Source organism: Marmota monax, unplaced genomic scaffold (assembly GCF_021218885.2).
Source record: "Marmota monax isolate L192 unplaced genomic scaffold, Marmota_monax_Labrador192_F-V1.1 WCK01_AAM20220418_F8-fsc00008, whole genome shotgun sequence".
NCBI lineage: Eukaryota > Metazoa > Chordata > Mammalia > Rodentia > Sciuridae > Marmota > Marmota monax.
This window is the reverse complement of record NW_026694432.1, coordinates 21,175,844-21,247,124: the sequence shown is the minus strand read 5'-3', so window position 1 is coordinate 21,247,124 and position 71,281 is coordinate 21,175,844. Positions and strand designations below refer to the sequence as shown.

Here is a 71,281-nt window from a genome sequence, read left to right as displayed (position 1 = left end):
TGTCAATCTGGAACACCTAGCACAGACCCTGACACACTCTGCAGGGCACCCAATCATGTACCGTGGGGGGCCCAGGGAAGCATCTTGTGGAGTCCCTGTCCTCAAGGCCCTTGCAATTCAGCTGGTTCATAAGTACACAGCAAAGAAAAGGTGAAAGATGTTGGAGAGGTGACAACAGGCAAAAGGAGTGGTCCCTGGGGCCTACAGTGTTCAATGCATCCTCATTTGGGAACGAAAAGATCCTGTTTGGTGGCCTCAGAGAGCCCTGCTTTTGTGCAAAGAAAGATCAAGATAACCTGGTAAGTCCTCCCAGGAACAGGGAGTCGGTGTACTGTTTGCTCACAGCGAGGTCCACTGGGTGCTCATTGTAAGATGAGAAAGTGGGGTGAGGAGAAGAGAACAGGGACGTAGAGGGAGAGGAGGAGGAGGGGCAGAAGTATGTGTACCTCTGGCACTTCCCCGTCATGCGCCAGTTTCCTCTCTACCAGGTCTTTCCCAGCAGCGTGCACCTGCGCTGCAACTCACTGTACCTTACAACCTCTGCGTCTCCTCCTCCCCTTCAGAGCCCCCATTTCTTTGCTGTCCGTTGTAACAGAGCTCTCTGTCTCCGACTCCTCCCCGCCCTTTCTCTTTAAACTCTGTACACTTGGGCTTGCCAAGTTCTGCAGACACAGCTTGTGTCAAGATCACCCATGAGATTTATCTTATTGACTCCAATGCCAATTTCAAGTTCTCATTGTCTTTGCCCCAGCTGACCTTGAACCACTATGTTCACCTGACTGCCAGGATGCCACACTCTTCCAGGTTCCCTCCTACTTCAGTGGCTATTCCTTGTTAGTCCCCTCTGTCCCCTTTACCTCTAAGCACCACAGAACTCAATGTGGATTCATTACTCTCCTGGGGAACCTCAGCCAGTTCTGTGGTTTTGAATATCATCTGTGCTGACCTACCTTTCTTTCTTTCTTCCTTTCCCTTCCTTCCTGCCTTCCTGCCTTCCTTCCTGCCTTCCTTCCTGGTGTTGGAATGGAACTCAGAGCCTCACACATGCTTGGCAAGTGCTCTTCCACAACTACATCCCCAGTCCTTTTAAAAACTTTTATTTTGAGATGGGGTCTTGTTAGGCTGCCCAGGCTGGTCTTGAACTTGCAATCCTTGTACTTCAGCCTCCCAAGTTGCTGGGATTAAAGATGTGTGCTACTACATGCTTCTGACTTCCAAATTTATATATCCTCCTAAGTTTATGCTCTGGATTTCAGACTTACTTATCAACTCCTATTCTGCATCTTCACCTGTTGTCTCCAAACTAAGTGTGTCCAAAGTTGAACTCCTGATCTTCCTCTTACTTCCAACCTGTCCCCCCTGCCCCCCCTCCCCGTTGCCCTGTATATTACATCTTTCTTATCCCAAGGAAATAACTTATTTATTTATTTTCTGTGTCTCCTCCACCCCAGCCCCTGAATTGAATGTAAGAGAATAAAGCTGTGTCCATTTTCTTCACTACTGAAGAACAGTACCCGATACATAGAAGGCTTTCAGTACATATCTGGTGTATGAGTAAACTGAGTGCCTTGGGAGCTAGGAGCATAAGGGTTAAGAATGTGGGCTCTGGTTCTGTTCAAATCCTGCTTCTGTCTCTTACCTTGAACAAATGGAACTCAGAGTTTCTAGGATGAGCACCAGAGAACTCAGTCCAGAGAATTTGTTGCTTTTGATCTTGATTGGCCATTTATTCAACTAGGAGTTGTCAGGCCCAGAAGGCAAGTCCCTGGTCAAGAAGTGCACAGTAAATAGACCATCTGCTCTGAGCGCTGAGGGACACTGAGGAGCAGCCCTAACCCAGGCAGGGGAGGTCTCCAAGAGAAGAGGACAGCTGATGAGGACTGAAGGAAGTTTGCAGGCAAAGACAAAGTGGAATATGGTGCCAGTGAGAGGAGATGATATAGTGCAGTTAAATCCCCAGGAGAGCCTGGTGCAGTGGCACAGGCCTGTGGTCCCAGTGGCTCAGGAGGTGGAGGCAGGAGGATCATGAGTTCAAAACCAGCCTCAGCAAAAGCGATTTACTAAGCAACTCGGTGAGACCCTGTCTCTAAATAAAATACAAAATGGGGCTGGGGATATGGCTCAGTGGTCAAATGTCCCTGAGTTCAATCCCCAGTACCTCCCACCAAAAAAAAAAAAAAAAAAAAAATACCCAAGGCAGAAAGAGAGAGAAAGAGACAGACAGATAAATAGACACTAACTCAGTGAACCTGCAGGGAGCTTGCCCTGGCTGGAGCCCATAGGTTTCAAATGGAGGAGGGGTTAAGTTTAAACTTGAGGGGCTGGGGCTGGAGCTCAGTGGTAGAGTGCCTGCCTAGCAGTGTGAAGCACTGGGTTCGATTCTCAGTACCACATGAAAAAAATAAATAAAATATTGTATGCCACAGTCTGGCTGGGCACAAAATAACCAAGCCGCAACGAGGCACTTGTAGGTTCAAACAGGAACTCCTTTATTGCTCGAACTCCCGCAAACGCCACCCACGTGGCCCTTCCAGGAACACCACACACCAACCGGAACTCCCTCCCCCAGCACTTCACCAACCAACGCAAACTCTCCAGGAATCCCCGCGAAGAGCTCAACCAGAACTCAAGGGGAACTCCGCGAGAACTCAAAAGTAGCAGGCGCCCGAGGCAGCAGGAACCTCCCTATTGCCGGACAGCAGGGGTCTATATACAACTGAATACACAGCCTGTTTCAATCCAGCATTATCCAGTCACAGCAATTATACACAGCTTCACTTAATTATCATCATCTTAATGGCTCCCTGGCATCACCTCTCAACCATTCCTTCTGGCAAAATGCCTGGGGCCATTCCAACTCGTCTGTGGCTCTCAACAATTGTATCCATCTACAACTAAAAAGAATAATAATAAAAAAAAAAGATTAAATTTAAGACTGAGGGAGGGGCTGGGTGGAATATCACTATTCTTGTAAGCCTTCCTGGTTGGGGTGGGGTTGCTAGGACTTTAAGGACAATTATTTAGAATCACAAGATCACAGACTCTTCAAATTGAGGAAAGTCTTGACTTCTGTGTGTTGAAAAACTAAAACTAGGGCTGAGGGTGTAGCTCACTGGTAGAGCATGTGCTTAATATGCACAAGGCTCTAGGTTTGATCCCCAGCACGAGTATATACACACACACACACACACACACACACACACACACACACAGACAAAATACTAAAACAAAACCAAAAAAGTACAAGGAAGAAAATAAAAAATTACTACCATTTCTTGGAATTAAGCACTGTTGACATTTGAACATATTTGTCTTCAGTGTTTTCTTTATGAATATACAATTTGCAATTCCTTATATGTGAATGAACTGCCTTTTGGAGGGGCGGGTACTGGGGATGGAACCCAGGGCCCAGTGCACACTAGGCAAGCACTGACCTACACCCCCAGCCCCTGAAAAAATTAGAATACTAGAGGAAAAACTGAAGATCCTTCTCACCTCTACTTGCTATCTCAGCTCCCTTCCCCTCTCCCCAGGGACAGCCACTCTATGAGGTAGGAGTGTATCTTTTCTGTCCTTTCTTTTTCCTTGAATAGAAAATCCATGGTTCTCTTTAATGTGTTGCAAAACTTATATTATGCATTATTTTTGCAACTTTCTGCTTTTACTTATGTTTGAAGCTCTATTCGTCTGTGTTCCAGTGAATAGATGGAGTTTATTCCTTCCAACTGTGATATAATGACTCATTTGGTATGAGCTCTATTTTATTTACACGTTCCCAGTTGTGGGCCCTTGAGCCGTTTTTTGGTGGCTTGTTATTAGATCAGGTGGTAGCAAACAGCCTTCCTGAGTACAGTAGGTGTTGCAAGTATTTTCCTGACACGTTAGGAGAATTTTCAGTCTTACTGGATAAGGTCAGATTGTGATAACCATTTTCCCAGAACCCCGCCCTCGCTGGTCCATTTTAACCCTTCCCTCCATTTTTGTAAATGAAAAGACTGAGGCCTAGGGCTGAGATATGCAGGATCAGGGTCAGGGTCAGTGGTTCTTTGTGACACCACCCTGCCCCCATCCCGCGGTCCGTGTCTGTTCTCCCTGGAAAATCAGTTAAGACCCTGGAGAAGAAAGGAAGGGGTGGGCGGGAAAGGAATGGCTAAAATTCTCCAACAAGGCGATTATACCACGAGTGGAGATGACTGCAAATCCGCTCAGAAAATGGCCTCGCCACGCCGCGCAGATCCGCTGTCACCCCACCTGCAGCGCGCACAGCTGCACACACGCGTCAGGATTGGCTCGGCCTGAGCCAAGGCAAGGGTGGGGACCGAAATGGCGTTTGGAGCAGCTGACTTTTCAGAGCAGCTGCTCGGTGCTAGAACGGGGGCGGCCCAGGCTCGCTGGACTGTCCGCGGGCGCAGAGCCCTCAGAGGCCCACCTGAACCCTGGCAGAGGGGCCAGCCCGATCGCAGCACCCAGCGCCCAGCACGAGACGCCGCGCCACCCCCTTGTCCCTCGTGGAGCCCAGGTAGCGGGTGGGGTCCCTGGCCCCACCCGGGAGCGCGGGCTGAGAGGACCGCACTCACTCGTAGCTCCTCGCCCCTGGCCAAGGAGCATGCGCACCTGACCGCGCCCACCGGCTCCGCGGAGAGGCTGCGGCTCCGGGGACCCAGGCAACCACCGCCTGCGGGTCAGCTGGGAGGAAGAACTGAATTGAGTGAGCATCAAGAAAGAAAGGGGTCCCTTCGCACTGCCTGTCTCGGATCGGCCTCGGGGGAGCCCCACAGGAGGGCTCTGGCCCCCCACGCTGGGTGGAGACTAAACTCTGCGGTGACACTGCGAGAGGGCCCCGCCCCCGGCCCCCCAAGGGTCAGTCCTGGGCTCGGGTATTTTTCCCTAGCAGCTGGTGGACAGCTTTCCGTTTTCCTCTTCAGGGCAGGAAAGACCAGTGCGAGAATTTGAGGGAAAGAACAAAGGCGCTGGCAACGCCCAAGCCTCCTTTGGAGCCTGAAAGCCTGCCTTCCTCGGGACCGGGGGTGACATCCAGGGCAGGCTACCACCTCTTGAGCCCTTGCCAGGTTCCAAGCACTTTACCCAGTGTCTAATCCTCGGAACAATTCTGAAACAGGTCAGAGGATGTCATGTGTCAAGGTCACAACGTTTACAGTGGCAAAGCTGGGATTAGGAAATTCTCCCAGATCCTGAGTTTCAATTAAAAAAAAAAAAAGATTGGGACTGGGGTTATAGCTCAGTGGCAGAGTGCTTGCCTCCATCCTTAGCAGTGGCATTAAAAATAAACAAATAAATAAAGATATTGTGTCCATCTAGGACTAAAACTTAACTAAAAATTTAAAAAAGATTTAAAAGTTAACCATTTGCTCACTTTCCCTAATCTTAAACATATCCTTTTGAAAAAATAACTATTGAGAACAAACACTGCAAACAAGACTTTACTGTCTTTTTTTTTCTCTTGGGCACATCAGTGGTAGGAGGGAAAATGCGGGTGAGAGTATAAACAGGTGACACTTTTCAGGAAAGCACTCTGGCCATTTGTATCAAGAACTTTAAACATTGTCCCCTGTTCTGGAGAAAGCAAGACCTATTAAGGGGTAAGATAGCCATTCCCTGGGACCCACCAATTCCACTGACAAGAATCTATTGCACAAAGGAGAGCATATATGTACCACATGATGTATAGGTATGGGCATTCATCACTACACTGTTTTTTTTTTTTTTTTTTTAAATTAGTTGTTGACAGACCTTTATTTTTTATTTATATGCAGTGCCTCACACATACTAGGCAAGTGCTCTGCCACTGAGGCCACAAACCCATCCCCAACACTATGATTTTTTTTTAGAATTTTAATATTTATTTATATATTTTTAAGAGAGAGAGAGAGAGAGAGGGAGAGAGAGAGAGAATTTTTTAATATTTATTTTTTAGTTTTCGGCGGACACATCTTTGTTTGCATGTGGTGCTGAGGATCGAACCCGGGCCCCACGCATGCCAGGCGAGGGAGCTATCGCTTGAGCCACATCCCCAGCCCCATCACTACACTGTTGCAACAGAGAAAGATGGAAAACAACCTACAAGTGCCTCAGTTGATTTATTTAATTACGTCACATTCATCTAAAATAATTTTTTGCAATATTTAGAGACTGGTGCAGTTCTGCAGGTGCAGTGGCGCACACAGCGACTCAGCAGGCTGAGGCAGGAGGATCATGAGTTCAAAAGCCAGTCTCAGCAATTCAGCAAGAAGCTAAGCAACTTAGTGGGACCCAGTCTCTAAATAAAATATGAAAAGGGCCTGGGGGGCCTAGGACTGTAGCTCAGTGGTAAAGTGGGTAAAGTGCTTGCCTAGCATGTGTGAGGCTCTGGGTTTGATTCTCAGCACCACATAAAAACAAATAGATAAAATAAAGATTAAATTTTTTAAAAGAGTGGGTACTGGGGATGTGGCTCAGTAGTTGACCACTCCTGGGTTCATTTCCCAGTACCAAAAAAAGAAGGAGGAAGGGGAGGGGAGGGGGAGAAGGAGAAGGAGAAGAAAATAGTGCAGTTCTGTCTTTTTTTGCCATGCTGGGGTTTGAACCAAGGGGTGCTTTACCAGTGAGCGATAGCTCAGCCTCCCCACTCTTTTTTTGAGACAGGGTCTCACTAAGTTGCCCAGGCTGGCCTTGGACTTACTGCATCAGCCTCTTCAGTCCCTGGGATTACAGGCAAGCACCACCACACCCCGCCAGTTCTCTCTTTCATATATAGAGCAATCATCAAAAAATATTAAGTGAAAAAAGTGCAAAAGCATCTATCTACTGTGTTACTATTTCTTTCTCTTTTGGGGGGTGGGTACAAGGGATTGAACTCAGGGGGGCACTCGACCACTGAGCCACACATCCTTAGCCCTATTTTGTATTTTATTAGAGACAGAGTCTCACTGAGTTGCTAAGAGCCTTGCTAAATTGCTGAGGTTGGCTTTGATCTCGCAATCCTCCTGCCACCGCCTCACAAACTGCTGGGATTACAGGCGTGTGCCACAGCGTTCGGCTGAATGTGTTACTATTTCTATAGGAAAAAAAGGAACATACCTTTAAGTTTTTTTCCCCATAAGAAACATATACAAGAAGAAAACAGTTAATTGTGTTGCTTTTAGGGAGGAACCAGGTAAGAGGAAGACCTTCTTTTCATTGTAAACCCTTCAATGCCTTTGGAATTTTGTACCTTGTGTACATATTAGCAATTCAGATTTTCAAAAAAATAAATTCCCTAAAATCCATACCTCTAGATATGACATTTCTTTTGGAAATCTAGCTTAAGTAAATTATTGGATTTTTGTTATGTCTTGTTTTGTTTGTGGTCAGGACCTCATGCATGATAGGCAAGTGCTCATAAGCCCCAGCTCCAATTCAATTATTGGCGTTTGGACAAGGACTTATGAAAACAAGAACAAAAACAAACACCGAGGTGTCAGTGAAAAAAAAAAATGTAGTCAACTTGAAAGCCAAACAACAGAAAAATAAACTAAAAAAATCATGGTATGTGCACCGAATACCTTTTATAAAATCATGAAAAGATGTTTACAAAAATATTTTAGTGACATTGGAAATGCTTATAATGTTAAGAAAAGTGGGACAGAAAATTATCTATGCTGTATGATCTGATCCCTGTAACAATTGCAGACATAAAAAAATAATTGGAAGAAAATATGTCTAAAATTACGTAAACAGTTGTGGTTTCTGGGGGGAAAGACTGAGTGATTTTTTTTCCCTCCAAAGCTTTGTATATTTTTCAGTTTCTTTGCAATAGGCGTCTACATTGGATAATTAAAACACAGAAACAAAGAAAGCTTTAAAATAAATCCCTGTGGTAACTTGGAAAAGTAAAGCTACACAGACATGTTAACCCAGCAATTCTACTTCTAGAAATAAATCCTGTATTAGTAGCCATACAAAAGCTGAAAGCATTATTATTAATAAGACTGTGGTGGTGCATGCCTATAATCCCAGAGGCTCAAGAGGCGGAGGCAGGAGGATCAGGAGTTCAAAGCCAGCCCCAGCAATGTAGTGAGACCCTAAGCAACTTAATGAGACTCTGTCTCCAAAAAAAAAGTGGGGGGGGCTGGGAAAAAGCCCCCCTGGTTTCAATCCCTGGTACCAAAAAAAAAAAAAAAAAAAAGATTGTAAATAGCTTGTTTATTGGAGGAGATCAGATAAACAAGGATATCTGAAATGTAGGCTATATGAAATAGGAGCTTTGCAGAATACAGCAGGTTTACTCTCTCCCCCCCCCATTTATTTACTTATTTTTAATTTTTTGTAGGTACCAGGGATCAAACCCAGGGCTTTAGCATGCTAGGGAAATGTTCTCCCACTGAGCTCTATCCCCAGCCCAGATATACTCTCTTGAAAAAGGTTAAGAATTGCTTTTATGGTGGGAAAAGTAACTAGCAAAGCAAAATGGGTGTTACCATTGCCTTTATGCTAAAGAAAGAAAAACTAAAACTCTACTCATGGGTGCGAGGGCATTAAATTCTTAACGATAGCTGTTTGGTGAAGGGAATAAACAACAAAGGTGGGTTGCTTTTGACTCTAAGTTTATCTGCGGTGTTTGCATCGTTTATAAAAATGAGATCTCGTATTATTGTGGAATTTAAATATAGCAATAATACGGCAGTGGGGTGGGGATAAAGCAAACAGATCTGAGAGGATGCACTAGAAAATTGCTAGCGGTTCCGGCTAGGGGAGAGAGGTACAGTTTGAAGTGTTGGGTTATTTTCTCAATTTTCTTTATAATCCTTGGCATTGGCTTCTCCCTTTGATCACGCCCACACAGGAACCACCTCTGTAATTAAAACAGCAACATCAAAAGTCCAGGCTGGCCGGTTGCAGCCTCTGTTCTTCTCCTTCCTTTCCTTCCCTTCACACCCATCTCTGTTCCATTATGTAAGGGCCCTGCTCACGTGGACAGCCCAAGAACTCAGAGCCCCAGATACCAGCCTCGGGTCTCCTTTTACTGAAGGGGTGAAACCAAGATGCTGAGATACCACCTCTGGGCAGCTCAGGCAGCTCTGCTGGGAAAGTGGACTCAGGTGACCTGGATCCCAGGCCCTCTCCTCTCCCACCTTCAATTTCCAGAGATAATGGGTGAGGAAGGAAGAGTGCCAAGGACTGTTTCCATAGGCCAGGGAGGTCAGGGTTTGATGGGGCGGCCAGCTGGGCAACGTGGCCAATGAAGCCACAAATTAACGATATCAGTGTAGCCTCAAACGAAGGAAAAATAAACCCATCATTTGCTGAGTTCCCTCTGGGCTCAGAATCAAGCTCCCTTCTTAGACAATGGCTGGTCACAGACCCACACAGCCTCTGCCAGGTTTTCCAGAGAGACTGTGACAGAGCAATGGGCCAAATTGGCCTCCAGTGGCCAACATGCTGGGATTCACCTCTAATGACTTGCCCCCTCCAAGGAGGTGGCTCAGAAACCCTCCCAGGGCCCAGGGCTCAGTGCTGGAAGATCTGTTTGCTCCAAAATCTAAGCAGGAGGCAACCATGGTATAGTGGGGAGGGCGCTGGCCTAGAAGCAGGAAACCACTCCCTCTTGTTTTTGTGACCCTGGCAACTCCTGAGCTCCTGTGAGCCTGGGATTTGGGGGACAGGCGGGAGCCTCTGCATCTGGGGGAGAAAGGGCGGTGTCCAGCCCCCTCCCCCACCACGGTTGTCTCAGAATTCTAGATGTCGGGGAGGCTGCAGTTTCTTCTTCCTGAGCAGCTGCTGCCTGTCTGTCTCCATGGCAACCAGGCCAAAAGACTAATTTGCCAGGGTCTGGGCTCTGGAGCTTACCTTGGAGCTGGGTTTTCAACTTGCCTTTCTGGAAGTCAGGTCACTGCCTTTCCCTGGGGCCCCTGACAGCATCCCCCCAGCCCCCCCCGCCCCCCCCACCCCCAGCCCCATACATATAGTGAAGTGACAGTGTGGAAGCAGCAGGCACCAGGGCAGCCAAAAAAAGAAAAGAAAGAAAGAAAGACTCTGCATCTCCCTTTCTCCCCTACTTGGATACTGGGATTAAGCCTATGGGCGCTCCACCACTGAGCTACACACCCAGCCCTATCTGTTTGGGTACCAGGGATTGAACCCAGGGCACTTTAACCACTCAGCCACATCCCCAACGCCCCCCCCTTTTTTTTTAAGCAGGATTGACTGTCTTTATCCCAACCCTTTTTATTGTTTATTTATTTTTTTAATTTTTAGGTGGACACAATATCTTTATTTTTATTCGATGCTGAGGATCGAACCCAGTGCCTCATGCAAGCTAGGTAAACACTCTACCACTGAGCCACAACCCCAGCCCCCTTTTTATTTTTTGAGACAGGATCTCAATAAGTTGCTTAGAAGACCTCGATGAGCTGCTGAGGATTGCCTTGAACTCACCATCCTCCTGCCTTAAGCTGCTAGGATTACAAGCATGCACCACTGTGCCCTGCTTGTTTGTTTTTGAGACAGGGTCTCAATAAATTGCCCAGACTGGCCTTGACCTTGTGATTCTCCTGCCTCAGCCTTCCAAGTAACTTGGATTACAGATGTGCACCAGGCTCCATGAATCTGCTCTGGGCTGTGGAGTAGGGATGTGCAAGAGCAGATGGCTTAGGGAAGTGGTCACATCAAGTGAAAAACCAGCATCTATCTCAGAGCAAAGCCTGTCCAAGGAAGGGACATGGCCTTTGTCCTTGGAAAAACCCACAGAGCACTCCTAAGCACATTCCCATCCTGCTAAGTTGTTTATCTACAAATAACAGGAGAGATCTGCTGCGCCAGGTGTCCCTGACTCAGTCAGGCTAGGTGGGGATCCATAGCAGCCCCCTAGCAGCCACCAATCAGCATGAGACAGAGAAATACCTGAGATGCCAGATAACCCTCCCAGTGGTTTATGGTGGTTGATAACATGTTGGGAAACCGTGTAGTTCAGCACATACACTCCTCTTGGCTTAAACCAATCAGTTCAAACGAATGTCCCTTTTGTACTGACCAATCACCCCTACCCAACTTGTTCCTACCAGTGAATGTGCTAATCATGTTTTAGAGTTGTTATTTGATTTTCCCGCGGTGTGTGATGATTGGTTAAGGGATGCTATAATGATGTGAAGTCCCTGCCCTCTCCAAAAAATGTATAAAAATGCTGCAAACCCTGGGCTCGAGGCCTCTCAGCGTCACCAGTTGCTGTGTGTGCACGTGGAGGACCGAGCTAGCTCGCAATAAACACCTCTTTGCTGCTTACATCGATCTTGGGTCTCTGGTGGTCTTTGGGGGTCCTGAATTCAAGCATAACACAAGGAGGTCCACTGTCTCTCCTTTCCATTCTGTCAGGCTGTTTCTGCTGGCCAATGGCTGGGCCCAGAAGTTCTGCTGTGGCTTGCGTGGTTTTAGCAAGATTGAAACATAAAATATGTTGATGACCGACCGCCTTTCTAAGAAGGTCACTGAGTGCTCAGAGCTGTATGGATTTCTCCCTTAGATACAGTATAACGTGACTAACTACATTGGTTTTTTTCTGGGGCCATTTAAAATCAGACAGGTATCTTTTTCTATTTCTGCTCTGATACCTTGGTTGTAACCTTCTTGGAGGATTATATGGCCTGCCCATTCCCAGGATGTGGCCCACTGCCTCCTTGTACATAGTAGTTGGTGAAAGGAAAGTGACCACAACACTCGGAGCAACCAAAAGATCTTTATTGCAGCAGTGCAACAAAGAGAAAGGAAAGAAGGAAAGAGAGAGAGAGAAAAGAGAAGAGATGAACAGGGAGAGCGCAAGAGCAAAAGAGAGACAGAGAGCGTGCGTAAGAAAGATAAAGAGCAAAAGAGAGAGAGAGCAAGAGAGAAAGAGCAAGAGAGAGGGCCTGGCAGGAGGGAGTTTTTATAGCCCAAATCTAATGGGGCCTCTGGGTCTGCAAGCTGCCTTGTTGGCCCAAGGGGGGGTTAAGTGTTCAGTCTTAAGCGGGGTTGAATGTTCAGACTTGAGGCAAACAGGTGATAAAGGACCAGATAGAGGGGGGTTTGAGTGCGTGGGCTATCTTGCAGCCAACATCTGTTCAGCCTGCCCTGCAGACAACACAGTTCAGCCTGCTCTGCACCCAACAGTTGGGTCCATGCATACCTTACAAACATACAGCACCTTTATGTACTGACCAAGAAACACAGACTGGAGTTAGGAACCCTGGTTCTAGGCCTGGACCTACAACTAATCTGCTGTATAATTTTTTAAAAATTATAACACTTTTAAAAAAATGTTTATTTTTTAGTTATAGGTGGACACAATATCTTTATTTTATTTTTATGTGGTGCTGAGTGTAAGGTCCTTACTTAGGATCTGGATGGCCATCTTAAGTTACAGTCGCCATTTTAAGAAAAAGTTTCACTTGCCCTCCCAAGGGCCTTTCTGAGAAAGGCTCACCACTCCCTCATACCACCCCACCTGGCTCTAATCCCCGAGCCTCCCCAAGCCTGTTTTGCCTCTCTCCGTCTATGGAGAGATGGCCTTTACTTGTCAGCTCTGACAGATGAACTCTCTTGTGTGCCTCCGCCTGGTCTCCATCTTTCATTTCTCGCTTGCATGACTCCCGGTTCCTCACTTTCCTTTCACTGAGGATGGAACCCAGTGCTTCACGCATGCTAGGCGAGGACTCTACCTCTGAGCCAAAAACCCCAGCCCTAAAAATTATAACACTTTTTTAAACTTAATTTTATTTATTTATTTTTTTATGTGGTGCTGAGGATGGAACCCAGTGCCTCGCATGTGCTTTGTAAGTGCTCGGCCTCTAACCCACAACCCTGGCCCCTGCTGTACAATTTTGAACAGCTCTATTTGTTGGTAAAGATGGTGCTCGGAGCGCTTCTCTTCCGGGAGCTCAGGTCCATGATGCACGTGAACCGTTACATCCAATCCCTGTGAATGGCGCGAACTTTGAATGGCGCACCTCCAATCCCTGAAGTGGCGCCAATGAAGAAGTAACAGCCCACTCGCCCTGCTCCTCCTCATCCTGTGTTAAGCCCATAAATATCAATACCCTGTCTGTGCTCTCTCTCTTACTCTTACTCTCTCTCCCCCCTCCTCTCTCTCTCCCCCTCCTCTCTCTCTCTCTTCCCCCCCTCTCTCCTCTCCTCTCCTCTCCTCTCCTCCCCTCCCCTCCCCTCCCCTCCCCTCCCCTCTTCTCTCTCTCTCTCTCTCCTCCTCCCTTCTCTTCTGCGACTGGCTGCTACGGTCCTGCTAATAAAATCTCGGACAGGTAAACGTTTGTTTTGGCTTATTGAGTTTACGGAGCTTTTCCATTGTCCTTTACACTATTCCCCTTTTTGGGTCTCACTCACTATCCCCATTCTATAAATTGGACAGTGATCTTTCTGCTCCAACAAATTTCTTTTTTTTTTTTTCTTTTGGCACTGGGGATTGAACCCAGGGCACTTGACCCCTGAGCCACATCCCCAGCCCTTTTTATTTTTAATTTTGAGACAGAGTCTCACTAAGTTACTGAGGGCCTTGCTAAATTGGTGAGCTAGTCTCAAACTTGCAGTCCTCCTGCCTCAAACTTACAGTCCTCCTGCCTGAGCCTCCCCAGTCCTCCTGCCTCAAACTTGCAGTCCTCCTGCCTGAGCCTCCCCGGTCGCTGGGATTATGGGAATGTGCTACCATGCCCATCTCTCAGCTCCAACTTTCTGTGGATTTCCCAAAACAGAAGGCCATGAAGTTCTCCCCAGGGGAAACCAGATAAGATCAGGCATTTTCTCTGCATGGTTGTAGGGGGTTATGATTAAAATCAAGTCTTGGACGTGGGAAAGGATGTCCTGCTGCGTGCCGCAACCAATGGAAACCAGCGCCTGTCATAGTGACTTGGCTGAAACCTTGCCTACTGGTCGTGGCAAAGCAATGCAACTGAACCCTCTTTCTCTCAGGAACCACCACCTGCTAGCACTAGTGCTCACTGAGGAGGCGGGGCTTGGAGCTCAGTGTAACCTGAACAGCATCACACTGACTTGGAAATTGAGGGTCCAGTGCTAGCAATGGGAATTTCCTTTAAAAAAATCCCTCTTCCTCTGGGGCATCCTGACAAAGCTCATCTTGGAATCCCATTCACATGGCTTCTTTCTTTCAACTCAGCAAGACATACAGAATACATACCTCCACCTGTCCCCAAAGAAAGCCTAGGGTAATCACTAGGCCCCACCCCGATAAGAAACAACTGTCCTCAGGCAGCTGTGCTGCAGCTACGTCCAACCTGCCCCCACTCTCCAGAGCTGTTTTCCCTCCCCTTGGCCTCTGTGCCACCATCACCCATCTACGCCTCCTCCTCCTTCATGAGGCCTTCTCTGGATCCAGTGGTTTTTCACTGTTCCCTTTCTTTATTTCACAGGGCCTCTGGACACCTTGATAAGGTCTTCTGACTGTGGATCTCTATTTATTTACTTATTTTTGAGAAAAAGGAAAAATACAGTTTATTGCTTTGTTAGCAAAGAGAAACATGGGGAACTCCTGTCCAAAGGTTGTGATTCTGCCCATCAGCAAGAACAGGGGGCTTTTAAAGAGGTGACTCAGAGAAAATGAGATGAGGGAGAAGAGATGAGGAAGGAGAAGATCAGGGAAAAGAAGATCAGGAAGAAGGTTAGGGAAGGCTGGGGTTGTGGCTCAGCTGTTGAGCACTTGCGAGGGACCACATAAAATAATGATATTGACAACTACAACTAAAAAATAAATATTTAATATTAAAAAAAGAAGAAGAAGAAGGTTAGGGAAAAGAAGATCAGGGAGGAGAAGATGGGGAAAAAGAAAAAAAAATGTAAATTTCATAGCCACAAGGGGTATAGACAAAGTGAAAGGATAAAAGAAACTGAAGTTAAAGACCAGGCATTGTAAAGCTTCTAAGCTGCAAAGCCTGAGTTAAAATGTAAAAGACCAGGTATTGTTAAGTTCCTATGCTACACTCAAAACCTGAAATTCCTGTAGCTGTTAGGACAATTCACGGGACTGCCCAGTAGATATTCCCCCTGACCATTTAGTTGTTAAATAACCTGAGCCCTGTGCAGTTTGGCACGTAGGCATTCAGGGCCCAAACCAATCAATTTGAATGTACCCCCCTTCTTAGGACTGACCTATCACCCCCGCCCGACCTGTTCCCGCCAATGAATGTACTAATCATGTTCGAGAGTTGTTGTTTGATTTTCCCGTGGTGTATGGTGATTTGTTGAAGGGGACTGTGATGTATGTAAAGTCCCTGCCCTCCCTAAAAAGAGTGTACTTAAACACTGCTCAACCCCTGCTCGGGGCTCTGGGCTGCTCTCCCTCCTTGAGTGAGCACAGTGCCCCAGCATGTTGGATCTTCAATAAACCCCCTTTTGCTGTTGCATGAGTCGGTCTCTTGGTGGTCTCTTCCTCCGTCGTTTGACGGTCCCTTACAAAAGCATCAAGTGAACCCTATTACATTTCTTCACCGTCAATTTCTAGCTTCCATTTCTATGGACAATGGGCGATGACATCTCCAAGCTACTTCCTGCTGAAAGGGGGCAGAGTTGGGGGAAGTAACCCAAAGTCCTTGTTCTCTTTCAGGTGGGGTTACAGTTAAGTGCATTCAGCATGAGCAGTCCAGAGGTCCACAGTGACAGATGGCAGGTGACTGGACAAGGCATACATAGGGCAGGGATCATGCTAAGACAACAGTAAAGACAGCAAAGCATTACTTTGTTGTAAACAATTACACAAAACAATTAGTATCTCAGCCAGTCTCTGAAAACTACGAGGATAGTAATTCATAATCTTATCAGTGAAACACAGAAAGTTCACAAATGTGGGAGGTTAGGAAGATTTGTAGGTCTATGAAATCAGACTTGAATTAACTCAGGACAAATTTGTAACTCTTGTGGTCATTATCATAGGCTCTCTCACACAAGAACCCTTCCTTTATAGCCTCCAGCTTTATTCACATTTAGTAAGGCTGACACAAGTGTACATCTTAAGTTGCATTTTAAAGAAACATTGTTTTTCTTTTAAATGTCCATGCAGGACTGTGCTTTTAGGCTATACCCTCCTGCCAGATGTTGGTCAAAACTGACCTTGTTCCTATCTACTCTTGAGAGTCAGCTGACATTCCTCAGGGATCACTCTTGGGGACATGTGCAAAGCCTCCTGGCTCCTTTAGCTTTCCTCTACCAGTGGTGCCACTTGCCAGGATAGGTCAGGGTCTGGCTGACCATATGTGGCTTCTCTTGGAAGCATCAGGGACATTTCCGTCTCCAGTGATCTGCCTCCCAGGGTGGGATACAGCTCAGTGGTAGAGCACTTCCCTAGGATGAGTGAGGCCATGGATTCAATCGCCAGTACCACCCCCTAAAAAAGAATAGGCACAAAGGGAAGTATTCAATCAAGGTTTTTCCTGTGTTACAGGAATGGATGAAAGAAACGAGAGAAGTGCGCTCAGCAATCCTGACGTCACTGGCCTCATTTGTTTCTCCCATACACAAGAAGCAGACAGGGCACCGGGTGTGATGCCCTGCAGTAGACAAGGGCCGCCATGCCCTGACAGGTACGCGAGCTGCTCCAGGTGGCAGGAGAGAGGGCAGCAGTGTGGTGAGAGCTCCCACCTCCCAGTCTGAGGCTGGGGCTCACTCCACCACTCCTCCAGCTTCCGGATGGCCCTAGGAACCTGCCCTATGAAAGGCAGGGAAGGGAAGGGAGCTTTGTCACCAAGGATCCTTTGGCTCTTTAGGGGAAACTCTCTTTCTTCACAAAAGCCCAGGTCCCAGATTCGTGGCCCCAGGAAAGGAAGCATCTGGAACCGCAGACTTGTGGACCCCGAGCCAGCAGAGCCAGGCTGTAGACTTGGGGATTTTTGCTTTTGAGCTACTTGATTGTAGCCACGTTGTCTACTTTCCGAGTCTCATCTTCCTGAGGAGGGATGGGTACCCACTTGACATCTCTGGGGGCCCAGGGATGAAAAGAATTTATGCCCTGGGAAGCATCCGGGGCTGCCAGGGGGGAAGGCAAACATGACATGGCCTACATCGCAGGCTGGGCAAGGCCTCGGGCCCCGCCTGGACCATGACGTGCCCTAGATGGAGCTCTAAGGCCAAGATCCTGGGCACAGTGAGGGGCAGATGGCCCTCTGTCACACCTTCCCACCTGCCTCTGCTGCCCCCCTGACTTCCAGCTGAGGGAAGGAGGGGCAAAGGGTTTTCTTCCACCTAAACCTGCAAGAAGGCATTTTCCTAAATTCCTTGACCTCATAAAACACATTTGCTTACTAGCAACTAACAGATCCACAGGCTCTGACCAGCACTCCCTTCCCAAATGCCCGGTGGCCATTTTGCTATTTATTTTCCTGCCTTAAGGCAGGTGGGGGGAATCAAAGCACCAACTCTGCCAGCCTTAATCAGGGCAGGGAGCAGAGGAAGTGGTCAGTCAGTACATTCAGGACCTCAAGAACATCCAGGTCCCAGAAGAGCCACACTTAACCTCTGCAGTTACTCAGCAACAAATCTTACAAGGCCTGGAGGAGGACAGAGTCTTATCCTGGGCTGCTGTGACATCTTACGCCTTCTCCCTGGAAAGAGCCGGTTGCTATGCTTCTATTATTTCTTTTATGTTCCCATTATCTCAGGTCAAAGCTGAGGACTGGACTGCTTCTTCCAGCCAGTGCCTCAGCCAACGGGCAGCATGGGAGACGCACGTGGAAGTGCCCGTCTGAGGGGAGCCAATAAACTCCAGGGTGAGGAACCTGTCCTATCCAGAGAAGAAAGCTGCCCCATCCATAGAAGGAAGCTGCCCTATCCATAGAAGTGTCTTCAATGACTTGGCATATGGTGGGCATTGGACAATTTGTTTTGAGACATGGTCTTGCTAAGTTTCAGAGGCTGGCCTTGAACTCATGATCCTCCTGCCTCAGCCTCCCATGTTACTGGGATGACACTACTGCTAATTACACTCTATGCTAGGCACTTTCTATGTATCATCTCATTTGCTCCTTAGGACAACCCTGCAAAGTAGGTTTGTGTAATGTGTGTGGGTGTGGTACCTGGGATTGAACCCAGGTGGTTGCACATGCTAGGCAAGTGCTCGACCACTGAGCTGCAATCCCAGCCCCAGAGATATCATCCTTATTCTCCTGTTTTACAGATGAGGAAACTGGCTCAGAAATGGAAATTAACGTGTCCACAGTAACCAGGCCACTCAGTAGTAGACTGGGCATGGGACGGAGGCTGGCTAGCTTCAGAGCTTGCTTTTATTTTTTTGCCGTTTCCCATAGCTGGCTCACTGCCACCCACCTCCGCTGCTGGAAACCCAAACCCTTTGCTTCACGGGGCCATTTCTGAATGGCTGTGACTGAGAGCAAGAAGCCAGCCTGATTCTCTCTCCTGTGCGCCTGACTCTCTGGCGTGCTTGCCCTCTCTGTTTTCCCAGTTACCCACGGTGTTCCCAGCCCTAGAATCAGGCCTTTGTTCTTCTTCCCTAATGCATTTCCCTATTCCTGATGTTTGCAATGGTGGGTGGCAAGGATTTCTTATCACAAGGACACTGCGGCTAACTGAAAAGGAGAAACTTGTAATGATTAAAATAATGAGGCGGCCGAGGGACACTGTGGGCCGGCTGTCCTCTGGGGAGCCACGCATTCTAATCTGGACCATGCCAACAAGGCCCCCTCAGTGGGGCTCATTTGATTGTGAAATGATGACAATATTGCTGGCCCTTCTCAGGGGAAGGAGAAGGAGAGGAGATATGTGGGAGGAGGTAGGGCTCCAAGAGGAGAAGATTGGAGATGAAAAGCAGGAGTTTCAGGCTGGCTTTAGATTGTGACCATGTTCCTTTTAGGAGTAGAAAGCCTCTGGTTTTTTTTTGTAGGGAATTTTTGTTAATTTGCTCCTGGGGATCAAGCCCAGGGCCTTGAGCATGCTAAGCACACACTCTACCTCTGAGCCACATCCCCAGCCCTTATTTATTTATTTATTTAGAGACATGGTCTTGCTAAATTTTAGAGGCTGGGCTTGAACTCATGATCCTCCTGCCTCAGCCTCCCAAATTGCTGAGATGATAGGCATGCGCCAGGACCTGGCTCCAAGAGCCTTTTTTAATGCATGTTCATGAAACTGTCTCTGGAGCTCCTTTGATGTTCCCATTTTGGTAATTTTCTCTTTCCTAAAATGAGAGTCAATGAAGCGGAGCCTGAAGTCCAGAGAATGCTTAGAGTCAAGCCTTTGCCAGGAGATGCTGCAGGTTAAAGTCCCACAGGCCTCCCACCCCTCAGCAGGAATGAAAGACGGAGAGAAGGGAAAGAGAGATCCTGGCTGGGTCTGTGCACTGGAGAGGAACCTGTCCTGGGAGGAAGCTTGCTTGGGGTGGGGTCCTTGGCGCCTGTCTCTTCCTTCAGGCCCAGGCACTGACTGCCCAGCAGACCCTGCCATCCGAGCACTTGGAGGCTCTACCAAGATAGAAACGGTATTTAGCACAGGAGAGAAAAATGAATTCAGCTCCCAGCTCAGTTATGATTTAGACGCAGCCGTGGGCAGAATAGCAATGAGCTCTTTATTTTAAGCAAGTGGTAGCGAGATGAAAATAGATCAAATGTGTTGAAGCAATCCAGGTTTCTGCAATCAGTGAAGCAGATTTAAGACCACACCTTGATCAGGCAGGGAGAAGAGAGAAGGCGCACAGGGAGCTTTTGTTAAAAATGAAGCCCCTCTTCAGAGAAGAGCTGTCCTTATGGCTGCAGTGAGGATTTCATCTAAATCAGCACTAGAGAAGATTTAGGCTTCATCTTGGGGCTGGATTCTGGAGAGAAAGAGAGCTCCAGCCCTTCCCTTTGGGCTTCTATCTCCAAGTAAGGCCCTCCCAAAACAAGGACACTGTGGAGGATGGACCCTCAACATCACCTATGGGTTATGACAGTGTTTCCCATCTACATTTTTGTACCACTTTATATTTATTATTTGATCCTGACCTCACAGCACCTTCTATCTACCTTCTGTAAATGAGGAAATTAAAGCTCAAGGTCAGGGTCTAGCTCAAGGCCACACACTTAAAAGGACAGAGCCAGGATTTGGACACAGGTCTGCCTGACCCCAATATGCACGTTTTGTCTATGTTACAAAGGCTTTTGTTCAATTGTCACTTTTTTGTTTTTGTTTTTATTTTTTACTTTTTGGTACTGGGGACTGAACCCAGGGGCGCTTAACCGCTGAGTCACATCCCCAGCCCTTTTTAAAATTTTATTTGGAGACAGGATCTCACTGAGTTGCTTAGGGCCTCACTGCTGAGGTTGGCTTTGAACTCACAATCCTCCTGCTTCAGGCTCCAAAGCTGCTGGGCCATCTCAATTGTCACTTCTTGGCGAGGCCTTCCCTGATGGTGGATTTAACCACTCAGTGCCCCATCCCTGGCCCTCTGTATGCCCTGCCCCTGTTTTGCTTATGTAGATCTTCCTTGCTCATTTGTTCATTGTCTGTTTTCTTCCCCTAGGAATCAAGCTCCACGAGGGCAATATTTTAATTGGCATCCCTAGTACCTGGTGGTGTCTGGAAAATTAATGAACACGCAGTAAAGAAAGGACTGTTAGGCTGGGCGTGGTGACGCATGTCTGTAATCCCAGCTGTTGGGGGGTGGGGCTGAGATAGGAGGATCTTGAGTTCAAAGCCAGCCTCAGCAATGGCGAGGCACTAAGCAACTCAGTGAGACCCTGTCTCTAAATAAAATAAAAAATAGGGCTGGGGATGTGGCTCGGTGGTCGAGTACCCCTCAATTCAATCCCCAGTACCCCCCAAAAAAAACCCCCAAAAAGTGACTGTTAATAACCTTTTGCCTGATTTTCTGTTGCATGCCACATTTGATAGAAAAGCAGCCCAGTGATCCTTTAGGAAACCTGCAGGTTTTAAGCCTCTGCTGAAGGAAAACAGCAGACAGACAGTGGGTGCTTTTGGTAAGAAAAGGCATTTACAGGAGCATCCGGGCATTCAGGCTGCCAAAATGAGCAAGACGCGGACTCGAGGTGCCAGTCCACAGGTTAATCTGAGAACAGCTAACTGAAGTCCAGGACAGACAGCAGAGCCCAGCCACCGACAAAGCGTTCCACAGTGCCATGTGTCATGGGTCACCTCCTCGTTGCAAATCATTCCTCATCCAGGAAGATAAAAGAGAAATGAGACTTCCCCGAGGCACAGACCTTGACAGGGAAGAGGTTTACACAGCCACTCCAAAGCAGCAGGTCTTCAGCTTGCCCAAGCTGATCACTTGGGACAAAATTCCTGGCCTCAGTGAGGATTAAATGGGATCCTGCCGGTAAAGCCCTCCTTCCTACAAAGCCCAGGGGGCTCACTAGGTCACTGTTAAATCGAAATCCTTTTTTGAAGATCTGGTAAACATTACAAATTCTCTCTAAAATACTCATTTGACTAGACACTCATAGTTATGCATACAATTTTAGGGAAATTAGAGCCTCCATGGATCCACCGAACCAGGAATTATGGACAAATGCTGGGAGACAGACTGACACCCAGGCCAATTGGATTTATCCATAACCCCCTAGGTATATTCACATACCTAAGGGAACAATAGACTGGTGGAATGGGGCTTAGTGAACCTTAGAAACCCAGAGAGAGAGAGTTACAGAAGCAAATGTAAGCTGACCCCATTCAAACACTGCAAAGGGAGGGGTACCTGGCCAGGCACCCACGTGTTTGTTCCTGGTGGCAATGGCTAAGCTCTGCCTTGGAGACCTGTACAGCAGGACTGGCCTTGTATCTTTCTTCTTTTCCTTTTTTAAAATTTTTAACTTTTTTCCTGGGCTGGGGATTCAACCCACTATATTCTACGTTAAATGTTCTACCAATGAGCTATGCCACCAGCTCCATTGGTCTGGATCATGTCACTTCATTCTCCTGGCTCCATCTTAACAATCAATCTTCCCATTACAACACGGCTCCCGGTGTCGGGCCTACAGAAGAGGAAGCTCTGGCTCCCTGCACAGGGCCTGTCTCCTCCACTTATATTTCTCAGTGCAAATTGGTTTGTAAGAACAGTCTGTCAGTATGGTGAAACCCTCTTCCCCTGCAAGCACATGGGTAAGTTTCTTTGCCTGCAAGACTTCTTGGGTGATAGGCAGTAAACTCCAATGTGCTGAGATTGAGAGTTATTTCTTATTGAAAACTTTTTTTTTTTTTTAAATACTGGGGATTGAACCCAGGTGCTTTACCACTGACCTATATCCCCAACCCTTTTTATTTGGTGACAGGGCCTTGCTAGGTTGCCCAGATGGGACTTGAACTTGCTGAGGCTGGCCTCAAACTTGCAATCCTCCTGCCTCAGCCTCCCAAATTGCTGGGATTACACGTTGTGCACCACTGCGCCTAGCTTCTTACTAAATTTCGTGCACCACTGCACCTAGCTTCTTACTCAATTTTCTTATGAGTAATTTCTCTCCTAGGAATCTAACCAAAGGAAAAAATTAGAAATTGAGAGGTACCTATGAACATAGAACAGATGTTCAGGATAGTGTTTTTAAAATACTTTTCATTTTTTAAAATTAATTTGTAGACAATAGCAAGAGATCCCATACACTCTTTAACATCTTGCATAATCACAAACCTGGGAATTGACCTTCATATGATTCACCCACCTTATTCAGATTCTACCACTTTATGAGGACTCCTTTGTGTGGTGTTTCGTTATACCCAATTTTTTTTGCGGGGGGGGGGGGTGGTATTGGGGATTGAACCCAAGGCCTTGTGCATGTGAGGCAAGTGCTCTGAGCTATACCCCCAGCCATGTTCCATGCAATCTCATCATTTGTAATTTTGTGGGACTACCTCTATTCTGTGGTCAAGACACTGAATAGTTCCATCACAAGGAATAATGTTAATTTTTATAGTAAAAACAATGGGCTGGGGATGTGGCTCAAGCGGTAGCGCGCTTGCCTGGCATGTGCGCGGCCCGGGTTCGATCCTCAGCACCACATACAAACAAAGATGTAAAGATGTTGTGTCTGCCGATAACTAAAAAATAAATATTAAAAAATTATCTCTCTCTCTCTCTATCACTCTCTCTTAAAAAAAATGTAAAAACAAGCTCAGTACCCAACATTAGATTGGTTACATAAATTATGATTCAGTTCAGGTATGAGTATTTTGTCTTTAAAATGATATATAAATATTATAAAATATTTATAAAGATGGGTTTATTGTGAGCCAGGTGCAGTGGTGCATGCCTGTAATCCCAGTGCCTCAGGAGGATCTTGAGTTCAAAGCCAGCCTCAGGAAAAGCAATTTGCTAAGCAACTCAGTGAAACACTGTCTCTAAATAAAATATAAAATAAGGCTAGGGATGTGGCTCAGTGGGCAAGTGCCTCTGAGTTCAATCCCTAGTACCCCCCCCCCAAAAAAAAGATTTTATTGTAGTAAAATGCTTATAAGAGGGGCAAGGGTTGTGGCTCAGCCATAGAGCACTCGCCTAGCACACGCGAGGCCTTGGGTTCAATCCTCAGCACCACATAAAAACAAATAAAGGGCTGGGGCCGTGGCTCAGTGGTAGAGTGCTTACCTAGCATGCACAAGGCGCTGGGTTTGATCCTCAGCACCACATAAATGTAAAATAAAGATACTGTGTCCACCTAAAACTAAATATTAAAAAAAAACAAAACAAATTAAGGTATTGTACCCAACTACAATTAAAAAAATAATAAATATTTTTTAAATGCTTATAAGATATAAAGTTTTGTATAAAAGTATACTTTTTTATCCCGTGGTGCTGGGGATCAAACCCCAGGCCTCATCCATACTAAATATATACTCTACCACCCACCTACATCCCCAGCCAAGGTCTCACTAAATTGCCCATGCCCTGCTCAAACTCCTGGACTCTAGTGATCCTTTTGCGGCAGCCTACTCAGTGCTAGGACTACAGGTCTGATTCAAAGTATGTATCTTAAGCCAGGCATGATGGTGCATAACCTGTAATCCCAGTGGCTGAGGCAGGAGGATTTTAGGTTCAAAGCCAGCCTCAGCAAAAACGAGGTGCTAAGCCACTCAATGAGACCCTGTCTCAAAATAAAAAAATAAGAAATTAAAAAAAAAGGGCTGGGGACGGGGATCAGTAATTGAGTGCACCTGAGTTCAATCCCTAGTCCCCCCCAAATATATATATATATATATTTTTAATGTAATGGTATACTGCGGTACACACCTGTAATCCTAACAGCTTAGGAGGCTGAAATCCCCTGGATTCAATCCCCAGAGACGAAAAACATTTGAAGAAAACAAGCTATAAGTTTCCAGTCCTATTTACCTTTAGATGGTAGGATATTTTGTGCTTTTCTTCAATTTTATGTTTTTGAATTTTTCAGAACTTTCTACAACAAGCACCTGTTATGACTGAGTATCCGTGTTGTTCTCCTAAGACTCACACGTTGACCCTCTAATGTGACGGTATTCAGACTCGGGACCTTTGGAAAGATGGTTGGGTTTTAGCTCACGAGGTGGGGTCCCCATGAAGGCATGATGAGAAAGGGCCTGGGGTATAGCGTGTGGTAGACTGCTTGAAGAACAGGAAGAAAGACCAGATGTCCTTCCACCATGTGAGGAGATAGTAAAAGGTGGCCATCTGCAAGCTAAGAAGAGGGAAGCCCACTGGGAACCGACTGGCCAGCACATTGCCCTTGGACTTCCAGGCTTCCAGAACTGTAAGGAAGGCCTGTTGTTTCAGCCCCCAGGCTGTGGTGTCATGGTGTAGTGGCTAAATTGATTGAGACGGCCTCTGTTCCTCCAAGAATGAGGGGGTGTGGTGTAAAACACAAGGGGGGGGGGTGAAACCAAATAAATTAAAACAAAAAAAAAAACAAGTAAAAATAGTGACTCAAGCTAAGATCTCAAAGGGAGAAAGGGCAGCTCCCTGGGAGGCCACTGCCCTATTTATACCAGGTATCCCATCCAGGGATGCAGGGAGTGTGCCCTGCCACCCAAAGTAGCTTAGAGGAGGCTCAGAGTGCAACTCAAGATCCCTACTTTGGACACACCATTTGATACTAAAAAAAAAACTTACAGATGTTGGGTGTGGTGGTGCACACTTGTAATCCCAGCTACAAGGGAGGCTGAGGCAGGAGGATCCCTGTCTCTAAATTAAAAATAAAAAGGGCTGGGGATGCAGCTCAGTGGTAGAGTACCCCAGTATCATATATATATGTAAATTTAACCAGAGGTCCCAGAGAGGAAAGCAAAAAGCAACCCTTCCCAGGAATAGGGTCTGGTGGCATCAGAAAGTGCGGTCCCATGTGGTCTGGTCAGCAGTCACGGCACTGTGCCTGTGTAATAGGCAGGTGTGGCACAAGCCTAGCTGCTCAGTACCTATCCTCATCCACAGTGCTTGGTCCTAGAGGTGTATATATGGGCCAAGCAGCTCGGGCTTCCTTCCATGGGGTCCAATAATCTGATCCCTGGGAGGGACTACTGCCAGGGTCCTCCCAGGATGCTGGGAGTCTGGGCTCTGGCCACCCCCAGGCCTCCATATGGGCACTCAGCAACCCCAATTCCAACTTCCTACACTGATAAATCCCCTTTTTGCTTAAACCGGATCAATTCCATTTTCTATATGTTGCCACTAACAGGCCCCTAACCCGTTCATTGTTCCATTTCTTATTTTTGCACCTATGGGGATCCTAAGATGCTTTGAGAGGAGGCTGTTTGTTTTTCTTTTTCTTTCTTTGTTTCTGGTAGTGGAGAAGACGGGGAATTGAACTCAGCTACATCTGGTCCTTCTTATGTTTAACTTTGACACAAGGTCTCACAAATTGCTGAGGCAGGCCTCGAACTTGCAATCTTTCTGCCTTAGTCTCCTCATTTGCTGGAATTACAGCTGAGCCCCACCACGCCTGGCCAAGCAGCCTGCTTATCCACAGGCGCTGCTCACCTACCCAGAGCGCAGTCAGCCCTTCCACTCGGGAAAGAGATCCTTTGTGTCAAGAAAAACTCACACGCGCTGAGGAAATCTGCGCCAGCTGTCTTTCCATATTAACCAACCAAATCTTTTATTCATCAGTCTTCCCATCAAAGAGAGATGTCTATCTTAGGCACACATATTGGTGAAAAAGTGTGACCTTCAAAGATAAAGATCAGCCTTCGAAGTTTCCAGAAATAAAGAACCAAGACTCAGACTGGCATCAGATCCCTTACCAACAGACGGCATGCTGGAAAACAAAGAAGGGACGACTCCCTGAACATATTGAGGGATAAAAATGAATTTATACCTAGAACTCTCCACTCCGTACAGTCAAGCCGTGTTGGTTGCATCCAGTTGGCCAGGGAGATGTATGTTTAGGAAATCCTTTGTTAGGGGAAGCAGGGTGCAATACAAGGGCCCAGAGAGGAGACACACAAAGGGAACTCGCAGGCAGGAGGGAGAGGAGCGCCCAGGCTGGCAGCGTGGGAGCAGTCTGCAGCCAGGCTGGAACCGAGGGGAGGAATGGAACCTGGGGAAGAGAAGGCGTGAGGGGCCTTTCAGAGTCTGTGGCCTGATCCAGAGCTTAAAAGCAAGAGAAAATGCTTAAACCTTGGAGGGAGAGAAGATGGGTGTGTTTGGCAAAAGAGCGTGCAAGCTGGAGAGTAATCAGGAAAAAAGGAATAGAACGACTACGTAAAAATTACTAAATCCACGTCTCAGTATCTTCATTCATGAAATCAGTACCTTGATAAATTGTTGAGAAATCAACATGAAATAATCTCTAAGGTCCTTCGCTTACTACCTGAAACAAGTAAATTCATTAAGTGAATTAAGCTGTCTGAGACTACACAGCGAGTAAAGGGGTGTCTAGGATGTGACAGATTCTCTGGCTCCTAAGTCCAGGCTCTTAACTCTTCCTGCTCTAGGGAACAATAGCCACCATATATTGAGCCCAGAGCTCCAGACTCCACATTAGTTATGCCATTTATCCAAGTAACCTCCCGGAGCTGGGAGCTGGGCACAGTCCTTTTTCGCAAGGGAAAACTGAACATCACTCAGCTTGTTTGCCAGGTCCGCCTCCTGGCCCCAGGGCTCTCCTCCTAGCATCACTTGGAGTCAGGAGGCTGGACCACATCTGCCACTGAGGGACCTGCATTGTGACCCTTGGAGTGCTCATATTTTCAAGAACAGGGTCAGGGTCAGAAAAGGATCTCTGTGGTTCATCTAAGTATCACTGTTCTAGGAGGGTGGATTCAATGGCAGAAGAAAGGACTTTGAACAGGATTGCACGACACTAACCCGTGGAGATCCAGAGGCGCCAAGAGATGAGTCCAGGTCTCCAAAGCATTAGTCATTGTCTGCTTCCATTTCCCAGGGGGACCTATGGGGACGCTGCTCCAATTATACTGGATTGATGAGGGACCTCTAGGATGATGAAAGGGCGGGAGGGGAGGTGTCAGAGGACAGAGTGGGAGATCAGAATCACTCAGCCTCAAGGGGAGGAGGCAAGAAGGGCCCATCTTCCTGTCTCCAGTCACAACAGGGCCTGGGTGGCAGGGTGAGAACAACAAGAGGTCAGGCCTCAGGGTGTCCGGGACCTGGCCCCAGGCCTGGTCATCACTAAAAGCAGTGTGATCTTTGACAGGTTACTTCTCTTCCCCATTCTTCAGTTGCCACATCTGAAACATCAAGAGGAGAGAAAAACCTACCAACCTATACAAAGAAATGTATTTTGTAGCTAAAAACTAGAAATGGCTCAAGTTACCTGGTAATGGGGAAAATGCAGCAGACTGGGGTAAGTTGACACAATAGAACGTCAAGGTGCCATTTTGGTGCTGGGTAATAGATAGCATTTATGAGCCCTGACTGCATGTGAATTGTTAGGGAGAGAGAGGCTTTTTGAGAATCTTCTGAAGTAGGTGTATCATTTTTTTTTTTCAGATAAGTTCACTGAGGCCATGAGAAGTTAAGTCACCAGATTAGAAAGTAGTGGCATCAGGAGGTGGTTCAAATCCATAGGTGGCTCTGTGTCAGAAGCCTACACCCCTGACCTTATACACTCTGCTGTCTCAAACTGTGGGATAAGAATTCTATGAGATCTGGGCGTGGTGGTTTACGCCTGTAATCCCAGTGGTTTGGGAGGCTGAGGCAGGAGGATCAAGAGGTCAAAGCCAGCCTCGGAAAAAGACAGGTTCTAAGCAATTCAGTGAGACCCTGTCTCTAAATAAAAATACAAAGCAGGGCTGGGGGTGTGGCTCAGTGATTGAGTACCCCTGAGTTCAATCTCCAGTACCTTGCCCCCCCGCTAAAAAAAGGGAACATTGTGAGAAAGAGAGAAGCACATACTGTACAACAGTGTTCAGTGGGAAAAGACCTCAAGACTGACTAGTATAGGGTAGGAACGTAGGCATCAATGTTGGTTTGGAAGTTTGTAAATAAGAGGCAATTTAAGATGCTGGGGGGGGCTGGGGATGTGGCTCAAGCGGTAGCGTGCTCGCCTGGCATGCGTGCGGCCCAGGTTCGATCCTCAGCACCACATACAAAACAAAGATGTTGTATCCGCCGATAACTAAAAAATAAATATTAAAAAAATTCTCTCTCTCTCTCTCCTCTCTCTCTTTAAAAAAAAAAAAAGATGCTGGGGACTTACTTGGGGATGCTACAGTTTAGTTATTTCTGCTTCACTGTTAGTAGCAGAGATGCTGAAACTTATAATAGCTGAGTGACGGGGTGAGCACAGATGCCAGGGACTTATGAGTTCTAATATGGAATTTTCTGCATGAGCAGAGAAAGAAGGTACAGCCACACTTTTCCATCACGGAGGAGACTGGAAATGAGATCACAGGAGTCTCCTGCTTCAAGGTTTTCAGCTACTTCATGTTGCCTACGGCACTGGCGGGCAACCTTGGCTGCAATTTGGAATTATCTGAGCAACTTTGAAAACTACTGGTGTGGGGGAGCGCTCTCGGAGATTCTGACTTAACTGATGTGGGTATAGCTTTGGCATTGGAGGGAAAACTGCCGGCCTTCAGGATAAAGGCCTGACTCGTGCACTTCGCACACATGGCCCTCCTTGACTCCAGTGAACTCTTATGTCCTTTTTACCCATTTTTTCCCATACCGGTTACAACATCCCTAACACGTTACACCCTGCTATTCACAATCCTATGATTTTATCCGTTGTTATTCCTCTGCCTGCAGTGCATTTCTTCTCTCATCCAGCTAGAACAGCTTACTCATTTATAGCACGGTGGGCAACAGCCTCCAAGATGGCCCCAGTGACCCCTGCCTCCTGTACTCATGTTCCTGTGAGTCCCCTCCCATACCAGATAGGACGGACCTATGTCCATAACATAGTGTGGAAATGATGATGGGGTTCCAAGGATGGGTCATAAAACAGGTTGTGGCTTCCATCTTACCCTCTCTTACTTGCTTTGGGAGAAACCAGTTGCCAAGTGTCGAGCAGCAGTTCTATGGAACCTCCATGTGGTGAGGACCTGGGGCCTTTCACCACTGACCACATGAGCAAGCCATCTTGGAAGTGGGTCCTCCAGCTAGTAGAGCCTCCCAGCTGACATCCTGACTGCCACTCTCTGGGAGACCTTCAACCAGAACCACCCAGCCATGCTGCTCTGCTGAAAGGGTTCCTGAGCCATTGAAAGGGAGCTGTTTGTTCTAAGCTATTAAATTTGTGGATAATTTAATAGGCAGCAATATATAATAAAAATATTAAGCTCAAGAACATGACACTCTGTGAAGCCTTCTTACTCCTTCTCCTTTGCTGATGTCTCCTTTGCTCCTGTGTCACTGATGAGTAACACACACATCCAACATCTGTCATGTGGAATGGCTGACTTGCCTTTGAGGTCCTCTAGATTTGGTCCCACGAGGACAGGGCCAGCCACAGTGCAGGCCACCCCTAACCTTATAGAACGAGGGAGCACACATGGCAATGACCCTCTGGGTCTACGCTCACAGGCCTTCTAGGCCATGCCTCTTCCTTTCACAAAAACTCCCAGGTACAGTTGCTGGAAAGCATAGGTGTCACGGTGACTGGTGTTTTGTGAGGACAAAATCCTAGCATCCATGGATCTATTTAAAGCACTAGACTGCAGGCAGGTATGGTGGCATACACCTGTAATCCCAGATGACTCAGGAGGCTGAGGCAGGAGGATAGCAAGTTCAAAGCCAGCCTCAGCAACCTAGTAAGTCCCTGTCTCAAAAAAAAAAAAAAAAACAAAAAAACAAGAAGGCCGCTGGATGCGGTGGTGTATGCCTGTAATCCCAGCGGCTTGGGAGGCTGAGGCAGGAGGATCGTGAGTTCAAAGCCAGCCTCAGCAAAAGCAAGGCACTAAGCAACTCAGGACCCTGTCTCCAAATAAAATACAAAATAGGGCTGGCTCAGTGGTCGAGTGCCCCTGAGTTTAATCCCTGGTACCCCCAAAAAATAAATTTTAAAAAAAGGAAGGTCTACATATGTAGTTTAGCAGTAAAGTATCCTTAGGTTCAATCCTCAGTACTCCCCCCACTACCTGAGAAAAAGCACTAGACTGCAAATTAGAAACTTTGGGGGGCTTTTTTTGCAGTGTTGGTGATGAACCCAGGGCCCTGCCCATGCTTAGCAAGTGCTCTACCACCGAGCTACACCCCCAGCACTGGATTTTAATTCAAGGATCTGCTAACTGCCCGCTCTGAACTTATCTTCAACCCTGTGGGCAGCCAGCCTCCAAGATGGCTCCAGTGATCCCTGCCTCCTGTACTCACATTCCTGTTCCTGGATAATGGAATCATGTGCAAAAGTTCAGAGTTCTCAGAGCTCTGGTCTTCCCACAGACTAAATCATTTAATTGCTTTTCCAATTCTATAGTTGAAAGATTCTTTATTACAACCAGCACTGACTCTTGTTCCTAAAAGAAAATAGGCTAAAAGGCCTAAGTCCTAGTGAAGGCTCCCAAGCTTGGCGGCAGATCAGGCACACGCCTAGAGCTTACCGTACACAAAACTGGCCCACACTAAGCCTTCTGGAATCAGCATCTCTGGATCTCCGAGACGTGGCCAAGGCATCTGTATCTCTATCTAGCTCCAAGTGATCCCAATGTGCATCTAGAGCATGCTGATTAGTGATGTGGAATCACCAACCTACAACATGTGTTAAGAGATTTTTAAACATTTCTCTGCCAGCTGGTTGGCTCCCTGGTTTATAGGATAGAGCACCAATGGGTTTGTGTCCTGAATTGTTCACTTTACAGGAGATGCAGGCATGGATGGGAGGAGCCCGTCTTCACTGTGAGCAAAACACTTTATGGTCGAGACTCAAGTCGGGCGGGTCTTCAATAAATGTAGCAGTTGACTCAATTGCTTAGTGTATTTAGTTAGAGAACAAAGTGTGGGTTATTTTAGTCTATATAGGATCAAGGACTTTGTGTGTGTGTGTGTGGGGGGGGGTGTTAGAGCACGCAAGAGCAATACAGTAATGAACAGGGGTTAAAAGCACTGGCCTTGGAGCCCCACAATTTAGGCTCAAGTCCTGGCTTCATCACCTATGTGCTGCATGATGTGACTGGGCCAGCAAATCTTTCTGATCCTCACCTAGTTTGCAGAATGGAGATGAGGTTAGGATTAAATGAAACAATGAATGTAAAACACTTAGCACAGTATCTGGCACAGAGTAAGTGCTCATTAAGTAGTAGCACATTACCACAAAAACAAAATATGGCACTTTTTCTTATTAACAGCAAAGGAGATTTGTCTAGTGCTTTGCAGATTACAAAGTGCTATTATATTTTACATTGAGTCCACCCAATCCCACCAAAAACACCCTGAGATGGGCAAAGCAGACACTAGTGATGGCATTTTACAGAAGAAGAAACAAAAGTTCAGAAGGTATCACTGGCTGTAGATCAAGTAGCAAAAAAAAAAAAAAGTGTCAGTGACTGAATTCAAACTTGGGTGTGATTCCATGAAGATGAATAATTATATATACACACTTGGCAGGCTGAGCATCTAGGGGCCATCTGGCTTAGCAGCCTGAGGGGGACTGTATTTCTAAGTAGCTTCTTTTTTTAGATGAAAGCAAGATGGGAAAAATAAGCCAGCAAACTGCTTCCCCTCGTTTCCAACACGGTGTGATTTGGGCTCTGCTCTGCCCTGCTTTTAATTCCCAAATGCTACTTGTCCATGTAACGCTGAAGTTCGCTGAGCCGCCCTTGGCTGAACTCTCGCTGGCTCTGTGGCTCCACAGCTGGGATCTGGAGAAACCAAAAACAGGGGGGCAGGGGCAGCTGGAGACATGAGAGTGGGCCAACCCCAGCGGGCCCCGAGCCTGGCTGGGGAACAAGAAACGGAGGGGGGCTGGGCGCAGGGATCCCCTTTCCCCATGCCACTCAACAGGAGGCTGCTCTTTCCCAGCCACAGATGGGACTGCTCCTGGAATAATGGAATCATGTTCGATGCTGAGGTGGCACAGACTGTGGCTCTCCCGGGAAGCTGGGGGCCAGAGATCAAATGCTCGCTGAATTGAATCAGGACGCTTTCTTAGAAGAGGTGGACTAGAAATGGGTCTGAGCGCTAGCAGTACTTGGTACAGAGAGGAGGCTGGGGCTGGGGCTGGGGCTCAGTGGCGGAGTGCTTGCCTGGCATGTGTGAGGCGCTGGGTTCCATCCTCAGCACCACATAAAAATAAATAAACAAAATAAAGGTATTGTGTCCATCTACAGCTAAAAAAAATATATATATATAAAATTTTCAGGAGTTTAAAAAAAAAATAGAAAAGAAAGGAGGCTGGGGAGATCTGAAAGTAAGCAAACATGGTTGAGAAGGGGGGTGAATGTCTGCTGGGACGATGGAAGGGGACCATGGAAGAGAAGAGCACTTTTTCAGCAAGAAATAGGGGGCAGGAGAGGAAGGGCAAGACCACGCAGAGTGAGGAAAAGAGCTCAATTCCTCAGGAAAGAAGCAGCCTGCAAATCAGAGCCACACCCCCAGCCCTTTTTAGAGACAGGGTCTTCCTAAATTGCTGAGGCTGACCTTGAACTTGAAACCTTCCTCCTACCTCAGCCTCCCAAGCGCTGGGATTTCAGGCACACACCATGCCCTGGGCATCCTGCAGATCTTAAGAACCCAGTGACAGAAACCCACCAGAGCTGAAGGGACTCACAGATCAGCCAGTTCAACAACGGCCACCTCACATTGACAGACAGGGAAGCTGAAGTCCAGGGTCACACACACACAGAGGGTCTCAGAGCAAGAGAAGGTGAAGTGACAAGGAATGAGGAAGGAGCTCAGGGCTCCAATGTGGCCCGGCCAGGCCCACCTGGCAGCAGAGCCTGTAAGCGTTAGTTCAGGGCCAGCTGCTGGAGAACACCCAGGGGAGTGAACGGGAGAGAGCTCGGCAGGAAGGGGATGCTGCAGGGAGGGAGGGACTGTGCAGAGGCCCTTCCCAGGCTGGGGGATGTCTCCTGAGGACACAAGGCACCTCACCCCCTGACCCCAGGCTTGAAGCAGACAGACAAAAATCAACACATGTGGCCTCTGCTACCATCTTCCTGGCCTGGTCCTCCCCTTTGGCCACGCTACACAGAGCCTCTCCCACTTCTCCCAGTTGACATTTCAGACCCTTCTGTGGGTACCTAGTGCATAAATGCACGTGGATGATTAGGTGTGACTTAAAACCCAGACCAGAACCTGTGTGGCGTGCCCCTGGTGACAGAGGACCTGCAGGGCTGGAACCAGGTATGGATTCTGATTTTTTTTTTTTTGGTACCAGGGATTGAGCCCAGGGGCGCTTAACCACTGAGCCACATCCCCAGCCTTTTTTCTCTTCCTCAAATTTCCTTTTGCTATTTGTTCTTTATATATATATATATATGACAGTAGAGCGTATTTTGGCAAGTCGCATTGGTTGAAAGGAAAGCGAGGAACCCAGAGACAGGCAAGCGAGAAACAAAAGATGGAGCCCAGGCAGAGATACAGGTGACAAATAAAGGCCATCTCTCCAAAGACAGAGAGGCAACACAGGTTTGGGGTTCTGGACTTTTATCGGGCAGGCTCAGGGATTAGAGCCTGGTGAGTCCCAATGCGGGTGATTAAGGGTGGGGTTGGTATGAGGGAGTGGTGAGCCTTTCTCAGAAAGGCCCAAGGATGGAAAGCAAAATTTTTCTTAAAATGGAGGCTGTCACTTAAGATGGCCATCCAGATGCTAAGCAAGGGCCTTACACTGGTCATGCCCATCCCTTTTTTATTTTTTAGACAAAGTCTCACTAAGTTGCTTAGGGCCTCACTTAGTTGCTAAGGCTGGCTTTGAACTTGTGATCCTCCTGCCCCAGCCTCCCAAGACACTGGGATGACAGGCGTACACCACCACACACGGCTGCAGATTTTTGGATGTCTAAAGCAGGGAAACCAGAACAAAGAGAATGGGAAACTGTTTCTCTTCATCTAGCTCCACCTGACAGGAGAACACAAGGGTAGCAACTGAGTGGCAGTTAGAAGGTTTCATGAAACTTTAGATACAAGAATGAGAAATTAACCCAAGATCAGCGGGACCATTTAGGGCAAATTACACCTAACCTGTCAGGTCTGTAAGGAGGACCAAATGAAACCACACTAGTAAGAGTGAATGTATATTGAGCCCTTAATACAGCCACTATGCTGAGTAATTATTATGCATTACTTTGTTTAATGATCACATCATATGATGAGATACTGTTATGATTTGCATTTTACAGCAGGTATTTCTAGCTACTTGGGAGGCTGAGGCAGGAGGATTGCAAGTTCAAGGTCAGCCTCTGCAAATTAGGAAGATCCTGTCTCAAATAAAAAGGGGCAGGAGATGTACCTCAGTGTAGAGCACTCCTGGGTTCAGTCCCCAACACCACACACACACACACACACACAAAGTCACGTTAAGTTGATAAAGAAGCATTCAGTGACAGGCTAACAGTGTTAGAGTGGGCTGACTTTGAAGACCATGTTCCTTTTTTTTTTTTTTTTGTACTGGGGCTTTAACCCCAGGGGCTCTGAGCCACATCCCAGCGTTTTTGGTTTTTTTTTAAAGAGAGAGAGAGAATTTTTTAATATTTTATTTTTTAGTTTTCGGCGGACACAACAAATTGTATGTGGTGCTGAGGATCGAACCCAGGCCGCACACATGCCAGACGAGCGCGCTACCGCTTGAGCCATATCCCCAGCCCCGAGCGTTTTGAGACAGGGTCTCACTAAGTTGCTTAGGGCCTCACCAAATTACTGAAGCTGGCTGTGAACCTGCAATTCTTCTGCCTCAGCCTCCTGAGTTACTGGGATTACAGATGTGCACCACCATGCTTAGTTTGAAGACAACATTCTTTAAAAAATTTTTTAGTTGTAGATGGACACAATACCTTTATTTATTTATATGTGGTGCTGAGGATTGAATCCAGTGTCTCACATGTACAAGGCAAGTGCTCTACCACTGAGCCACAAGCCCAGCCCTGAAGCCCACATTCTTAATCCTGCATTCCAGGTTTATCAAACCAACAGGCCAGAAGATGGACTCTGACTTACAGAGTTCTCATGAGGCTCAGTTCTCTCCCCAACCCCCTTTTCAATAGCACTAAAGTTATCACTGAAACTCAATATGGGCCATAGACATCGCCAGAGATCCTGACATTTCAATCTATCATGAAGTTTTATTGCCCATACTCTGACAGTCTGAAGAAACCAAAGCAAGTGCAAAACCAGGTATGTCTCTTAGGTACTATTACTATGACTCAGTGACGGGAAGCTTGGATTTTGATGCCAAGACCCACTTTTGCCAAATTGTTGCTCCGGTCATGAAATCGCTTCTCTAAGCTTGTTTCCTTGTGCGTAAGATGAAGCTCATGCCCCTGACCTCGTGGGGTTACGGTGAGAAGTACAGGATGCATTCAGAGCACTGAGTGCAGTCCCTGCCACACAGCAGGGCTCGAGAAACACTGGCTGTGATTACTGTGATCATCACTGTCATTCTGCCACACAGCTATGGCCAGTGACACTTGGCCTTTGCATCTGGCTGTGATGGGACACAGCTAACCCAAAAGCAGAACAAATGACAAAAGGCCTCGTGATATCCCTCCCCGGCAGTCAGAGGGACCACAAAGACCCTGAGCTACAGGAAACAGGCTTGGTTGTAGAAGGGTCCCTAAAGCCTCTGTGACTGTCCAGCTTTCCTTGATGCATAGTTTCAAATAATGTGGCTGATTTCTCAGCCCACGGACATAAGGAGTCACAAATTTGATGTGAAGAGGGAGGCTGCTAGTGGCTGGCACATTAAAGGCTTGGAAGAGTGACAACTGGCAGCATGACCACAGGAGAGAACGCAAACTCTGAAAAGCCATCAAGAGGACTAAAAGGACAGCTGCTGGGAGCTGGAGGGCAGGTGCAAATACACCCACCACCCAGAGACCAGAGGTCTCCTCCGCTCTGACATGAGACCTGGTCCCTGATATCTGGGCTCTCTTGGAATGGCAGGAGGTGCTATGAATGGCCAGATAATGGACTCTGACTTACAATACATGAATGGTAACTGTGTCACTTCTAGATAGAAGCTTTTGGAGCTGGTAGGTGCTTCATCCACCTGGGTCCCAGAATAAGGATAAAAATGACACTGAGCTGAGCCTACAGCTGACCCACAGAGGACAAGCAGCAAGGGCAAGAAACAAACTTTCATTGCTTTTGGGGGGGCTGCTTGTTAGCACCATATCATCTAGTCTATCCTAACACAATCCTAAAAGATTAAATGGGTCAGTTCACTCTAAGAAGTGGTGTTCTCTTTGGTATGCCCATTCCTAAGAGTCAATATTACATGCTGTGGCTTAATGGGTAATTTTAACCTAGATGGAAAATCTACCTAATCCAATGAGTCATAGCTGAACTGAATGGAGAAGAGGGTCCCGTTTCTAACCATTCCTTTCTCCTGAGAGGTCCCAGACCTTCTGTTGAGGGCTTTGCAAAACATACCTGTATTACTTATGGGTCTCAGGTAGAAGCAGGGTCTCAAGTGCTACTGCATTTGGGTGGTAACTCCTTAGGGCTGGTCCAGGGATCATCTTGTAAGTGCTGAGGGACTCTGGTCCCCACGTGGGGGCTGGAGGGCCCTACCGTGTATCTGAATATGCTCTTGTGAAAGGAAATCCATGATGCGTTGTTGAGGAAGAGCGTGTCATCACATAAAGAATCCAGTCTTTTCAAGCATGGAATATTTACAAAATGCACCTCACACATGGCCAACAATCAAGTTTCAACAAATGCTGAAGGATGTAAACCATGTGGGTCATTTTCTCTAACCACAAAGCAATTGATTGAGAAAATAATACCTACAGCTAGAAAACCCTCATGTGTTTGGAAAGTAGGAAACATAAATTTTAATAACCCAGGGGTTAAATATACCCCTCACTTAATCCTTCCAACTCTTCATAGTGCACACCCTCACTTTAGAAATGCAGGAACTGAGACTGGGAAGAGAATAAAATCTGCTCATTCACCCAGTTAGCAATGTTGGAGCCAGGACTCCAAACCAGGCTATATAGCTCCAGATCCCTGGGACTTAATGACATCCTCCTGATGCTCCTAGGGTGCCACGAAATTCACAGATCCTCCAGTGTGCTTTTCTGTTTTTTGATAGCAGGGATTGAACCCAAGGGCACTTGACCCCTGAGCCACATCCCCAGCCCTTTTTATTTTTTGAAACAGGGTCTTACTAAGTTGCTGAGGCTGGCTTTGAACTCGTGATCCTCCTGCCTCAGCCTCCTGGACCATGGGACTACAGGCGTGCACCACTGTGCTCAGCCTCCAGCTTGCTTGGTGACCCTTGACTTGGACTACTGTGTAGATGCCCTTCCCTTTTGCTCCTGCCTGCTCCGGGTCCCCTCCCAGGACAGAGGCTAGGAGCCGTGAAGGTGGAGGTGGAGTTGCAGGCTGATGAACTAGATGCCTTGGAGTCTTCCTTTCCTTACAAACACTTGTACACAGGGCCCACGTGGTTAGTGAACAAAGAGAGACAGAAGGAAGAGTAACTTCCAGATGGCTCCCCCTCTTGATCTAATGCAGATTAAAGAGAGAGAATATTCCAAATCTATCATTAGGCAAACGTGAGTATCGATATCATTCAAATTATAAATGGAACAGAAAGGAAATTTCATCTTTTTTCTTTTTTTTTTTTTTGCCTCAGATCCTGAGGCAAAGAAGAAAGACCACTTAAAGCGCCCTGCTTCTGAGCAGGTTGGTGGTTCAAGTTATCTGAGGTAACAGGCAAAACTGAGCTGATCCTAGACTTCTCTAGGAGTGGCCTCGGAGTCTGAGCTGACCAAACTACCTCCCTCTGTGGCAAGTCCTGTGCTAACGGTGACAGCACTACTCTCCTCTCTGCCCAAACCAACTTGCTCATTTGCTTCCTGGCAAAACCCTCAAACACCCAGAACTCTGAGGCACCCCCTTTGTCCTGCAGAGACTCTCCCTGTCAGAACAATACCACCCGCCTCCCGTGGGCTGGAGGTATAACTGAGGCCCAGAACTAGGCTTCACGCAATGAGAAAAACTGAAAATAAATGGCAAATCTGGTGATGGCCCGTATCCTTGAAAATTACCTACAGTGCCTGTGTCACCAAGTGGCCCTGGGGAGGGAGAAGGTGGAGAGGCGGGGAGAGGAAGTGCCAGGCAGGCAGGAAGCCCTGAAGGTCTCCCTCTGTGCTCTGCCACAGAGGAAGCAGCACTGGCCCAAGGTGAGGCAGGAGGCTGGGCCGGGTAGGGGCTGAGTCTTCACCTCCCGGCTCCACAGGGCTCAGCCTGGGGCCCGGCTCTCCCCTCGCTCCCCCCACCCCCCCCACTGCTTGTTCCCCACACCATCAGGGTCCCACAGAATCACTTTGTCCATCAGTTAATGATCCCTGTCACAAAGTGAGTTTAAGATCAACAAGTCCAAGATCAAAGAACCCAGCTATCCAATCAGCAGGGTGATTAATCCTCTCAGTCAGTGAAAGAGAGTCCTGTGGACCCCTCCCGACAGGCTATGGGTGGCCCCGGGAAGCTCAGCTCGAGTGACCTTTTACAAATGGCCAGTTGAGCCTACAGACTAGACAGATGGTGTGGAGCCCCCGGGATGAGGGACGGTCCAATGCCTTCGATGAGGTCGTTCCATTGATCATAGTTCTCTTTCAGGTCTGAAAGGGGAAAGAAGAGGAAGGTTAGGCAAATCATTGTAAAGTGAGGCCAAAGAGGAGCTCTCGGGGACTCGGGGGTCATCCCAGAGAGGAGCACCTGGGATACCAGACGGACTGGCTGGTGGTTGTGACGGTGGGAGCAGTAACGATCACTCTGTGCCTTTATAAATGACTGACTTAATCTGTGGCAACTCAGTAATGATGTAACAGCTGGCAATACACCCTGAAGCAGAACCGTTCCAGGGAATGGTGTTTCACAATCACCCTATGGGCTAAGTGCCACTGTTAGCCCTATTTTATAGTTGAGAAGCCAACCTGATTTGCCCAAGGTCAGCTGCAGCTGATAAGAGCTGGAGACAAAATTTACACCCAGGACAGGAAGGCAGAGAAAATGGAAAGTCGGCTTCCAGGCTCAGGGATGTTGCTAAACAAGAAGAGATCCTAGTACATGGCCACTGAGTGCAACTACCACGTCATCCCAGGCAGAAGCCACAGAGTAGCAATACCATAAAGCAGCATTAACACCAGAGTAGCAATACCACAAAGCAGCATTAACTCCAGAGGCGGCCCTGGGATCACGTGCAGAGGGGCCTCACGTGGCAAGAACAGTCAGGAGGATCTCGAGTTCAAGGCCAGCCTCAGCAACTTAGTGAGACCCTATCTCAAAAAAAAATCCAAAGGGCTGGAGGTGTAGCTCAGTGGTAGTGCACACCTGGGTTCAATCCCCAGCACCAGAAAAAAAAAGAAAGGGTCTGGGACTGGGGTTGTGGCTCAGTGGTAGAGCACTTGCCTTGCATGCAAGCGAGGCACTGGGCTCAAATCTCAGCACCACACAAAAATAAATAAAGATATTTTGTCCATCTACAACTAAAAAAATATTTAAAAAAGAAAGGGTCTAAGCTCTTTAGCCAAGGGAGGAGGGTTCAGCTGAATGGGCAAACGGTGCCTCGATCAAGACAAACAGAACCCGGGACAAAGGGAGGGACCATTCTCATTTCTCTTTGGGTATCCAGTGCCTGGCATGGAGTAATTGCTCAACACATCAGCGCTACATAGTCACTAACTCAAAAAATATTGAACACACCCACTGTGTGCCACCTTCTGTTCTTAGTGCTTAAAATACATCCAAGAGAAAAGAGGCAGAAACCCTGTCTTTAGAGAGCTCATCAACTAGTGGGCAGAGAGAGACTCAAACAAAATAAATTATGGAGGATGTAAAAAGGGAGTAAGTGCTGTATGTGGGGAGGGACAAGGCTGAGGGCAGAGGTGAGGGTGCTGTGATGTAAAAAGGGTAGTCAAGGTGGAGACTTAAAGGAGGTGGGAGTGAGCCATGAGACTATCAGGGAGGAATGTTCCAGGCAGAGGGAGCAGCAATGCAAAGGCCCTGAGGCAGGAGTGTACCTGACACTGAGGGTTTATGTGGTGAGAGTGAAGTAGGCTAAGGGAAGAGCAGTAGGAGCAGAGGCCAGGAAGGACGGTCACATCAGACAGGCCCAGAAGGAATGAGAAATGCCACTGTTAGATTGAGAGCAAAGGAGTGACAAGATCCGACTAACTTCCTAAAAGGACCACTCTGGCTGCTCTGTTAAGAAAAGACTCAATGGGGGGAAAGAGGGACAGGCTGGAGACTGGCAGTAACTGAGGTGAGAGGTGACAGACAGGATGGGGCTGTGGGACTGGTGACGTATATTCCTTTTTGTTGGTGGGGGGTGCTAGGGATTGAACCCAGGGCCTTAGATATACTAGGTTAAGTGTTCTACCACTGAACCACATCCCCAGCCCATTTCTGAGGGACTGGATGAGAGATCTTCTAGAAGTGACAATCTTTGACCTAAGAACTAACTGTAAGGATGGAGCTGGCACCATGCTCTTCAATCTCCAGAACTGTTAAATATACCTGCTAACTATAACTGCTAAATAGATCTCTTTTCTTTATAAAGTCTCAGCATCAGGCATTTTTTGAAAATACATTAAGCCAAGGTCCAAGCACTGAGCCCTGGAAGTGGCAAGGCTGGCTGGGGGAAGCAAGACAGGAGACAATCTATAGCGCCAGAAGCAAAGGCAGCAAGCCCTCCCTGAGCTGCTCAGAGTTGCAGTGAGATGAGGAACAGGAACTGGCTAAGGATTTGACATTGTGAAGGTCATGGGGACCTTGACCCCAGCAGTTTTGATGAAGGAGTGCACTGCAGAAGCCTGAGAGGACTGTGCTTAAGATAGATGAGAATTAGAAGAAAGGAATTAGACAAATAAAGACAGATGTCATTCTGAGAGTTGGAGGGAACAGGGAATGGGTGATAACTGGAGGGGATACTGAAGTCGGGAGAATTTTCTTTTTTTGAGAATTTTTAATATTTATTTTCCAGTTATCGGCGGACACAACATCTTTGTTTGTATGTGGTGCTGAGGATCGAACCCGGACCACACGCATGCCAGGCGAGCGCGCTACCGCTTGAGCCACATCCTCAGTCCGAGAATTTTCTTTTCTGCTTGTTTTGCAGTGTTGGGACTGAACCCAGGACTTTACACATGCTGGGCAGGTGCTCCACCACTGAGCCACAAGCCCAGCCCCAGAGTTTCTATTTTTTTTACTTCAACTTGTGGTCCTGAGGATTGAACCCAGGGATTCGCTACCACTTAGCCACGTCCTCAGCCTTTCTTTATTTTTTATTTTGAGACAGGGTCTCATGTCTCCCAGGCTGGCCTCAAGCTGCAATCTGTCTCAGCACCCAAGTCACTAGGGTTACAGGAATATGTCATGGCAACTGGCAGGTTTTTTTTCCCCCATTTCTTTAGTTTTTAAGGAAGAAACTTTGGCATGAAATAAACCAGTAGAGAAGGATGATCTAAAGTAGAGGACAAGCTGCTGCTGTGACCACCCTGAGCAGACAGAAGAGCCGGCCCGGGGGAGGGGCTGCGGGGGTCTGAGGAAGTGCTAGTCGCCTCCAGTCGCCTTGAAGTGGGAGGCAAAGTTGCTGAGCTGAGAGACAGGCTGAGGCAAGAGGTGCCAGGGGTTTGGGAAGGAAGGGGAAGGTGTGAACAGTCCTCCAGGAGAGTGGGTGGAAGGCTGAGGAGCTGGAGATGGGAGCGCACAGTGAACACAGAGCAAGCAGCCATCTTCTTCCTGAAAGGTGACATCCTGGATCAGCAGAATGGTATTTTCAGGAGCTAGAGGTGCAGCTGAGCCACCTGCAGACTATTTTAGTTTCCATGTGACAACACACTGAGCAGCCACCAAAAAAGCTTTTCTCTTTGCCAAGCTAACAGCCCAGGCCGTCTCACCACCTTACCAGCTCCTTCCACCTGGGCTCGCTGCCTCTCAACTCATCCCTGCCCTCCTGGCCTCCAGCAGGCAGACTACGTTAAAAGTCTAACTGTGACGTTCTCCTGCTTAGAACCACCAAGGGCTCCTCCTAGCCTGTGGGATAAATCCCAAACTGATTCAGCAAACGCATGGGCTCTACATCTGCCCTCTGCCCGCTTCTCTACCTCTACATTTCAACAATTCATTATCCTGAGCTCCAGGTACACCAGAGAGCTTCTCAAAACTGATCAAGACCACTGCCCATGGGACTCTCGTCCCTTCCCTGCCTGGGAGCTCTCTTCTCCCGTCAAGATCAAGAGCAAGCTTCATTTTGTTTAGAAAACGCTTCAAACCTTAAGAGTCCAGCCGAGCCCGGCTCCCTTCTGATGGCAGATGGTGGTGGCCTCCAATCAGACACCTGATTTGGGAACGCCTGGACTAGATGGAACAGTGGCCAACAATGTGCCTTGGCAGGCAAAGATATGCTGATGCGATCAAACTGACTCTCTTGAGAATCTGGATGAAGACATTTTAAAAACATGGCGGAGAGCAGTGGGAGCCAACAAGGAAAGACCCAGGGGTAGGAGGAGTGGAATGAACGAGCGGACGCCATCAGCACAAGGAAAAAACAGCAGGAAGAAAGAAAAAGGCATCCTGGATGAACAGACGTGGACATCATGAGAGGACAGGTCAGAGAGGCTGAGCTGGCCAGACAGACGGGACAAGACGACAGTCCTGCAGGTGATGTTGGCTCATGTAACTGCACTAGCCCCTTGGCCCAGGCGCCCTCCCTTACATGAATTTCACTTTTTTCTCAAGGTAAGATAGTGAACTTGTAGTCTTTCCAACTAAAAGACTAGAATCAACCCTTATAACCATTCACATTCCCAGTGGCAGAGAGGGCTTGATGGCACCCTGGGGAAGACAGCCCCTCTGGTGGAGGAGACCAGAGCTCGTAAAGGCCTTGCCAATTAGCTGACAGTGACTTATGTCATGAGTCACAATCCTTCCGTGCTTGGTTTCTTTAAAGAACTTTCATGCATTTAGCTCAGTTATCATAATCTCCCTCGCAATGCAGATAAATTAGTGATGATAAGCCTGGGTTAGGACAGTGGCGATGGAGTGCAGAGGTGAGCGCACTATTTGCAGTGAGGAACCAAGGCTCAGCGAGGCTGAATGACCAGTAAGAGCCAGACTCGGGGTCCCCCAACCTCCAGGCACGTGCTTTTTCTTCAATGTTATGTAACTCCTTGTCTTGGGGCTCAGCCATGTTCGTACTGATCACTGTGCTGTAGTGAATTCTAAGGGACCCCACATCTGCCCCCTGGGCCCCAGCTCTCTTCTTACCAAGATGCCTCTGCAGGAAGGCCAGCATGGCCTGCACCATAATCTCCTGACCTTGATAGGGGTCCAAGCTCCCACGGATTTGGGTGGATAAGAATTTCACAAGCAAGTTGCCCGTCACAAAAGCAAAGTCCGTTTGACTCCGATGAACAGAACCACTAGAGGAAAAGGAAAGCATTGGTAGGGTTGGAGATGAGGCACACCCGCGGAGCACCTGTGTGTCTGAGAAGCTTCTATGCATCGTCATGCATAATTTCCACAGCAACTCTGTCTAGGAGGTATTTTTCCCTTCAACAGAATGTGAGAAGTGATCTTCCCAAGGTGACACAGGGGACAGGGCACCGAGCTAGGATTTGAACCCAGGTGTTATCACCAGACCTCAATGCCAAACATTCACCGCACACATCAGCTCCCTGTCACAACTGTGCACTTTGCAGTGCAGGGGGGTGGAACCCAGGGCTTTGTGCAAGCTAGGGAAGCCCTCTACCACCAAGCTCCACCCCCAGCCCTCTAAATATGTTTAATTCACAGGTGAAATCCTTACTAGAAGGTTCATTTTAGGGTAAATTACTCATAACTAAATTCACTATTCAATTCAACGAGGGATGGAAAATTTAAATGCTACATTTCTGTGTGATCTCATGCAAAAAAAAAAAAATGATTTCTTAAAAATGCATTACTTGGGCTGGGGGTGCAGTTCAGTGGTAGAGCGTGTGCCTGGCATGTGTAAGGCACTGGGTTTAATCCCAGCACCGGAAAAAAATGCATTATTTGAACTAGAGACCATCATGTTAAATAAGAGGAAAAAGAAAAACAGAATTGGGGGTGGATCTCCTGAAAATCCAAGGGAGATTGTAGAGAAAAGGGGCCAGGAAGTGGGAGGGAGGAGGCAGAAAGGAGAAAATGCCGGGGAGTGAACTGGCCACACTATATTGCTATGTTGTGTGTGTGCAAATATGCAACAGCAAATCCCATCAATATGCACCAATAAAAATGTGAAAAAAGGGCTGGGGTTGTGGCTCAGCATCAAAGCACTCACCTAACACGTGCGAGGCCCTGGGTTCGATCCTCAGGATCATATAAAAATAAATGAATAAAACAAAGGTATTGTGTCCAACTAAAAATAAATAAATAATTTTTTAAATGTGAAAAAATGCATTATTTAAGGTAAGAGAGCAAAAAAACGAATAGAATAATATATTTGGGTATCCAGCACGCAGTTTAAGAAGTAACACCCGCCAGAAGTCCCCTTTGCATGCCCTGTCCCAACTTCCCTCCCCTCCTCTCCCCAGTGGTCACAAATGTTGGAGTCTGGCCTGGACAGACATTCCAGCAGTCCTGTCCCCTCTAATGCCATGAAACCAAAATGAAAGAGGAGGGGCTGGTCCTAGTGAACAGCCTGGGCCAAGACAGGCCGGGGAGAAGCCACCGACCGTCAACAGACTGATGTTCAGGGGCTTGGCGCCAGGACATGCCAACCACCGAGTGACTCTGAAGGTCTGGGCACACAGCCACATCCCATTCCTGAAGTGGGAATTGGGACCCCTGATGTGTGTGCTGTTGGGCTCGTGCAGGGCAGGATCAAGCCAGGGCGGTTTCAGTCCTGTCTCTGAAAAGGTCCTCGTCACCTCCTATACAGTCAATTGTCTTTAAGTCACCAGAAATTGTTTGCTTCCTGAAAAGTGGCTCCCAGGAGAAAACCAACTGATGGTGCTGGAGGTGAAGGTGAAGAGAAGGTGGTTTGGCTGGAATACAGAAGGTCACAGAAAAGAACACTTTAGAGTGACATCTGTAGATTCGAATGTTCATGCAAGTGCTAAGGAACTTCCAATGGATGAAGGTCAAAGGTCTCCCACAGACACTCTCCAAAAGACCCAACAAAACTCCAAGAAGGGTACGGAGATCTCTGGAACCCACCCAGACTCACACCCCTGCCTCTCCAACACGCAATCCCACAATGCTCTTCTACCAGAAAGCACCAGTCAGATCAACTCCTGCAGAAATCCCTGTAGGTGGAGCTAAGTGGAGAAGAGGGATGGGAAGAAACTATAAAGGAATTAAGATTGTGGAATTCAGGAGCTATTCGGGTATTCTGTTAATTCCAGATACTACGAGACAATCCAGAAGAAATTAAGGGAGTCAATGGAGAGGACATGAGGTCCTGCCCATGGGGTTTACTCACAGGACAGTTATGATCCTGGACTGCTTGTGCTGGGTGCAAATCTTCTTCATCAAGTTGACGCTCTCCACTGTCTGGAATTTCTCGGCATTGATAAAGAACACAGGGCCCCGGGCCTTGGGGTAAAAGTCACGCTCCAGAGGAAACATCCAAGCATCCAAGGCCACAGCACATCTGGAAGAGGACCAGATATTTGGAGCTGCCACATAGAAAGAAGAGTCAGGGTGGTGGGGGAGGGTGGGGTGCTTCCCTCCAGTGGGCTAAAGACTCAGGAAGCCAGGGAGGAGGTACCAGGGCCCAGGCCCCTCAGTTAGGATACTGGATTTACCAGTTACCAAAGATCCTCTCCGACAGCAAGGACCAGACCTCCATCTCTGGACCTGCTCTCGGGGCACTGACTCCAGTCATGCACAATGGCACTTCAGTCAGCCACTCACCCATTCAGTGCTCACGGAGCGTCTGCTGGGTGCTTAACCCTGTGCTCTGGACACAGAGTTCTGCTTGAGTCTCAGGAAGCTCCCAGGCCAGCAGGGAAGACTGACAGGCAAGGCAGCGGGCACTCAGCTCAGTGCCCCGATTCGAAAGGTGCTGGGAGAGCCCAGGGCCGGCCTGGCAGGGGAGGTCAGGAAGACCTCCTCGGTGCCGAGGGCAAAACCATGGCCCTACGATTAGTTACCACCCCAACCTGGATCTTCTCCATCTCAAATGATGGACACCCAAAGGAAAGTCTCCACTTCCCCTCCTTCACTCAACCCTGAAACTCAAAGTGCACCCCATGTTTCATTCACTTCTCTCATCCGGCTCCCTCCACCCTCACGCAAATCCTTCACTTCTCAGCTCACACTGACAGTCACCTCTGGCCTTCAGTCTGGTCCTGACACCATCCATCCTTCGCACAGTAGCTAGAGTAGCCACAGACTTTTTAAAAGTAAGATGCATTTTTTTTTTTTGTTTGTTTGTTTAAAATCTTTCACTAGCCTCCCCTCGAACTTAGAATAAAATCTAAGCTTCCCTCCCCTGGCCCAAAGGCCCTGTCATCTCGCCCCTGTCCCTCACTACGCTCCGCCCACTCTGATACAGTCAGCATGTGTCCACCTCAGGGCCTTTGCTTAGTCGTTCCCACTAGTGGGGAGGACTTTCCTCTGGACCTTTGCACGGCTGGCCTCTTTGCCTTTCGTCTTGTTTATGTCTCTTAGAGAAGCCTGTTTCATGTCCAGCTCAACAGCCTGTTTCATGTTCTTCACTGCACTCAGGTGCTAGGCGCCTCCCTATCTGCTAGCTTCTGCATCAGGCTGTCCCTCCTACAGCTACATAATTCCAGGAAGGCAGAGATCTGGTAACCACTGAATATCCAGCCCCCCCCACACACACCTAGAACATAGCACTCACTTCCTGATACATGAGCACAACAGTGAATGAATGAGCAGGAGCAACGGCATCACTGGGAAACTCACCGAAACTGGGCTTCCTTGGCCAAAGCCAGAACAGCTGTGGCCCCTCCAAATGAATGTCCCATCACAGCCACGCGGCTCAAGTCAATGCTGCCCTGAGGGAAGCACAGAACTTAGCCAAGCCAGAAATTTGGGACTTTTTTTCCCATTAAGGAATTCCTCAACAGCAAGAGGAAGAACCACTGAGGGGATGAGGAGGCTTGACACAGAGAAGGCCACCAGAGCCACACTGGGCCTCCTGCTGGAGCAGGCGCAGTGCCACCCAGTGGTAGAGCACTCACCTACTGTGGATGAGGCACTGGGTCCAATCCTAGCACCACACCACCAAAAAAAGAAGATCCTCTTGCCTACGAGGCAGGCAGACAGTGCTGGGCATGAGCGGCCTGCTGCAGGCAGAAGTTCTGAGGACCATGCTTCATCTCACCTTTATTTCTGTAATCTTACCATCTACCAACCTACCAATATCCAGCATCGGGTAGACATTCAAATACCTATGAATAGGGGCTGGGGCTGCAGCTCAGACGTGTGAGGCACTGATCCTTAGCACCACATAAAAATAAAATAAATAAAGGCATGTTGTCCTTGTACAACTACAAAAAAATACCTGTGAATAAGTGAATGGACATATGTTGTCAGGTTCCACACTGGCTCGCCAGTTTAGAGCATGGCGAGAGTAAGATCTGTCTCCGTCCCCCAGTGCCTTATGAACAGGTCCTGGGGATCCCTGAACCACACTGAGGGGAGGACAGGGGTGTTCCCGTGGCACCTCCACTTTGCTCTGGAGCAAGGACTGTTTGTGCAGTCACCCACTCAGGTTCTACTTCCTCTTTGAGTATCTGTCCTGATTTTTATCCAAAGCCCAGAAGAAGAGAGAAAGAATCTGTTCATTCTAACATGATCTGGAAGTATCTATTTCTGGTTGTCCCCATGAGCCTTCAGGGCATGGTTATATAAAAAAACTGCTGCAGCTGCCTGCTGAGGAGGGCCAGACATTTCTCTGGCTTTGTGGCCCAGCCTCTGCCCTGAAGCCTGCTCCCTCACCCAAAGGCTTCCTGCTGGAATCCTCCCCTTCACTCAGCACCTTCAGCTTGGCCACTGCGTTGGGTGGACTTTTCAGCTTTTTAAAAGATAGGTCAATACCTTCAGGTGCCTCCGAAAACCAGAAGTACTGAGAGGTCTCTCCCTTCCCCATGCCTTTTCCACAGGTTGCCCACTTCCTCCCACAGACAGCTAACATTTTCTGCACGCATAAGCAAACAAGAATTCATTCATCACCCTCTTTTTATACTAATGGTTCAGTATCAGGCTGTTTTGTGTAGCAATTCCAGCACAGAAAGAGCTTCCCCAACCTTTCTTACAGCTACATTTTATTTCCCCATGGAACAGACAGCTGGCTAACCACCAAATCAGTTCCTGGACGCACAGCTAGACTATTTCCCAGCAGTCAGATGAGGCCTCACGACTGAGTTCTGGCCAACAGAATGTGAGCAGAAGTGCTATCTCCATGCCCAAGGCTGGTCCACACCAACCCTCTCAGATGGACCTCCTTGCCCTCTCCCATTCTGTTGGCTTAATGTACACAACAAATCTGGGATTTACAAATGAGATAGTAGAATCCTAGGGTAAAAGGAGCCTCGATCCCTGATTCACCTCTTGCTCAGGGGTACCCCATAGACTTACATAGGAGAAAAATAAATTTCAATAGTATAAGCCACTGAGATATGGGGTTTATGTGCTGTAGCAGTGAGCATTATCCAAACAATACAGCCAGGTTGCAGAGCCTATCAACCATCTCTGTCACTGGTAAACATTTAAGCTACCGTCAATGTCAATCTTTTGCTGTTACACTCTGTACAGGAAGAAATAACTTGCACATTAGCACACTTCATGAGGGCAGGTGTTACAGGATAAAGTCCCAAAACTGGAGATGGGAGGATCAAAGCACACATGCATCTGTACTGCTGAGAACTACACCTAATGGCTCTCCTCGGGGCAGTCCCTACTATCACCAGCCGTTTAGGAGGATGACTACGTCTCCAATGTGTCAACACAGGAAATAATCAAGTTTTACTTGGTCTGATGGTTGAAAATTACTTATGTTTTTTAATTCTGTGTTTCCAAAGGCTGCTTCTTAAATAACTGAACTGGGCCATGGCTGCCCTTCCTCAGGTTCCCAGGCAGGTAGACCTGCACCTCTGCGCTCAGAGGCTGCTTCTCTAGAGGGGGGGACCACACACAGCAAGGCACTGGTAAAACCCTCCAGATTCTAGGTCCTGCCTCACTGCTGGCCATCCAGGAAGATGATTCTCCTCAGAGGACACTACCAGAGGCTTACGAGAGATTTTTTTTTAAAGAGGTTTTGAGCCACACAGCATAGTTTATGGGTCAAAAAATTCCAGTTTAAAGTTTGACTCTACAACTGAGCTGAGTACTCTTGGGTAGACACTTAGCCTGTCTAATCTGTTTTCTTTTGATATGGAGAGGTTAACAATGCTGACTTCCTAAGTTGGTGTAAGGAGCTCACCTAGGAAATAATGTAGGGGTGTGCTTACTCCTACAACGGAATATTGCATGGCCACTAAAAATCATGCCACCCCAAACCACTGACTATCGCAAAAAGATAGATTGTTTTGCTAAGTGTGTGTGGGGGCGGGGGAAGCCCACAGAACTACTTGTTTTAAATGATAACATTATTGTTTTAAAAATGATGTATGAGCTGGGTGTGGTGACACATGCCTGTAATCCCAGAGACTTGGGAGGCTGAGGCAGGAGGATGACAAGATTGAAGCCAGCCTCAACAACTTAGCAAGGTCCAAAGCAACTTAGCGAGGTCCTAAGCAACTTAGCGAGACCTGTCTCAAAACAAAAAAGGGCTGGGGATGTAGCTCAGTGGTTAAGTGTCCCTGGTTCAATTCCCTATATCAAAAATAAGTAAACAAAAATACGCATGTATGTATTAATGCATTTTAAAAATAACTGGAAGGACCAATGTCAAAATGTCCAAAAGAACTGTTCTTTTTTCTTCATGCTTTTATGTGGTTTCTTGGTTCCATGAATAAAGCCTGAGCTATTGAGGAAATCAGGTGGGGGCGGTGAATAGCGGGGTCTGAAGGTGCCTTCCTAGGCACTCCAGTCTATTGCAGGGATGGTTGCGTAACCTCCTGGAGGTTCCTGGGAGTCCCTCACAGGAAGGAGCCAGCCTGAAGTAGATCCTCCCTGAGGGAATGAACATGCCTCCTCTGTCCACACAGCCCTGGTGGGAACCTGCATCCTGCTGCTCAAGTCCCCACCCAGAAGCAGGCAGACAGAACACTCAGTGATTGGTCCAGAAGGGGCATGTGACCCACAAAGGGCCACAGCCAGGAAACTCAGTCTCCTTTCTTTTCAATTCTGGTGCAGTGAGTTGAGATACAGGACTGGACTGCCAGCAACCATCTTTCTTGGCAAAAGCAGGGACTATGGTAAGAAAGACACCCACATACAGACAGAAGTTCAACCAGAAGGGAGAGAAGAGCTTTGAGGACAGTGTGACCCTGGACTGGCCTAAAGTTGGCTAGATATGTGAGCCAGTAAGTTCTCTTTGGTTTAAGATAGTGAGTTTGGTTTGCTCCATGTAACCAAGGAAGTTCTGGGTCACACCAGCTGCTGCCATACCTTCAAGGTTATCAGATCCAACCCTCCAGGCAAGATGTTGAGGACAGTCCTCCCAGCAGTGACTTCCTGCATGATCCTCAATACCCGCACACATTCTCCTACGCGCTGATGCACCTGCAACAGAGAGACTAGTGGGAACTGGAAATTCCACAACCATCCAGCAAGAATCTCATCTACAGAGCCAACCAAGGAAGAATGCAAGGAAGGTTTGTTTGCCCCCTACACTCAGCAAGCACGAGGCCCTTGCAGCTCACATGAGCACCGCCCATCAGCACAAGACAATCAGTCCTGTCGTTCTGATTCTGCCTGCCCACAGGGTTGTTAGGAGGATCCGATGAGATGACGAGGACCGTCCCACCCCAAATCTAACTAGGCATTTCTGGTAGGAACTTTCATTTTGGCACTTCTCCGCAGGCTAGGACTCCCTCTCCCAGGATTTTTCAAACTCCAGCATGGCAAGGTGTAGGGGACTAGGGAACAGCCCCCAAACAGCTGAACATATGCAAGCTCAGAGCTGCAGAGGGCTGTGGTTCAAACCTCAGGAAGTAAGCCAGTGTGCAGATGAGCCCGACGGCAGAGAGCCAGAGACAGTGAATTCCTCTGAGAGCAAGAACTGATGGCGCCTGAAGCTGGTTCCAGTGGTCTCACTCTTCCTATAGTCTGCTTATATGAGCCAATCAGTTCCCTTTTTTGCTTAAGCAAACTTAAGCTGGGTTTCTGATACTGGCAATTTTAAGAGTCCTGATTAATACCCCATTTATTCCTACTAAGATGGGAGTAAAGATTTAGAAAGTAAAAGAATTGTTTATTGAGAGCAACAGTCTGGGTGAGTATCCCCCAAAGGTCTATGTATTCAAGATGGTCTCCAGAGGAGCACTTTGGGAGGGGGTGAAATCTTTAGGAGGTGGGGACTTGCAGGACCCCAGTCTCTTCCTCACTTTTGCTTCCTGGCTCACAAGGTGGGTGGGTCTGCTCTCCCCCCACATTGCCATCTAGCACCACTAAAGGCCCAAAACAGTGGGTCCACCTGATCTTTGACTGGAACCTTCAGAACCATGAGCTAAATAAACCTTTTCTCTTACAAGTTAATTTTCCCAGGTAGTTCACTATAGTGACGGAGAGCTGACCAACACAGTGAACGCAGGCTCAGTAACCCTCCTTCCCTGGTCGCACACGCCTACCTGGGGATTCCGAACATGGAATTCCTTCTCCCCTTCCTCAATTTGAAGGTAGGGGATCCATTCCTCCTCTAGTGACTCATTGGTGGGCTGATTCTCCTCTGGGACCTGCTTGCAGAAATAGGTAGCCGAAGCTGACTGGTCTCTGAAATACACCCGCCGTAGAGGAGAGGGCAGAAGACACCATGAACTCACTTCTCCCTTTGACCAGCTCCTCTCAGCCAAGTCACGTGGGCTCCCCTTTTGCTAGTAGGGAAGGGGTCTGAGGCATGCAAGGAAGAGTAGGAAAAAGACATATTTTTGGACAGACCAGGATTTGAACACCAGATCAGCTGTGTCACTTTTGGCAAGTTATTTAACATTTTAGAACTTTGGTTTTCTGCTCTTTAAAATGGGCATAACGCCTGCCTTATATGATTGTTGGGAGGATTAGAAATAATACACAGGGGATAATGCTACATTAGCTCAGTGATAGAACACTTGCCTAGCATGTGCAAGACCCTGGGTTTGATCCCCAGCACTGCAAAGATCAAAACAAAAATCTAAAAACTTTTTTTTTTTGTATTGGAGGTTGAACCCAAGGGCACTTAACCACCCCAACCCTTTTTATTTTTTTGAGACAGAATCACACTAAGTTGCTGAGGCTAGCCTTGAACTTGCAAACCTCCTGCCTCAGCCTCCTGAGTCACTGGGATTAGGTGTATGCTATCACATCTGGCTAAAAAAGAAAACACTGATAGGGGACTAGCCTATACCTTGCTCACTGCAGGCACCCATTCCAGGAAAGTTCACGGTGACTGTCATCCCTCACCTGTGCTCTGGCACAGCAACCACAAAGCCACGGGAGGCCAGCTCCATACAGAAGGCTGAATACAACGTCCTAGAGATAAAGAAAGGAATAAGGATAAGGGATCAAAAGAACGGCCCAGGGCTCACCCCACTCCACTGCACCCATTCCAGCCATGCTCTGCTAGTGACCACCCCAAAGGATTAAGCAGAGGAAGTGCCCCAGCGGGCAGCCCTCCTCCAGGTACTGTTCCCAAGCCCCACAGTTCTCATCCCACAAGGCTCTGCCTCCTCCTCCAGGCACTGTTTGCAAATCAACCCACAGGGCCTTGGACCCTCCGTGAGCCCAGCCCCACGTCCCAAATACATTTTGACTACTTCAATAGCATTTTTATTGTCATACACTGTATGTCCCCCAAATTAGCTGTTAAGCTCCTGGAAGACAGAAACTCTTTTTTTGGTACCAGGGATTGAACTCAGGGGTGCCTAACCACTGAAGCACATCCCCAGCCCTTCTGAATTTTGAGACAGGGTCTCACTGAATTGCTTATGGGCTTGCTAAATTGCTGAGGCTGGCTTTAACTCACAATCCTCTTGCCTCAGTCTCCTGAGTGGCTGGGATCATAGGCATGCACATTTCTTTTATATGCAATTTAAATACGACTTAAGATGCAGATTTTTCTGTCTTCCACCTGCCCAGGAGAAGGAAAAAAAGGAATACGGCAGATTCTGCCGACTGCCTACCCCAAACACCTATTTTCCCTTTCTCCTCAATAACAGAATGATTTTTGGCCAATGACCCTTTTATGCCATCAAAGTATTATATTTCCCAGCCTCCCTTATAGCTGTTAGTCTGTATAGTTAAAGTTCTAATGCAGCACAGTGCAACAGAAATTTAATGCTAAATCAATAAGTAATTTAAAATTTTCTCATAGACATATTTCCAGAAGTAAAAAGAAACATACTAACTTTAATTGCACATTTTATTTAATCTATAATAACCCATTATATTTTAATCATATCTTATTTAATTATATTAAATATTAATTGTTTAATCATATTTAATAATTTTATTATGTTTTATTAAATTATAACCTATTTAACCTATTATAATTATAATATATAATAAAAAATCTTTTAAGTTAATGAAACTTACTTTTTTTTTTTCATATTAAGTCTTTGAAATGGGCATACATTTCATACTTGCAGCTTACCTGATTGGCCCAGACACATTTCAAGAGTTCAATAGGCACACAGAGTTTGATGCTACCATAATTGGCAGAGCAGGACTAGTCAATGAGATGTAAACAAGTTGTGTTACATAGAACTTCCTATAAAATTTCCTTTATAAAGCTCCTTCCTCCTGCCTGGGATGCAGATTAATGGCTAGAACTAAAGCAGTCATCCTGGGTCATGAGAGGACTTTAGAAATGGAAGCCACAAGGGGCAGAGCAAGATTATAAAATAAGTCTGATTCTCCGATAACTTCAAGGAACTACAATATCACTCTGTCTACCGCTAGCTTTCTTCTCTCTCAGAAGAGAAAAAAAAAAAATTTATTTTGTGTTAGTCTCTATTATTTGGGGTTTTCTGTTACACACAACTTGCCCAAATCCTCACTGACACAGCAAGATCAGTTTCCTGGATCTCTGTTCACCTTCCCCCCTTCCCAGGGGAGGCAGGGAACTGCACCTCAGAGGCAGAGAGGTTTCTGGCGCCTTCCTAGTTTGAACTGTGTAGCGGCGGCAACGTTAGGCCAACCTGCCACTCACAGCCCGTCTGCTCAGTGTACAGAGTGTGTGTCCCTGGGCTGGGGGTGCAGCCGGGTGGTACGGTGTTTGCCTACTATGCATGCACTGCAAAAACAAAACAAAACAAAAAAAACAACAAAAAAACAAGCATGAGGGGCTGGGGATGTGGCTCAAGCGGTAGCGCGCTCGCCTGGCACGCGTGCGGCCCGGGTTCGATCCTCAGCACCACATACAAAGATGTTGTGCCCGCCAATAACTAAATAAATAAATAAATAAATATTAAAAAAAAAAAAAAAAAACAAGCATGCGTCCCTGCCTGCCCATGTCCCCGCCTGCCCACTTCAGAGGACTGTGTGGGGCCTGGTGACAGTGGCCTGCCTGTCCCACACCTCAGCGCACATGCTCCTCCCTGAGTGGGAAGCCACAGGTCTGTGGCCCACAGAAAGGACCTCAGAGCGAAATAACCAGCAATGGAGAGGAAACAATGTCCCTGGCCCTCCCTGCCCTGCCTTGGAATTTCACTCTGGTTAATGAAGAGTGTTTACAACTGGCTCCGCCTGGTCCCTGAGATGTGAAATCTGAATACAGATTCTTAGACCCCAAGGACCACCTTCCAAGTCAGGTGCTCACTACTCTCCCAGAGCAGGATGGTAGGCTCAGAAGGGAATGTTTCTTAGTTTCTTTTCCTGGCCCGACCACCGCTTCCCTGAGGGCAGAGACTCTCACTCACTACTCAATGCCCAACCTGGCACAAGCTCTGGCATGAGGCGCCTAGGCTCTCAGTTTACCTGCTTGCCTTGCCAGCCTCACCTCTGCATCTATGCTCCACTTCTGCCCAGGCTAAGTCTCTATACCAGCTCTTCTTGGGGATTCAATCCCTGATTTAGGAATAACCTTCCCCTCGTGCCACGGAGTTGGCACAGAGCAGGTGCCCCACAGGTGTCTGCTGAATGAATGAGAACCCAGAAAAATAGCCCTTGCAGTCACGGGATGAGTATTTCTTTAGAGACTATCGTTTTCTAGGCACTGGGAATGACACAGACAAGGTCTCTGCCTTCACGAGCCTGCAATCTAGAAATAGGGAAGACGGCCATTAAAGAATAATTAACTCAGGGCCTGAGGCTGGGGCTCAGCGGTAGAGTGCTCGCTTAGCACATGCGAGGCCCTGGGTTCGATCCTCAGCACCACATAAAAATAAATAAATAAATAAAATAAAGATATTGTGTCCAACTACAACTAAAAAATAAATATTTAAAGAAAAAGAATAATTAACATAAGTAAGTTCATCATAATTATGACAAGTACTGAGAAGTACACAGATAATGTGCGGGTCAGGAGGGGTGTCCTATGGAGCTGACCTCTAAACAAGGACCCTGAAGGTAACTGGGAATTAGCCAGGCAAAAGAAGGAGCAGGGAAAGAGGAAACGAAGAACAGAACAGCCAGAAGATTCTAGGCAGAGGGAAAGGCCTCAAAATACACCAGACGAGGGCCCCCAGGCAGTAAGTAAGTGTTTTTTAACTAAGTGAAAGGCCAATTTGTTTGGAGAGCTGGAATGGGTAAATAGCAAGACATGAGGTTGGAAACTGTCTTGGACCTGCATCCAGGTAAGACCATGTAAAGAACCGAATTAAGTTCAAAGAGCTTTTAAAAAATTCTAATTAGGGGCCAGGCATGGTGGCGCATGCCAGTAATCCCAGCAACTGGGGAGGCTGAGTTCAAAGCCAGTCTCAGCAGATTAACAAGGTACTTAGCAACTCAGTGAGACCCTGTCTCTAAATGAAATATAAAAATGGGCTGGGGATGTGGCTCAGTGATTAAGTGCCTTGGGTTCGATCCCTAGTACAAAAAAAAAAAAAAAGTTCTAATTAGGGGAGGGACATTCATTTACTCATTCAACAAATACTTATCGAGCATCTTCAACATACCAGGCACCATTCAAGGTGCTGAATAACAAGATAATTTCTGGTTTCAAAAGAGATCTCCCCAGCGGGATGAGGAGAGCCACGTCCGCAATCCATATCTCAGTTATTCCAGAGGCTGAGGCAGGATCCCAAGTTCAAATCAGTCTGGGCAACTGAGCAGGACACTGTCTTGATATAAAAAATATTAAAGGGCTGTGCTAAAACCATGCAATGGAGAAAGGATAGCATCTTCAACAAATGGTGCTGGGAGAACTGGAAATCCGTATGCAACAAAATGAAATTGAATCCCTTTCTCTCACCATGCACAAAAGTCAACTCAAAATGGATCAAGGAGCTAGGAATCAGACCAGAGACTCTACATCTAATAGAAGATAAAGTTGGCCCTAACCTTCATCACATGGGGGCAGGCCCCAAATTTCTTAATAAGACCCTATAGCACAAGAGTTAAAACCAAGAATCAACAAATGGGACGAATTCAAACTAAAAAGTTTTTTCTCAGCAAGAGAAATAATATGCGAGGTGAATAGGGAGCCTACATCCTGGGAACAAATTTTTACCCCTCAAACATCAGATAGAGTTCTAATCTCTAGAGTATACAAAGAACTCAAAAAGTTAAACAACAAAAAAGCAAATAACCCAATCAACAAATGGGCCAAGGACTTGAACAGAAACTTCTCAGAAGAGAATATATAACCAATCAACAAATACATGAAAAAATGCTCACCATCTCTAGCAATCAGAGAAATGCAAATTAAAACTACTCTAAGATACCATCTCACTCCAATAAGAATGGCAGCCATTATGAAGACAAACAACAACAAGTGCTGGCAAGGATGCGGGGGGAAGGTACACTCATACATTGCTGGTGGGACTGCAAATTGGTGCAGCCAATTTGGAAAGCAGTATGAGTATGGAGATTCCTTGGAAAGCTGGGAATGGAACCACCATTTGACCCAGCTATTCCCCTTCTCGGACTATACCCAAAAGACCTAAGAAGAGCATACTACAGGGACACAGCCACATCAATGTTTATAGCAGCACAATTCACAATAGCTAGAATGTGGAACCAACCTAGATGCCCTTCAATAGATGAATGGATTAAAAAATGTGGCATTTATACACAATAGAATATTACTCAGTACTAAAAAATAACAAAATCATGGCATTTGCAGGCAAATGGATGGCATTAGAGCAGATTATGCTAAGTAAAGTTAGCCAATACCTAAAAACAAATGCCGAATGTCTTCTCTGATATAAGGGGGGTGGCTCAAAATGGGATAGGGAGGAAGAGCATGAGAAGAAGACTACCACTAAATAGGGAAGAGAGGTGGGAGGGAAAAAGAGGGAGAGGGGAGTTGCACGGAAGATGGAAGGAGAACCTCATTGTTATACAGAATACATATATGATGTTGTAATGAGAAAAAGAAAAAAAAATGTGTGTCACATTAGATTGGATAGAGAGAAAGGACGGGAGAGGAGAGGAGGAGTAGGGGGGATAGGAAGAGCAGCAGAATAGAATAGACTACATGATTGATGTATGTACATTCCATGTATGTATTATATGTCAAAATACATTCTGCTGTCATGTATGACTAAAAAAAAATAAAATAAAAATTTTTTAAAAAGTATTAGAGTTAATATTGTTGTAATAACTCATGCCTCTGCAAAATATTAGAAATAAAGTTACCTGGGATGGTTGAGGGAAAAAAAAAAGGGCTGTGAATGTAGTTCAAGGGTAGAGAGACCCTGGGTTCCATCGCCAATAATGAAAAAACAAAACAAAAACACCTCCTTAGCTAGAGCGCGGCCAAGGGTCTGGCGATGAGGAAACCTGCGAGATGCGTGAGGCTCTGGGACAGTTGATGATGAGCACAGAAAACATCACAGGCTCAGCTGGTCCCACCGTGGGGCGGAAGCAGAACCCGCAGGAACGATGCTCAGTGGGTATCATGTCTGAGAGTCTGGTGGAAGAGGTCTTGGAGTCTGCCACCCCATGTCCCTCCACAGAGAGAAAAGAAAAGGAGAAGTGGCACCAGTGTGTACCCAGGAGGCACCCGTCCAACTAAGGCCTCAACGAGCCACCTGTTGGGAGTGGCATCCCCGTTTGGTAGGTGTGGAAATCTAGGCTCAGAGAGTTACCCAACTTTCCCAAGGTCACATGGGGCACAAGTGGCACGGCGGGGGTTTGAGCTAAGCTGTTAGCTGTGAGCACAGGGAGCAAGCCTGTCCCATTCCTTGACATGCCAGTGCCACACACAGGGCAGGCAGTCAACACAGGTTGAGTAAATGGCTGTCCAAATATAAAGTTCTAGCACTTCTGGGCGGGAACAGAGGGTGAAAGCACACCTTTATGCAGATGTGGAACACGGACCTGAAGGACGTGGAGGCTTCACAAAGCAGCCCTGGGAAGGGTCCTCCAGAGGAGGTGGACCCAAAGTTACAGCACAGAGCAGACGGAGCTAAGACGGCTAGCAGATGGACATGCCTGTCTTTCTGCCCTTTGAGAATAAGTTGAGACTCAGCAGCTGTCGCTGTCACTAGGCAAAGTCTCCCCAGACAGGGATATAAGTTCTTACCTGAAGGCTCCAAGGCCATGGGAAAATATGATCAAGGGGTATCCAGAGTCCTTCGTCTTAAAGGGGCCGTTCCAGCTAACAGGCAGGCGGCAAGATCCTAGCAGAGACACAGGCTATAGAATCCCTGGCTGCCCAGAGCTGTCACCAGGAGGGCAGCTCAGCAGAGGCAGGGGTTCTCTCCCTCTGAGGAACCTGCCAACCACCCCTGAGCATCCCAGGACAATCATCACCTAGCCTATGCTTTCCACTTTTCTTCCCCAGGGAGAGGGAATACAAAAAAATGGGAGTGGGCCTGTAATCCCAGTGGCTCAGGAGGCTGAGGCAGGAGGATTTTGAGTTCAAAGCCAGCCTCAGCAAAAGTGAGGCACTAAGCAACTCAGTGAGACCCTGACTCTAAATAAAATACAAAAATAGGGCTGAGGATGTGGCTCAGTGGACAAGTGCCCTTGAGTTCAATCCCTTGTACCCCGCAAAATGGGGAGATATATCAAAGGCCTGGGGTTGGGGGTGTAGTTAGATGGTGGAGCACCCACCTGAGCAAGAAAGACCCTGGGCTCAACTGCCAAGATGGCAAGAAAACAAAAAAATCGGGGCTGGGAATGTGGCTCAAGCGGTAGCGCGCTCGCCTGGCATGCGTGCGGCCCGGGTTGGATCCTCAGCACCACATACAAAGATGTTGTGTCTGCCGAAAACTAAAAAATAAATATTAAAAAAATTCGCTCTCTCTCTATCTTTAAAAAAAAAAAAATCTCTCTCTCTCTCTCTCTTTAAAAAAAAAAATAAACAAAAAAATCATCCATGGGGACAATGCTGAGCAAGTCTTGGCAACCTTGAGATGCCAAGGAGTGGACAGAGGACCTGGGACAATCCTTGGGGGGAAGTGGATGATTTCGTGTGGCCCTGCCCAGAAGATGGGAGCCTGGAGGGAGAACTGCAGGAGACCCTGCTCCCCGAGAGCGAAGCTTGGCCAACCTGCAGGATGGCTGGCAGTGAGCACCTGCTGGACAAACAGCCAGACCCGCCACCTAGGCAGGCATCCCGCATCCCAAGCACTGCACTAGAGGCTTTGACCTGACCCCACACCTCCCACACTGTGACCCCACAAAGGCAGGTATTCAGACAGATCAGGGAACATGCCCAAGCCCCACGACTAGTAAATCAGAGAGCCTGGATTCAAAGCCCAGGAGAGCGCTACTCAATGGCCAAGCTCTGCACACCCACCCACTGCAAAAGGGCTGGACTCTGCAAGCTTAAAGGTATTTTGTCTACCTGGGAACAGCCTAGGGACATAACCAAGCAGCTGGGAAAGCATGAGGCCAGCCTTACCCATAGCCAGGTTGAACAGCAACCCCACCCAGCGCTTATTCAACCGCAGGTAATCGGCCAGGCCAGTGCAGTACTCAGGGCGGGGGATCCACAGGGGCTGCTCCACAGTTTCCTCCGACTCCTGGCAGGGGTAGAAGAGTCGAAAGAAGCTCCCCTGCAGGAAAGAAGAGAGCGGCTGCTCAGAGCAAGAAGCCCAGGCACCTCTGGATCTCCCGTTAGGGCACCAGGCAGGCAGGGCATCGACACAGGGAACCTTAAGCTTCAATGACACACCCGAATTTTACATTTAGAAAAAAAGGAATTTAGCATACATGAAAAATGTTATTTCAAATAGCTCATGGTATTTTTGAATGACATTGGGGGGGGGTGCCAAAATACTTAGTGCTTAGGACATCAAAAGATTTAAATCTGGGGCTGGGATTGTGGCTCAGCGGTAGAGTGCTCGCCTAGCACGGGCGGGACCCAGTTCAATCCTCAGCACCACATAAAAATAAAGGCATTGTGTTGTGTCCATCTACACCTAAAAAATAATTAAATAAAATTTAAAAAAGATTTAAATTTGGTCCTGAGCCCAGGCCTGGAGGAGCCATGGGAGTGGAGATTTGCCCTTGTGCTGAATGAGGCACTAATCATGGGTCACACAGACCCATGATTAGTTAGTCCTCTAGGCTAACTCTCAGGACGAACTCATCTTACACAGGAGAAGGTGAGGGATTACTAAAAGTGGGTGCCTCTCACGAGGAAACCAGGAGCCAGCAGAGAAAAACCTAGAAACTGGCCACGTTTGGTGATACCTGCCTATAATCCCAGCGACTTGAGAGGCTGAGGCAGGAGGATCTCGAGTTCAAACCAATTCAATGAGGCCCTCAGTAACTCAGTGAAGCCCTAAGCAACTCACTGAGACTCTGCCTCAAAATAAAAAGTAAAAAGGGCTGGGGATGTGTCTCAGGGGTAAATCACCCCTGGGCTCAATCCCTGATGCCAAAAAACAAACCAACAAATCTAGAAACTGGTAGAAGGAAAGTCCAGAAGGAGCAGATGGAGGCAGGAGAGATAGGGCCACCAAGTTCGCACCCAGGTTGGGGAGTCAAGGGCAATGGCATGTGCTCACTCTTCTTCCTCTCACCAACTCCCATAAGGATGAAATGGAAAACCTTTTGGGGTGGGTCAGGCATCTGCCCTCAAGACAGGTGGGAGGAGCTGGGAGCTGCCCCCTGAGCTAGAGCCCCGCCCCCCTTTCCTCCTGGCTGAGGAAAGAACACTTCATCTAGGTCAAATGGGAAGTGTCTGGTACTTGATAAGAGGAAGACAGCCCTGGGGGCTGATAACCAAATCCAGACCAGCGCTAGCTCAGCTTCCCCACCTGGAACTGTGCACTCTCACCCGTGACCATGAAGACCAAGCACAGCTCCTCCTCTCAGTGGCCTGAGATGATCTGTGAAAATGGTTCCCTACTCTCTTGACCCTGAAAACCCCACAAAATCAAGAGGTTCAGATCTTCATGTTCACTTTAATAAGATTCATGAAACCACATAGGCCATCAAGGGTATGCATATCCGAAAAGCCACCAAGCCCGTGCAAGGCGTCACTTTAAAGAAGCGATGTGCACCATTCCGGAGTTACAATGGTGGAATTGGGAGGTGTGTCCAGGCCAAACAGGGCTGGACACAGGGTCGGTGGCCCAAAAAGAATGCTGAATTTTTGTTGCACCTGCTAAAAAATGCAGAGAGTGACACTGAACTCAAGGGTTTAGATGTAGATTCTCAGGTCTTTGAACATATCCATGGAACAGAGCACCTAAGGTGCACCGCTGTCCTTACAGACGTCTGGATTAACCCACACCTGAGCTCCCTGCCCCATCTAGAGGATCCTCACTGAAAAGGAACAAACTGTTTCTAAACCAGAAGAGAAGGTTGCACAGAAAGTAAAGGCATCCCAGAAAAAAATGAAGAAGCAAAAACTATGGCACAGGAATAAACTCAGATAAAATAAATGCAAATAAAAGATAAAAAAAGGGGCTGGGGGGCTGGGGATGTGGCTCAAGCGGTAGCGCGCTCGCCTGGCATGCGTGCGGCCCGGGTTCGATCCTCAGCACCACATACAAACAAAGATTATTAAATAAATAAATAAAAATTTTTTAAAAAAGGGGGATGGGGTTGTGGCTCAGTGGTAGAGCGCTCACCTAGCATGCGCAAGGCACTGGGTTCGATCCTCAGCACCACTTAAATGTAAAATAAAGATATGTGTCCACCTAAAACTAAAAAATAAATATTAAAAAAAAAAAAAGACCCAGCACAGACCGAAGCAGGGGAGACGTGTAGGGGAGGAGCTGCAGACACCTACCTGGAGACTCTGACCCTCCATCACATCCCCACAGCCTACAAGGTGGGGTCCTGAGACAGGTGGGAAGCACACCGACTGGCTGGTCCCCATCTCAACGGCAACTGATCCTATGACTGGGGCGGTGCTGAACTTGACGGCTGGAGGGTGGAACACAGAACAGCCTCTTGCTGGTTTCCTCTTGGCTTTTTGCTGCTCATGAGTCATGTGCCACTGCCGCTCCGTCCCCTCACCCCTCACCTCCCCATCCTCCCTGCCAGTCACTCATTAAATCATTTGCTAAGGTAGAGGGGCTGCATTTCTTTCTGGGGAGGTGAGGAGATGGTGGTGAAGAGGAGAAAGTACTTCCATCTTCAAACCTGCCAAGAGCTGGGGATGCAGCACTTGCCTGGCGTGCACAGGCCCTGGGTTCCAACCCCAGCACTGCGAAAAGAAAGAAAGAAAGTGGGAACTGAAGACTTCCAGTAAGTGTTTATGCAGCACCTACTGTATGCAAGTGCAGGGGTAACTGTGGCAGAGACCGAGACACAGACCTGCCCTCCACAGGCTACTGGTGTAGCAGTTCCCTATGGGCACTGAGCTAAGCTCCTCACATCCATGAGCTCCTTTCATTCTCTCAACAACTCTTGGAGGTGGGCAGTATTGAGATCCACTTTATGGATGAGAAAACTGAGGCTTGAGAGGTTGAATAACTTTCCCAAGTTACCTCGCTCAGGAGCACACACAGGTCTGCCGGGGCCAGGCACAGAGCTCTTAGCCACGACTGACCCTGCTCATGGGGGACACTCAGACACACACAACACCGCTGACCTAAAATATTAATGCTAGTTTGGTTTGATGGTTGAGGGGAGTAAAGTTCTTTGTTGTTTTGCACTAGTGTGAAATGTAGATGTCACAGGTCACCTGGCCTTGAACTGCTGTAGGTACTTTGCCAATGAAGCTATCATGGTGGATAGCGTTAGGCAGAACCTGACACAGCAACGCCATTTTGAAATATATCTTAGAATAAGAGTCACCTTGTGGTCACTCTGACTCAGCCTGACCTTAAGCCCCAGACAAGGCTTCATTGTCGTACAAATTAAGGACATGGTTATCTGGGACAGGAACCCTGAAAACACCTGCTTCGACATGGAATGGTGAGCACCTCACAGAATAGAGGTGACGTCCTTTGGGTCAATCTCCTAGCAATGGCGCAACTGCAAAAATTCTCCCACTCACTCATGCCCCTGTGTCTGGCCCAGGCTGAGTAGAAGACAGGTGTCAGTCTCCACCGGGCCCCTTCCGCAGGTTTGTCATGAATAAACCTGCATCACTGTTGCACCACCTCGCCCCTCTATGTCCTCCATTCACAGATGGCAGAGCTGAGAAAACCACAGGGAAATGAGTCCCAAGATTAGACTATAACTGAAACCTGACCCATTCCTGGACTTTCTGATCACCCGGGTCAATACATTCCCAACAGCGCACACCAGGCCTTGAGTTTGGTCCCCACCACTGCAAAATAAACAACAACAACTAATAAACCAACAGAATTTAGATTCCTATTGCTTGCAATCAAGAGCAGCTAAAAGAATTCCCCGTTATTAATTACTGTATTACTCTGCTTCCTGCAAGATGCTCTCAGAGGGTTCAGAGAGTTCAAGTCCAAGCATGCCTGGGCAAGAAAAGTCCTCCAGAAATTGCTCCTGCCAATCCTCCCCTGATCATCTCCCCATCCCTGGCCTGGTACATACATGGCACTTTACTGAAGAAGCCAAGATCCTAAGAGATTAAGTGAGCTGCTCATGTCACAAGCAGAATTATTATTAAACACACATCTCCTGCTCTCCAACTTCCAACTGCCAATGGACACCCCCAAATAATCCTAATATCATTCTATTTAACGTTAGTAGGTAAGAGACAATTTTCTTTTCTTTTTTTACAGAGCTAGAGTTGGAACTTGGGGCCTTACACAGGCTAAGCAAGCACTCTATCACTAAGATAGCTATGCTCTCAGTCTCATTTATTTGTACCACAGACTTAACTCCATTTTGCTTCTCTGAAGCAAATCTTAAAAGAATCCCACTCTGGCAGGCTGAGATGGGAGGACCACTTGATTCCACAAGTTCAAGGTGAGCCTGGGCAACACTGGAAGACACCATCTTAAAAAATATTGAAAATCAACCCAATTCTCTTCAAAAGGATGCTAAGCTCCTGATGTAATCAGTGGTTGACCAGAGCTTCTTAGCCTCAGGCCCTGACTTTTGCCTTTGTTGCTGATGGACACACAGCACGATTGGGTCACGAGAAGCATGCCACCCACATGACAGTGAAGCAACTGCCAAGTTCTGTCATAAGAGACAGATAACAGGGGTTCTGAGGGGACAGAGTGCTTCCTGAGCTTGGGAGCAGGGGGAAACGGGAAAGGCTGATGTTCAAGTAGGAAAACAGTGGGCAAAGGCAGTGTGCTAAGAATGAGAAACGGGGAGCGGCTAATGATGGACAGAAGGGGAGAGGAGCAAGCTGAAGGGCAGCTAAACTAAGGAGTGCCACTCTGCTCTGAAATGAGGTGGCAGATGTCCAAGGGCTGCTGCGCAAGAAACCACATCTGAAAGACCTGCTTTTGGGGTGCAGCTCCATTGCGGCCTAGCTTGCTTCCCCTGGACAAGTCATCTGACCTCTCATAAGCCTCATTTCTCATCCTCATAGGGACACTAGGAGATAAAGTGAAATAATGCACTGAAAACACCTGGCATACTCCTGGTTCTTAGCAAGATTCCAGAAAATATCTGTTGATTGAAAAAACAACAGGTTTTGGAAAAGGCTGGGAGGCTAACTCAGCGGTAGAGCCCTTGGCTAGCACTTGTGGGGCCCTGGTTCATCCCCAGCACTGCCCAAGAAAAAATTCTTTATTGCAGGGAGGCTAAAGCAGGAGGATCACAAATTCCAGGCCAGATTCAGCAACATAGCAAGACAGTGTGTCAAAGTAAAAAAATAAAAAGTGCTGGGGATGTAGCTCTGTCGTAGAGTCCCCTAGATTCAATGCCCAGTACCACCCTCCTCCCCAAATGGACTTGGCAACTGTATAGGTTTGGAGAATCAAGGGAGAAGGGAGAGCCAAAGACAGTCAGATGTCAGGGTTCATTGACAATAGCTTCTTATGGGAAGAGATTTTTCGTCTCATCCTACACAGGGAGCAGCGTGTGGGACAGGCGGCAAGATAAGTGGATTTGGAAACAGCGGCCCAGAGGGGAGAAGGTGTTTCTGATATCCCTGGCAAACTTCTGAGAAGGTCATCAATTAAATTCTGATTGGAAATAAAGAAAAAAGAAAAAAAGATCATTGGCCAGAAGTGAGGCTTTCATGAAGAGATGAATCTGTATTCCCTACGCTCACACTGACTGGTGCTCAGATAGAATGAGATGGAAAACCCCAACCTGACCAATTTTACTGAAGACAATCCACCCAGAGCATCCAGAGTCCTTTCTAAAAACACTGTGGAATTTTCCAAGGAAATCGGTGCAGGTGTCTCTGCTTCTTTTGCTCCTCTTGCCTGAACAGTTCATGGTAGGCTTTTTCCTGTCCAGGAGCCTCTCCATCCATCCAGGCCCAGTGAGGTCACCATGTCCTCTGGGGATATTTCCCAAGTCTTTCCAATGTTTCCTCCTCTCAATTTCTGAGCACAGTCCCCATCTCTTATCTAGAATCCAATCACAGGGCTGCTTTAGGCAGCTCTTCTAGCAGCTTTCAACAGTGACCTGCCTCCAACAGTGGTCCATGTGGAATGTAGCTCAGGTATTCCTTGGCCTAGATCCCATTCACACAGGCAACTTCAAAAATGTATATTCTAGCCAGGCATGCTACACCTGTAATCCCAGCGATTTGGGAGGCTGAGGCAGGAGGACTGCAAGTTTAAGGCTAGGCTCAGGAATTTAGTGACTGTCTCAAAATAAAAATAAATAAATAAAAAGGGCTCAGGATATGGTTCACTGGTTAAATGCCCCTGGATTCAATCCCTGGGTCCCTCCCCAAACCCTGGGCAAAAAAAGTATATTCTAGGGCCTCCATTCTCAGAGGTCAATATGGTTTTTTTTTGAGGTGCTAGGAATAAAACCACAGCCCCCATGCTTGGCATGCACTCTGCCACTAAGCTATACCCTAGCCCCCAATTAGTTTGGGTTTTTTTTGGGGGGGGGGGGGGAGAAGGGTCTCATTGAGTTGCTTAGGGCCTTGACCTTATGATCCTCCTGTCTCAGCCTCTTGAGTCACTGGGATTACAGACATTCATTACCATGCCTGGCCCCCAATTAGTTTTTAAAAGCTTCCTGGTATTTCTAATCACCTGGTCTAGATAGTGAGAGGTCTTTTTTCTGTTCAGACCTGTGTGCATGCAATGAACACTGACAGTACCCTGTATTCTTGTCTCCTGATTTTTATGACTAAGTTTTTACCGGGTATAATCGCCAATGGCCACCCCAAAAGTAAGTTCCTACCAGTCACTAGGCTTAATGTAGTGCCCTTTTCACAGTTGGTCTCAATAATTAATTTATTCAATGAATGTTCTTTAAATTTTCCCACAGTTAAAACTTTTAGATATATTCCAGGGATAAAGACTGTGTTTTGGACTAGGGTTGTAGCTCAGTGGTATAGCACTCACCTAGCACAGGCGACGCCCTGAGTTCGATCCTCAGCACCACATAAAAATAAATAAATAAAATAAAGGTATCGTGTCCAACTATAACTAAAAAATTAAAAGAAAATTTAAAAAGACTGTTTTATACTTCTTTGTAGGCCAAACCATTTATCCATGTTTTTTTTTAAATCCCTTTATTTATTTTTATTTTTCTGTGGTGCTGAGGTTGAACCCAGCACCTCACATATGCTAGGTAAGTGCCCTGTCGCTGAGCCACAACCCCAGACCCCTCAATTCTTTTTAAATTTTTTTATCTAAAAATAAAACTATATGGCATAGTAGGAAAAGAAAGGCTCTGGTAACTGAATTCCTCTGGTTCTTATCTATGAGGGTTTTTTTTTTTTTTTTTGGTACCAGGGATTAACTCAGCGGTGCTTAACTACTGAGACACATCTCCAGCTCTTTTTTATATTTTATTTAGAGACAGGGCCTACTAAATTGCTGAGAATGGCTTTGAACTCGTAATCCTCCTGCCCCAGCCTCCTGAGCCCTTGAGATTACAAGCGTGCGCCACCATGCCTGGCAGCTGTGAGATCTTGGGCAAGTTCCTTAAACTCTAAACCTCTAAGAATTAACCACATGATAGAAATAACACTACTCATGAGCCTGTTGAAGAGGATTAAGTAATATATGTGAAGCCCCTGACATTCAGACAGCAGTAGAGCCACGGAAGGTAGCTATACCTACAGTTATTTTAACTAACTACATGGCCTCTCTGAGCCTAAGTTGTTTTATATGTAAAATGGGGACATTTCATAAGTGAAATTTAAATGAGTAAACTGATATTGCCTAGGGCCTGGTATATTTTAAGTACTCACAAAATGTCAGGAACTAACTCGTTAACAACGGTAAGTCTCTCTTTCAACATACCCAGCCAAGGTCTCTTTCATTTTTCCTGGATTATACCCTTCAGTAAAGTGGATTTCTCAGGTCTCAGTCACCCTGCCAAAGCCAGAGTTACTACTCAGGCCCCAGAGAGCTCAAAGGGCATCGACAGGGCTTACGCTGCAGCTGTCCTCCTGCTGGGGCCCTGCTTCTAGGGAGTAGGGACGGCCTCTCTGCCAGCTGGGTGAACCTTTCATCACTGGCTATTTCAGGACAGAATCCAAGATAAGCGCCTCTCTAGCAGCCTTCCTTTCAGACAAGGGCCCCTGGGATACTAAAAGTTCACTGTGTGACCTTCGGTCTCTGGAGGAAGTGAGGAAATCTCACCCTGCTTTTAAATGGAGACATCGGGTTCAAAAGGACGCGCTTGAGCAACAAGCTTGCTGGGTCCAGAAAAGCAGCCTCGATGAGGTCGCGATAAATGTCGTTTGCGGAGACCTGACGGTTTACAGATCCACTTACACCCCGGCCAGCTCTACAACCCAACCTCGCCCTAAGGCTGACGGCCACCTCCAGTTTAGAGAGGAAGAAAGCGGGTCCCAGGGAGGTCACAGAGGGAGAGGCTGGGCTGGATGAGAACCACACTGGCCGACTTAAAGCTCACGGCAAAGCGAAAAAGAAATAGGGACCCACCCACCTGCCTGAAAACCACGGGGCGAAGCGCACAGAGCGCGAGGCTGCGCCGAGAGAAACAATTTCGGGGCGCGCGAGTTTGACAGTGCAAGGATTTAGCGTGTGGGTGGGGAACCAGAGGTGTCTGAATAGGGAACGGGGGGGGGGGGGCACGAAGACTAAAGGTCAAGGTGCGGTTCCCGGCATCGAGAGGCAAGGGAGCCCCAAACCGGGCTGGCGTACGAAAAAGTCTGCAGCCAGCTCAGTTCACCACGAGAACTTTCTCCAACCAACTTACCCAGTCAAGGTGATCCCTCAGAAGCAACTTCAGACGTTTCACTCGACGGAAAAGAGAAACCGCCCAGGGTCCTATGGCCCCTTGGTAATTGTAGTTTCCAGGACTCGACGTGGACGCTTTTAAGAGCGTTTCCCGCCTCTCTGTGCTGAACTACAATTCCCGGTGGGCACCGCGCCATCTCGAGCATCGCAACCGTTAAGACTACAATTCCCAGAGCCCGACGTGCCCGCGGATGGGCGAAACCGCCCAAGGCCCAGGGTGCGGTGCGATTCCTCCCCCTGGCGGTCTGAGCAGAAACCGCGGCGAGGTGGTCTCGAGCGGAGGGTTACTGTTTATAGTCCCAGTGAGTAACCCTCCGCCTGAAGGTCTCTCAAATAGTTCGCGGGCGTGCCTGGAAACAGCCCTGGCTTCGCTTTACTCCCAGGGAGGTGGGGAGGAGGTTCTTTGTTTCCATAAATTTTGCTTCCTGGAGATGAGACTGATCATTCCAATTAAGGGCACATTCCCTACAAGCCTACACCTGTTGACACCTTTAATTTCCATTGTCCTTCGCAAGAGACTCCCTAGAGACCCGACCAGGGAGGAACCTGCGAGATTAGCGGGTCCAACCCCTCAGTGCATCCCCGTTTTACTGCCCTATGCTGATTCCTAGGGACACGCTGGCGAATGAGATGCGGTCTCTAGCCTCAACGGAACCCATCTAGCAGAGGATTCAGACAAAGGAATAATGACAACACAGCGACACGCACTCTAATAATGGGAGAAACAGCGAGTGTGGGGGACTGATGTGGGGCACCTGCCCAGGCTTGGGGGAAAGCTGTGTCCCCAAGGCTCCCTAGAGGAAGGGATGGGAAAATTGAGACCTAATGCCAAGAACTTAGCTGGGAGTACCAGGAGCGCGAAGAGTGCCTAGGACAGTTTGCGTGGAAAGTTCATTGCTGGCCAGAGCACAGAGTGTGAGGGACTAAACGGGGGAGGTGCATGGGAGAGGTAGGCAGGGCCCCACCGGCAAACTTCCATAAGAAACTCGGATCATTCGTGCCGCTCAGAAACTCAACAGCTCTCCACGACCTATGAATGAGGTCCCAACTTCTTAGCTTGGCCTTCAAGGTCCTTCCTAACCGCACCCTGTTGGCATTGCTCTTTGCTACTCCCAGACAGAAGCCTCTCCCAGCTTCAACTGCCCTGTCCGCGACTACTGTCTCCCCTCCAAATTCTCGGGATGCACAGGCTGTCCCCCTCCATCAGGTACCCTGGTACCACCAAGTACTCTGCCCTGCCTGGTAGACCCTCTAATCCTGTTCTGCCTTTGAAGTTCCTCCAAGTTCCCCCTCTCCATGAAGCTTCCCTGTCCCAGAGTATCTCTGCTGGGACATTTGCATGCACCTTTTGTTTGGAGGCTTTATCCTCACTACCTGCGACATCTATCAGGTTGGAGGTCTTAACTCTCCAATGGATTGTGAGCTCCTTGAGATCAGGAGTCCTCTATATGCTCTATCCACGTCCCCACAAAATTCACCAGTGTCTAGTTTCCGCTCTAGGTTTCTTTAGGCTTCTCTCTCCTGGAACACTCTCACCACCACCATCTTTCTGGGAGTCAAGATAAAGTCATCAGGAGGGCGATGACATACTGCACTATGGTGACTAAGCCCGGATTTGATTAAAGCTGTAGTTGGTGGCACAGGCCACAATACATAAAAAGCTTAGTGTGAATCAGAACAGTTAGCCTTTGGCTAACTGATAGGGGCTGTGTAGCTGGCCTAGAACACTCATGACAAATCAGAGTCCCTTGTCATGAGCGGGACAGCTGGAGGTCGTTTCTTTCGATCTTCTATTCCTGGAGGCTGGGGCAGGAGGATCACAAATTCCAAGCCAGGCTCAGCAATTTAGCAATCT

General features: G+C 47.5%; 1 protein-coding gene and 1 pseudogene across 2 annotated transcripts; one reads left to right on the top strand and one right to left on the bottom strand.

Annotated features, from left to right (window-relative positions):
- Positions 1 to 35,581: 35,581 nt before the first annotated feature.
- Positions 35,582 to 69,537, bottom strand: Pafah2 (platelet activating factor acetylhydrolase 2). 2 transcript variants are annotated; one of them, XM_046468931.2, is made up of 12 exons: positions 69,386 to 69,436; positions 63,307 to 63,341; positions 62,922 to 63,058; positions 60,579 to 60,732; positions 59,253 to 59,349; positions 53,027 to 53,095; positions 52,219 to 52,360; positions 51,038 to 51,151; positions 47,387 to 47,478; positions 45,936 to 46,106; positions 43,757 to 43,911; positions 35,582 to 39,108 (listed from the first exon to the last, which is right to left on the bottom strand). In XM_046468931.2, the coding sequence occupies exons 3-12, from the start codon at positions 63,009 to 63,011 to the stop codon at positions 39,014 to 39,016; spliced, it is 1,179 nt and encodes a 392-aa protein (XP_046324887.1). In that variant the 5' UTR covers positions 63,012 to 63,058; positions 63,307 to 63,341; positions 69,386 to 69,436; the 3' UTR covers positions 35,582 to 39,013. The 2 variants fall into 2 exon arrangements, with proteins under 2 accessions (XP_046324887.1, XP_046324886.1); XM_046468930.2 differs by lacking the exon at positions 63,307 to 63,341 and having other exon boundaries at positions 69,386 to 69,537.
- LOC124075308 (large ribosomal subunit protein uL22-like) lies at positions 62,022 to 62,565 on the top strand (annotated as a pseudogene).
- Positions 69,538 to 71,281: the final 1,744 nt, after the last annotated feature.

Coding starts and splice junctions, on each gene's coding strand:
- Pafah2 (XM_046468930.2), bottom strand. CDS start 63,011: ATGGGGACCAGCCAGTCGGTGTGCTTCCCACCTGTCTCAGGACCCCAC. Junction 53,096..59,252: donor CATGGCCTTGGAGCCTTCAG/GTAAGAACTTAT, acceptor CTTTATCTCTAG/GACGTTGTATTCAGCCTTCT. Junction 47,479..51,037: donor TGGATCTGATAACCTTGAAG/GTATGGCAGCAG, acceptor TGCTTCCCTCAG/GGCAGCATTGACTTGAGCCG.